At 48.4% G+C, this 60,948-nt stretch overlaps 1 long non-coding RNA gene across 1 annotated transcript; it reads left to right on the top strand.

Annotated features, from left to right (window-relative positions):
* The first annotated feature begins 24,352 nt into the window (after positions 1–24,352).
* Positions 24,353–28,956, top strand: LOC114699126. Its single transcript, XR_003735472.2, has 3 exons — positions 24,353–24,763; positions 27,241–27,575; positions 28,169–28,956. It is a non-coding gene; the product is annotated as an uncharacterized LOC114699126 (long non-coding RNA).
* The last annotated feature ends 31,992 nt before the right edge of the window (positions 28,957–60,948 follow it).

Raw genomic sequence — 60,948 nt, 5'->3', positions numbered from 1 at the left:
AAAAAAAGTGACAATTGGGTCTGGAGCGTTGACTCAGCAGTAAAGACCTTTTTTTTTTTTTTTTTTTTTTTTTTTTTTTTTTTTTTTTTTTTTGCTGCTGTTGCTGAAGATGCTGATACCATTCATTCCTAAAACCCACATGGTGGCTGATCACTATAGCTCTAGTTCCAGGGGGTCTGGTGCCCTCTTCTGGCCTCCACAGGCACTGCACTCGTGTGGTACACAGACTTGCAAGCAAAACACCCATACACATAAATTTCTTTTTAAAAAATTTTAATGTGACAGTTTTTTTTTTTTTTAAGAGTGTTTCTCCCTCTGACTAATGGGTTGTCAGGACCCAATAGATGCTTCCATTAATGAAGGTGACTTCTCCACATCCTGCCTGATGCTGGGAGGAAGTGGCCTTTGCTAGTCTGTGTTGGTGAAGGCCATGTCTCAAGACTACAAACCAGGGAAACAGCAAGACCTCGGTATGGTACTGATGCTTCAGGCATTAACAGACTCAAATTACTCTTTGGCTGTTTATTTGAAAGGCTAAGATAGAATCAGACCAATTTCTAAAGCCCAGTTTCCCATATCCTGAAGGCATATCTTAATTGTCCACACCCACCCAGCCCCCAACACCTGAGGCAACCTGATCTTTGCCCAGAAGACACACAGGTGCCTGCCAGCCTCACATGGGCCTCTGAACTCACTGACTTCCTGTAGGGAGTGCTTAAGTGCCTATGTGCCAGCTCCTGGCTTCACCGACCTCATCCTGGCTCCACCCACGCCACGTAACACCCGTGCCTCCCTAGCAGGAGGTGAAGTGCCTCGCCTCGTGAGCAGCAGGCCACTTGTGTGGAGCAGGTGGCAGCTCCCGTTTGTTTGCTCAGTCAATGCTCACTGTGAGCTTCTCCCATGCCAAAAGGAGAGAGAGAGAGGGAGAGAGAGAGGACAAACACAGCACTTCCTAGGTGCAGACTGTGTCCAAGGTCCTAGGTCACTCAGACGACTGGGAGGGAGAGGCCAGTGGGAAATCGGAGGTTAGCTGTCAGGGGTGCGTCCTTCTGCCCCTCTCCACGCTGCTGTTGGAGAATTTGTGTCTGAGCAATTTGATAACAAGACAGGCTCTGGGGAGTCCTCGTGGCTCCAAACATCCAGCTGTTCTCACTAAATATTCAGCATTTACCCCGGTGGCGCTTGCTTAACTCCAGCCTTGAGAGCGCCAGGATGCTTCCCAGGTTCCTGATGTGACTGACCTGTCACACTTATCTCAGTGCAGCAGGAAGCTAAGGGGGCATTCGCGCTGCCAATTCCAAATTGCCCTTTACAGGGCGAACACCACCCAGTTCATGAATCGGGCGATCGAGAAAGAACTTTACCCACCATTAATGTTTTACAGCCTTTCTCAAAAAGTGTCACCTTTGACCCCCCCAAGACTAAGGAAGGATTGCTGCTGAGTGAGTTCCGGGTGCTGATGCTGTTCCGGCTCCCATATTGTGTGTGTGTGTGTGTGTGTGTGTGTGTGTGTGTGTGTGTGTGTGTGTGTGTGTGTGTGTTGGGGGGCAATGTAGTTCAAGACAGGAGTTTCTCTGTATACGTCTGACTGTCCTGGAACTCACTCTGTAGACCAGGCTGACCTCGAACTCACAGAGATCCACCTGTGCCTGCCTCCAAGTGCTGGGATTAAAGGCATCAGCCACCACAGCCCAGCTAGATAGACTCTTTTGAGCACATGAGGAAGCCAATCCAGACTTCCCAGAGCTGTGCTAATCGCCAGCTACTTGGCCTTCCTCAGGAATGATACACGGCTCATGTTCCAAGCACTGCCCTGCCCTTCTTTAGTCTCGGAGATCGGCGGAGTTGCAGGTAGGCCTGTCCTGAGTGACCTGCAGAGGTTCTGGGGTTGCCCCAGCTTCAGCCGCAGTGTGCCAGCTGGCTCTCCAGAGGGCAGGATGCTTCACGAACAAACGGCTTTCATGACACTGAGCTGGGACAACAGCGGGACATCAGAGATGCAATGGAGTCCCAGAGCCTGAGCCACCCCTGGGACAAGCCTCTCCTAAGCAGGGATGAGCATCTCACATGCAAATGACAGCGCTAACACTGTCATTTTTCTCGATGACCAGTGTCCAGCTATTTGCAACCTGAGCAGTTAGTCACTAAGCACAATTAATTATCCATGCTCTAACATTAGGCGGAAGTAGAGTTGACTGAGGGGACTAGCAGGGTTAGGTTCCTTCCAGGCCTGCTGACTGCCTCTGAACCACACAGCACAGCATAGTTAGAATTCCTGCAACCCGGAGGGGCAAGCTTCGTCACTGATGCCGTCTTTACAATGACAGATGTCCTTGTTTTGTTTTTTTAGTTTAACTTCCCGTTGTTCATGCGACCTTACTGTCTCCATAGTTAGGTGGGCTTCTTTGCTTGGTACTTGGTGCTGTTTTTCAGAATCTGCCGGTACCGTTTTTTGTAGCTTCACCTTAACATGCAATGGGCACCATCTATTCGTGCTCCTGTTTCTAAGTCACAAACCTGTGTGTGTGTGTGTGTGTGTGTGTGTGTGTGTGTGTGTCTGTCTGTCTGTCTGTCTGTCTGAGTGTTTGGGCGTGTGTGTGTGTGTGTGTGTGTGTGTGTGTGTGTGTGTGTGCCTGAGTGTTTGGGCATGTGTGTGTGTGTGTGTGTGTGTGTGTCTGAGTGTTTGGGCATGTGTGTGTGTGTGTGTGTGTGTGTGTGTGTGTGTGTGTGCCTGAGTGTTTGGGCATGTGCACACGCAGGTGCATAAGGCCGAGAGGGTATTAGGTCCCAAGAGCTGGAGCTCCAGGCATTTCCAGGATGCCCAGTTTGTTAGGTGGGGACTGGAATCTGAAGTCTGCTTCTCAGGATTTGGCATCTGTGGGTTGAGTGTCATTTCTCTAACCCCTGAGTTATAATGTATATATCTTGATAAATGGTGATTATATTGAGTTTTTGGCACAGAAGATTCCTGAAGAGCCTTTCCGACCAGTTTCCAGCTCTGGCACGCCACGGAGAGCGGCTGTGACTGAAGAAAGGCTGTTCAGTCTTCTGTTCCCACCCCAGTTTCCCTGGCTTGATCATTTAAACAGCGGCTCCCGAGCTCAGCCTACCCACCGCCTTTACCAGGCACCACGATGTGGCCAGCGCTGCCGATGAGCTGCGGCTCTGTGCAGCCCGTGTGCCGCTGAGATGGGCCAGGGCAGGTCCACACTTCAGCCAGTACAGGAAGCCCAGCCCACCATAAAGAGAAAGGCCAGCAGCAATTTGGGAATTAGGAAGAGTGGCTGCCAGGACTAAAGCCTCCCGAGGCCGTAAAAACCTGCCCCAGGTTACTTCTCCAGAACCGAGGTGTGGCCTTTAACAGTCTTTCATTTTCTCTCCCTGAAGAATCTTAACCCAAACTTTAATTATAAGCCATAAAACTCCAATTCCATTTTCAAAGCGATTTCCAAAGATGTACACATGGAATTTACACATTTTTTGACTTTATGCTTTTGCCAAAAGTCCATCTCCCCCCCCCCCTCCCTCCCTCCCCTTCCCCCATGAATAATTGCATCCGTCTTCTTTATTAGTCAAGTGTGGGTTTTTCAAAGTTTGATTCCCCCCATGTCACCTTTTTAAGAGTTATTTGTTTAGTTTTATGCGTGTTTATGGGTGTTTTGCCTACACGCATGTCTATGCACCACGTGTGTGCAGTGCCCACAGAGGCCGGAGCAGGACGCTGGATCCTCTGGGACTGAAGTTACAAATGATTGCGTTTCTGTGTGGGTGCTGGGAACTGAACCCAGGTCCTCTGCAAGAGCAGACAGTGTTCTAACCACTGAGCCATCTCTCCAGCCCCGGTGTCATCTTCTTCTTAATAAAATCCGATCTTCAGGTCTTCCAAAAGAGGAAGAAAACACAAACAAGGGATAACACATTGCCTCATCTCCCACTTCTGCATTTTTTTGTTGGTGGGAACCGGGGTCCTCCTGCTGGGGAATATTCTAGACCTGCCCCGGCTTCTGGCTCCTAATGCCTTGCTATTCCCATCAGCTTCTGGGGCTCTTCTCAGAACTTGTACCCGTGGTCTCCCGTGGAGAACAAGCTCTTTTTAAAAGGACTGTTTAAAAACCATCCCTGGCTGCCAAACACAAACACCTGCCCTTTGTAAGACACAACCGGACAATCCGTTTGGATGTTTGAGTCTGCTCGCGTGGATCTTTAATGATGGGACGAACGGCAGCAAACCAAGGAGGTCTTGGCCTAAGAACCCCCAAGACCCCAAGACAGACAGATCGAAACCCCCCTGTCTGTATTCCAGCAGAAATAGCCACCTTCAGATCCAACAAGCAGGCTTCCAAGAGAGATGGGAGGGGCAAGCCCTGTGAACAGACCACAAACTGCTGTCTGTCATCGGATGCCTTTAGCGGTCGCATTTATATACACGCAAACCAATTTTTTTTTAAATTAACGGTATCTCACTCTATAGCCCAAGTCAGCCTAGAATTTGTGATCCTCCTGCCTCAGCCTGCTGAAGGTACATATCTCTTACTGAAGGAGGGATCATTGCTTGCTGGGCTTCTTCAACAACCTTTACATCTGCTTCCATTTCTAGTCAGCCCAACTGTCGGGCGGCTGCCTTCAGGAATGGCTGGGCATCAGCACTACCTACATCTCCTAGTTTTATATTTTGTCCACATCTCCCGACAGCTCTTGGAACCGCCCCACCTGGATCTGCTCTCCTGTAGTCCTCCATCTCCACGATTTATGGGAGTCCCGACAAAGCAGTTGCTCCCCTCCTATCTCTGAGGCCCAGCAAAACGAGGCCTGTAAACCTTCCTCCCCACGCTACTGATTCCATCTTGCCCCAGGTCCCAGGTGAGGTGGGGACAGAACTCTATAACCAGTGATTATAAAACTGTCCGTTGGAGCTGGGCGGCGGGGCGGCGGCGGCGGCGCACACACCTTTAATCCCAGCACTTGGGAGGCAGAGGCTGGTGGATCTCTGTGAGTCTGAGGCCAGCCTGGTTTACAGAGCGAGTTCCAGGACAGCTAGTACTACACAGAGAAACCCTGTCTCGAAAAACAAAAACAAGAAAGAAAGAAAGAAAGAAAAAAAGCCAACAACAACAAAAAAACCTGGCTGTTGGAACCAAAGACTTCCCTGAGCTGGTGTTTTTCCAGTCTTGATCAACAGACACTTTGTCCAAACTCCTACCTGAGGTTTATAGAGGAAATGGACAGGAGTCCCTTTTGGGAAAGGCCCTGAGTAAAATGCTGCCTCCTTGAGCAGAACTTGGGTGAGACTAGGTATGAATCCAGAATAGTCATTTCACACAGCAAAAGCTACAAGAAAAAAAGCGTCCTCTGAATATCAGCCCCAAATGATAGACGAGTGACTGAAACAGCTGAAATAATGTTCTTATTTACACAGTCCCACCTCTATCATCCAAATTTCACTTCTGAGGATAAATTTACAAACAGCAGCCCAAACTAATACAAGCTAGGGGAAAACATTTAACAAACGCCAGAAACTCCTGTAACCTCGGCACAACCCAGACACTGCAGAGATACAGACGAGATGTCCTGCACCAAATCCGGGGCGTTGCTAAGGACTGTCACAGGGTTAGCCTCACACACACCGGTATCCCAGTTCTCAGGAAGCGGAGGCAGGAGGATCTTGAGTTTGAACCCAGCCTGGGCTACTCCATAAAACACTTCTAACAGGGAGGCAGATCTCTGTGAGTTCAGGGTCAGGCTGATCTGTATAGTGAGTTCTAAGGCAGCCAGGACTACATAGTGCTACCCTGTCTCAAAATAATAATAATAATAATAGTAATAGGTTTAGTTAAATGTGATTTGAATCACGTTTCTCATAAAGCTCCAGTATTTTCAAAGACATATAATTTCCCTCATTGGCCCCTTGCATACTGCATGCATGGGAATTTAACAGCTAATAAACATTTTAATGCCAAGCATTCATTCCTCAAAATAAAGAGTGAATAAATTATTAGGCATAAACAAAATAAATTTTGGTTCATTGCTTCCACATTGGCCCCTCTGTGCATTGCCTCTCATCCACAACTGTCAAATTTTCAAGGAAGTAGACACGCTTTCTTACGTGCCTCTTGTCAACTCCAAATTAAAGATATCTAGAAAAAAGAGGGGCATGTGCCCACCAAGTGTCGCGTCCTGTCCTGTCCCATTCTGCCCTGTCTTCTACCCTCTCTCTCTGTCCCCACCCTCTAGACGGCATTGATGCTGACGGCAATGGCTGACAGCGTTGGCTCTGGCCATGGGCAGCACCATGGGGTGCAAACGGCAACTGTATGCTCCACGTTGACTCTCATGGAAACTGTCTTTAACCTAGTTGGACCTTGTCTTTTATCACCTGCATAAAGAGGACAATACTGCTGGCTTGATAGGGTTGTTGGGGAAAATAAAAAAGATAATCATGTAAGAAAATAAACATGTTAATGTGAATGATGTTTGACCTATTTGGATCGGTAGGGTAAAACTATACCAGCTTACATCAGCCATGAAATCACTGGTCTAAAGTCCAAAGGAAAACAATCCTGCTCTTCAGTTCCCATGCAATAACTTCTGGAAGGTTCTCGACCTCTCTCATTATGTGAGCCCGCCCATGTACAGAGCAGCCCTCAACTCCCCAGGACTCCTGCTTTATTATTATTTATTTTATGTATGTGGGTATTTTGGTTGCTTGTGTGTCTGTGCCCCACGGCATGCACTGTCCACAGAGATCAGAAGAAGGCATGGAATCCCCTAGAACTAGAACTCACTGATGGTTGTGAGCTGCCATGAGGGTGCTGGGAATGGAATCCTGGTCCTCTGCAAGAGCGGCCAGTGCTCTAACCACTGAGCCATCTCTCCAGCCCCCAGACTCGTGCTTTGGAAGTACCATTTCATATATTTAAAGTTTAAGGCATGGAGTTTAAGGCATGGAAGTGTTTTGAATGACTATAAGGTAATACTCTGGTGTTTACAATTCTGTGTTTGAGATGGCACAATAAAGCCAGCCTCTAGGCTTCTGATTCATTCTGTCTGTGATTTGGAGACTCTGGGAGCACCTCCCAAGCGGCCTTCAGAGAACCTTCTGAGGCTGGGAGTGACCAGAGAGAAATGTCCTTAATCTCATCCTTTGTCTAGTCTCCAGGGATTCAGAGTCCAGGAGGATCATGTGATTTGACTTGAGATGCTTAAATTCCTCTAACTCTGTGATAAGGCAAACATTCCCTAGAAAGATGGTTATTCAGGAAGATGGTCAGCACTGATAACTGCAGGTCAGATGCAGGATTTTAGGCCTCTGTGGGAATGGAGGAAGAGATGGCTCAGGAGTTAAGGGCACTGGCTGCTCTTTCAGAGGACCACCGTTTGGTTCCCAGCATCACAGGGAAGCTCACAAATGTCTGTAACCCCGGTTCCAGGGGACCCAGGGCCCTTCTGCAGCCTCCTTGGGCAGAAGCAGGTAGATCTCTGTGAGTCTGAGGCCAGCCTGGGCTACATGTTTCCAGGATATCCAGGGCTGCATGAAGAGACCTTGCCTCAAAACAGAAGAGGAAGAGGAAGAAGGAGAAAGAATTTTAGGGTCTAACAACCGAGTGTCCTGTGCAAATATTTGCATATGTGCACAATTAATCAGCAGAGGAAAGGGATGTGTGGAAAGAGACAGAAAGACATGCTCTGTAGAGTCAGAAAGATGAAAAGATGCAATGAAAATTCAGCCAGGTGGCGGTGGTGGCGCACGCCTTTAATCCCAGCACTCGGGAGGCAGAGCCAGGCGGATCTCTGTGAGTTTGAGGCCAACCTGAGCCACAGAGTGAGATCCAGGACAGGCACCAAAACTACACAGAGAAACCCTGTCTCGAGAAAAAAAAAGGAAAGAAAAGTAAGCCGCCTTTGCTGGGTCCCAACCTCCCAACCCTGAATGAGCACAGGTGAGGAGGCATTAACCCTTTTATCCTTCCAACATGTGCATTAATCCTCTCCAATTCATCCTTCTGTTTGTCATCGCCAATATGAGTCTATACTGGTGAGTCTCTCATGAAAAGTAAAATTTAGCACGATGAATATTAACAATAACAACAGCAAATGCAGTCGCGATGGGGTTGGTTGACCATTTATGGGGACTTTGGTGTGGGCTGAGCCTGACACCAACTATAAGCAATACAAGGACTTGGGGACACTCTGCCTCCTCCAAACTTCGTGTCCCCAGAGAGAGAGGCATGTGGACATCTGACTCAGAACTAAGGGGAAAGAGAGAGAGTCACATGCAAGGGTGCACCAGGGTGAGTCCTGGGAGGCAAGGGGCCATCAAGGGCATCACTTCCCAACTCCAAGTGCAGCCCTGTGACCGTGGGAGATGAAAATCAGCCCCGGGGGAGTGTTCACCCCACAGGAACAGGCAGTACTGAAAACCAGAGCCTATTCTCATAAAGAGGTGATTGCCAAACACTGACCATTGCTGTCCCCGGGTGAAGGGACACCTGAACAGGTCCTGTAGGTAGAGGCCGAGTTCTCTGCTTGAGATGTATGTTTGGGTCTCTGACTACTCGACAGTTTTTCTATCAGTTTTGGGACAAGTCCTCGGAGCTCTTCATCACTCCCCTACGCCCCGCTCCCATGTGTAGGCTGTGCATCACTGGCATCAAACCTAGCGAGCGGGGCCCAAAGCCTGTGTGGGTTCAGCACTGTGGACATGAAAACCCGCCGTACCCCGGGCATTTTCCTATTTGACTTAATCTAAATGATGGAAACCACTAAAATGTGTCCTTTAGAGGTAATTGGGTGTATCGATGCTCATTAAAAGATAATAAACGGGAGTCTACAGTCTCTACCAGCTTCTCCTCGCCTGTAAGTACATATGTATTGCCTTTAAAATAATTATTGAACCTTCAAGGGTTTATGGAAAGACATTCACAGTCCAATAAGACGTTTTTGTGTTTTGTAGGGACACATAAAATCTTGAATGAAAACATGAGAAGAATAGCTACACCCTTGCAATGGGAAGTGATACTTGCCTACTCTGTGTCCTCTAAAGGATGGTTGGAAGCCAGCTGGAGTGGCTGGTCAGATTCCTAAAGCATCCTTGGTACACGCCCATGTTTGACTTCGGCTCCTTTTTCAAGGTCAGAAGAGGCATCTATCTGCACGGAACCGTGAAAAGTCATGACAGAGGCAGGGCTTGCTCAGCATCCAGAGAAGGATGCTGCATCTTCTGCCTCCTGTCTACTTCTTCCCTACTGTCTCCCTGAATCAGCATCTATGGGGTTGGGGGAAGCAGAGGGGCATCGTAAAGATCCCACTCCACTTGAGCCCAGCACTAACAACGCTGTGAACACACACGCTGCTCTGGGGAAGAGAGCGTTCGAAGAGGCCAAGGGCTTTGCGGCAGGAAGCTCCTTCCTGGGTGTGAGCCACAGACCAGCTCATCACATTACCAGGAGACCCAAGGTGTGGCCCACGGGACAGTGATACAAAGATGGGGGGAAAGCAAAGGAATCTTGTTAGGAGGAAGCTCGGTGAACCATGCTTGTTTTCCACAGCTGCTAAAGCAGGACCGCATTAACCAGGTGCCAGGCTCCCCTTTCCCAGGACAGCATCACTGAGTGCCCGGCTCCGGGCTTGCCCAACTATATCATTCCTTCCAAAGTTTGGGGTCTCCTAAATGGACTCCCATCTTCCTTTTAAGAGAACATGGATGTCTCTCTCTCTCTCACGTTCTTTTTTTTTTTTTTTTTTTTTTGTTTTGTTTTGTTTTGTTTTTTTGTTTTTTGAGACAGGGTTTCTCTGTGTAGCCCTGGCTGTCCTGGAACTCACTCTGTAGACTAGGCTGGGCTCCAACTCCCAGAGACCCACCTGCCTCTGCCTCCCATGCTGGGATCAAAGGCGTGCACCACCACGCCCAGCTAATAGATGTCTCTCTTGATGAATGAGCTGTTTCTCAGTTGATTATTCTCCAACTTTTCCAAAATTATCCATTCCTCCAAAGACTTAAAAAGTCCAGCTTGAATGTGTTCTCATGAAAATTCACAGTTCCCAAAGTCTACGAGCCCTTGAGGGGACCAAGAGTCTTTCGGGGGTCCCTGATAATCCATCAATCTCTCTCTCTCTCTCTGTGTGTGTGTGTCTCTCTCTGTCTCTCTGTCTCTCTGTCTCTCTGTCTCTCTCTCTGCGTGTGTGTGTGTGTGTGTGTGTGTGTGTGTGTAGATGTGTGTAGCGTATATATGCTTTCATGCATAAGACATATATGTTACAGACATTTGCCAAGTAGAAAGCAAGGCATCAATGAGATTTGTAAAAATAAGAAGCCACGCTATTCTGTTTTGATGCTTTGGAAAATACAATTATTTATAATGAAAATATGTATGTGAACATGGAAAGGATGTATTATTGTTGTTGTAATTGTTCTAATTTGACTTTGTTGTGCTAAGGGTCGAACATGGGGCCGATGCATGTTAGGGAAGTCTTTGATCATTCAGCTACATCCCCAACCCCTCAGGACTGTTTTACAGTAAATTAATAAATCACTATTGTAAATCCCTTCATTTGAATCTCTGAAATGATAAGCACGGATGGATATGACCCATCTAGGCAAAAAGTCGTTAAAACTTTTAAAAGTTTAAAGGGAATTTTTAAGTTAATTTATGTGGGGGCTGGAGAGATGGCTCAGCAGTTAAGAACACTGGCTGTTCGTCCAGAGGACCCAGGTTCAATTCCCAGCACCCACACGTGGGTCATAACTGTCTATAAATCCAGTTACAGGGATTACAGAAAAAAATTAATTTGTGTGTGTGGGTGTTTTGTTTGCATGTAGATCTGTGGACCATGGAGGTGTCTGGTTCCCATAGAGGCCAGCAGAGGGTATTGGAGCCCCTGAGACTAGAGTTACAGATAACTGTGAGCCACCATGTAGGTGCTGGGAATCAATTCAGAGCTCTTAACTGCTGAGGTGTCTCTCCAGCCCCCTACATTTTAACTCTTTAAACTGAGACTGGAAAACATCTTGGAAAACAGCTTTTGAACAGAATTTCAGTTCTTTTTTTAATCCTAACTCCTTGTAATTGAAAAATATGATCTAACACATGATTACTTTAAATTTACAGGGAATAATCGGTAACTCAGCAATACATAAACATCACCCAACAACTTAAGTTAGATGATAAAAAGATTTAGCCATCCTAAACAGTACATTCAGATCAGATCATCCCCTCTAAGGCTTCAGGGTCATCATGGAAAAGGAAGAAGGAGAGAATGCAAGAATTGGAAAGGGGAAGGAGGACCATGAATACTATTTTCTGGACATGACAGGGCCATTGCTCACGGGAACTCTCACCAGCTGTGGTTACCTCCATAAGACCTGCTTCTTATGCTTTTGGCTAGCGAGATGGCCCTGTCTGAAAAGTGGTCGCTACACAGAGATGAGGACCTGGCTTCAGAGTCCCAGCACCCACATAAGAGCCAGGCACAGGCACACCAGTGCACACCAGCACTGAGGAGGTGGAGGCAGGAGGGTGGACGGGACTCCAGGGTTGTTGAGAGACCCTTTCGGAGCACGGCGCTGGGCTCTAGTGGTGGCCTGCTCGTCTATTTGAGCATCTTGCTGTCCCCGTGTCCTGGTCTCCAAGTCTTTTTTGCTCTGGATATCTCGGGATTCCTCAGACACCAACCTTGTGCTCTGTCAGGGCTAGCTGGGTGCAGGGACCCACTTGCTGCTTTGAGGGAATCTGGTGTCCCTGCAACAGTGTTTCACAGAGTGACAGAAGCCACAGCAGAGTTCAGTACCCCCAGAGCACAGAGACGTGGTGGCATTTCTGAGCATGCAGGGCAGACAGCAAGGCCCGAGAGTTCCGTTTAATAAATTTCATTGTATGCCTGTCATTCACCAACCCAGCCAAGAAATGAGGCACTTCCAGCTCCACATGTCCCCTCCCAGGAAGTTCCCCTTCCTGCTGTGACAGCCAGTCACCTCCTGGCTACCTCACTGCCTTACATGTTTCTGTTTCTCCGGCTGACTATTGTGATTTATGTTGATGCCTTTGCCCAGGCCCTTTGGTAGCCTGGTTTCTAAATAACATGGGTGTGTTCTTTGGTGTGGCCCACCAACAGTTTTCATGAGCCTCATCAGCACTATCCAATTCAGGCTATTCATCTTGAAGAGAGGGGACAGTCAGCGAGGAGTGGATCCGTTTAGCTGGCAAAGAACAATGCCAGGTCCCAAGTACTCACATCAGACAGCTCACAATCACCTGTAACTACAGCTCTAGGGGATCTCATGCCCTCTTCCCCTCTTCTGGCCATCTGGGGAACCTGCATGTACTTGTCCGATGGACTCACACCTAGACACATGCCATAATTTTTTGGGGGGTGGGGGTGGGGGTTGTTGTTTGGTTTTTTTGAGACAGGGTTTCTCTGTGTAGCTTTGGAGCCTGTCCTGGATCTCGCTCTGAAGACCAGGCTGGCTTCGAACCCACAGAGATCCACCTGCCTCTGCCTCCTGAGTGCTGGGATTAAAGGTGTGCGCCACCACTTCCTGATGATAAAATATGTTTAAAGATGCAAGGAAAGCCCGGGGTGCAAAGCTACGCAGAGAAACCCTGTCTCGAAAAACCAAAAAAAAAAAAAAAAAAAAAAAAAAAAAAAAAAAAAAAAAAAAAGAAAGGAAAAAAAAAGAAAAAAAAGAAAAAAAAAGATGCAAGGAGAAGATAAAAGGTAGCGGGGTTTTGTTTGTTTGTTTGTTTAACATGCTATATCTTTGTTTTTTTAAAAAAAGAGAAATCTTATTTATTTATTTATTTATTTATTTATTTATTTATTTATTTATTTTGGCACTAAGGATTAACCCCAGGCCCTTGTACATGCTAGGCAAGAGCACTACCATTGAACTATGTAGGGCCTTATCTTCAAACCAGTCTGTGAATCAAGAGCATCCTACAGATAAGCCCTCCAGGCTTTCGGAGGGAACCGCAATGCTGGTCCCTTTAGGAGTGTTGCTCTGTTTGGGGGATGGTGGGAGGGATTTAATGAGCCCTCCTGGTGCCTCTGAGAGCTTCTCCCTGTGTGGGAAAGGAAGTCATGCAGACAGAGACCCCTGTGACCCTGGCTGGAGATGAAGTCTCAGAGTTACATCTTGGTTTTTTTTTTTTTTTTTTTTTTTTTGGTTTTTCGAGACAGGGTTTCTCTGCGTAGCTTTGCGCCTTTCCTGGAGCTCACTTGGTAGCCAGGCTGGCCTCGAACTCACAGAGATTCACCTGGCTCTGCCTCCCGAGTGCTGGGATTAAAGGCGTGCGACACCACCGCCCGGCTTCAGAGTTACATCTTATGACAGCTTCATTTCTAATGCAAAAGTACATATTTTCAGCTGGGCACAATGGCTCACGCCTTTAATCCCAGCACTCAGGAAGCAGAGGCAGGAGAATCTCTCTGAATTTGAGGCCAGCCTGGTCTGCAGAACGAATTCCAGGACAGCCAGGGCTGTTACGCAGAGAAACCCTGTCTTGAAAAAAATCAAAAAGAATAAAAAATAAAATAAAATTTAAAAAAGTACATCTTTTCTGGCTGTGTTCCAAAAAAGGCCTGGAGAAGATGGCCCTCTGGAAGCAGCTGTGGCTACAGCATGTAGATTCCCGTCACTCAGATCCTCCATTGAGAGCAGGGGTCCTCCACTTGGAGAATAGACCCGGCTGCCACTTCTGGGGAAAGACACTTTCTGTACTTCCCATGCCAGGAAGAAAGGATGCTGGCTGTCTCCTTGGGTGGCAAGAAGACTGGAGAGGAGCTTCTCACTGTCCGTGGACAGGACACGCTAGACCTTTTTATCAAGGCTGTAAACTCACTGGGTGGAAAACAAGCTCTGCTGTTTCGGTCACTAGCCTCGCAGTGACACCAGGCCATCCACGACGATCATAGCTCATGTGGTGGCCTAGAGGGTGCCAAGGAAGCAGCCAGCAAAAACAAGGGACAGCGCCGAGCACCCTCCCACCCTCCTCTGTCACAGACCCCAGACCTCTGTCACCAAAGTGCTGCTGATGGAGGCCTTGCTCTATCCCAAAGAATCAAAAACACCCGAGACACATCCTCACAAGCTCACAGCTTCTGTGGCTCCCAATTCAGATAAGCCAACCGTTAAAGAGAAAGAAAACCCAGAGACGTGCAAGTGTAGACTGTGTCTGAATGTTACCGGGGACATTTGCTTATATTTGGGTGAGCTGATACCATGGTGATAATTTTATTTATTTATTTATTTAGTTAGTTAGTTAGTTAGTTTTTTCGAGACAGGGTTTCTCTGTGTAGTTTTGGTGCCTTTCCTGGATCTTGCTCTGTAGCCCAGGCTGGCCTCAAACTCACAGAGATCCGCCTGCCTCTGCCTCCTGAGTTCTGGGATTAAAGGGGTGCGCCGCCGCCGCCGCCACCACCACCACCACCACCACCACCCGGGGGTGAGATTTTTTTTAGAATCTTTGTTGTTTAGAAATATTTGGGGGGCTGGAGAGATGGCTCAGTGGTTAAGAGCACCAACTGCTCTTCCAGAGGTCCTGAGTTCAATTCCCAGCAACCACATGGTGGCTCACAACCACTTGTAATGAGATGCGGTGCCCTCTTCTGGCCTGCAAGGACACATGCAGGCAGAATACTATATACATAATAATAAATAAATCTTTAAAAAAATACTTGGGAAAATAGGTAGGTGATGAGCTCTCTGGATTTGCTTCAGCATAATCTAGGGGAAGGATGAGCTAGGGGCATAGGAGGAGAAGAACAAACTGGCCTGGAACTGAACCCAGGGAAGAGGAAGGGTCCTCAGGGGCAGCATGTCTTCCTTGCTCTCTTCTATTGTTTGCGTGGTTAGTTGCTGGTCCTCCTGCCTCAGCCTCCTGCCTCCAGTCCTGCTGCCTCAGCCTCCCAAGTCCGGCATTTACAAGGGTATGGCACCATGCCTAGCTTTATTTTTAAAAGAATATCTTAGCCAGGAGTCTGGAGAGATGACTCAACAGTTAAAAGCACTTGTTGATCTTACAGGGGACCCAGGTTTGACTCCCAGCACCCACATGGTAGTTCACAGCCACCTGCAGCTCCAATTCCAAGAGTTCTGACACCTCTTCTGGCCGTCACAGGTACCTGCATGCATATGGTGCACATAAAACCTCATGCAGGTACACGTTTAAAAAGAAAAATTAAGCCGATGGTAGTGGCGCATGCCTTTAATCCCAGCACTCAGGAGGCAGAGGCAAGTTCTGAGTTCAAGACCAATCTGATCTACAGAGCCAGTTCCAGGACATCCAGAGCTACACAGAGACACCATATCTCAAAAACCAACAAACAAAATTTAAAAGAACATCCTAGCCAATTAGAACAAATAATGACACATATGTATGAAAACACCATAAGGAAACTGATGACTTTGCATGGTAACTAAAAATATTAATTTGAACAAATATAAAATAAAAATGTATCTTGTTTTGTTTTTGTTTTTTTGAGACAAGGTTTCTCCATGTAGTCCCAGCTGTCCTGGAACTCTGCTCCATAGACCAGGCTAGCCCTGAACTCACAGCTCCACCTGCCTCTGCCTCTAGAGTGCTGGATTAAAGATATGCCCCACCACCACCAGGCATGTGTGTGTGTGTGTGTGTGTGTGTGTGTGTGTGTGTGTGTGTGCATGTTAAAGGGAAAAATAAAAAGAACATCTTAGCCTCTAAATAACTGAAGAAAGGTAGCCGACAGACAGGCCCAGGAGTGGAGATGAGGTCAGAATCAGGATGGGCCCCCAGGGACAGGATAGGAGAATCTCTGGCTCCCTATCACTTTAGCTGAGTCTATTGCTGGGACTCTCACCTCCCCTGAGAGCAGATGGCAGGCCAGCCGCACAGTCAAACCACTGCTGAGATGCCCACCAAACTGCCCTGTTTTGATCTGCTAGAAAACTCTCTCTCTCTCTCTCTCTCTCTCTGTCTCTCCTCTCCCTCTCCCCCCCTCCCCCCCCACTCCCCTCTGCCTCTAACTCTCCTCCTCTCCCCTCCTCTCTCCTCTCCCCTCTTCTCTTCTCTCTCCTTCTTCCCCCACCTCCCAGCTTCCAGGGCACCTGGCCACCAGTGTTCCAGCCAGACCCCTGGGCCTGTGTGTGGAGGGTGCTGGGCCAACACCGCACCAGGATGAAGTGTCCGGAGAACAGGCCATGGCCTTTGGAAGGTGCTGGTACCGGAGAGTTCCCAGAATCCAGTATTTGACTGTCGGGGACATTTCCAACTAGAAATGTTGACATATCCTTCGGAGGGGACTCCCACTTCTCTGAGAATTGTTGCAAGGTCAAAGACACACGTGTTTGAAGGTCAGAAGTGACCCTGTGCCTCTGGTCATTTGTTTTCCTTACTAGCATGAACGTGGCCTTGGTGTGGTGTACCCCCCCCCCCACAGCCCCACAGTCTTTCTGGTGGAGCACCGTCCAGTGACAGTATGATGGCATCAGCACGCGGCATGACCAAGAATCAACGATGTGCCCAGAGTTGCTCTTCTCCCCTGATGCCACATTGCAGGGACACACGTATTCCTGAGACGAGTTAAGAACTAATTGTGTCTAAAACACAAGCGTCTCCGTGTTTTCGTGCCCTGGAAGTATTGTTGCTGCGCCATCCCCCAAACGCATTGCTTTTTTTTTGAACCCAAACCTTGTCCTGAATCTCTGTCACTGGCTGTCACTGGCTGTCTGGCCTAAAACAGGTGCGTCTTTTAGGTGTGTGGAATGAACAGTTGACCAAGGAGGCTTAAGCATCTCGGATGAGTGGGAAAGAAGACAGCGGCAGGTGTGCCCATGCTGCCCCGGTGAGGCGTCCAGAAATTGCAGGGCATCTGCCTTTCCTCCGCACCTCCAGCCGCTCCCAGGAGGAGGACCCGCCCCCCCCCCAGTGGACCACCTCTTCCACCTCTCAGCTGTTGAGTGGGGGGGCGAGAGAAACAGCTGTCCGCAGCCTCAAGTCCATCATAAAGGAATTTACAGAATAGAGGCTGACCTAGAGGGTGGCTCCCTGGAAGCCCGGAGGCCCTGACATCCAGCCCTCTGGCCTCCCCACCCTTGCCCACCCCCTCCCCGAAGCAGGTTGGAATGCGGGGTAGCCCCTGGACGCCTGGAGCGGGTGGGGGAGGGGCGCTCCTCCCCCATCCGCACTGGAGCCTGTGATGTCGGGATCAGCCCCGAGAGGAAGCGGTTCTCAGCCGGGTCGGCCCACCCCAGCCGCCGCTTCCCCCATTGATCTGGCCAAACGAAGCCGCACCTGGCTCCCCCGTGTTGTAAACACTTTTATTTTCCCTCGGGTTTATGGCCTCCCCTTACAAGGCACCCAGGACTTGTTTAAAAGTGCGCCAAACAAAGGGCTCTGGTGATTACAGACATGCTGCTGGTTTATGGTGGTCTTCCCTTTGTCTCATTTTCTCCCGCTCTCTTCCTGCCTCCCCCACCCCCTCCAGCGCCAGGTACACACACAGGCCCTTTGGGAGAGCCCTCCCAGCCGACTGCTGGGGGCTTCCGACTGACTCCAAACATCTGGTTCCCCTCAGCGGCAAGTTGGCTGATCCGACAGGAGGTGTGAGATGGGGCGGGCAGTGGGACCCTGAGTGTCCTCAGGTCAGGCTTCTGCATGTCACGGTGGGTGAGGGCTCTGGGATGTCTCCATGGGGCTTACCCAACAGCACCTCTACCACATAACCTCTGACAGGCCAGCCCAGCTGTGGGGTAAAGATGTTCTTCGTCTTCGGTTGTATTTTCAGCCAGACTGGCAAGCCTACACTTCACACAGTCACTGACATGGGAGTCCAGAGGATGTGCTAACTCAAGGCCTGTGTGGATGGGTGTCTGGAGGAGGGGCCCTAAGGTCTGCAGCAGAATCTGGTGTCCCCATAACAGGGGAGCTCCCATGGGCTGGGTCCAGACAGCAAGTGACAAACAGGTATTAGACACACGAAAGGAGGGACTCAAACATTTATATGTCCCAACAATCATTATTCAAATAGCCAAGAGGTGGAAACAATCCACGTGCCCATCAATGCACAGGGATGGTTAAACAGTGAGATAATGCATATCACTGAGCCTTTTTGGAAGGAGGAAAATTGCAGTACGTTCTGTAGCATCCATGAGCCTTGAAGACCTCCTGCTTAGTGAGATAAGTCAGTCACAAAGGAACAAGAGTGAGCCGCTCAGCTTTACAGAGACGGCCAGGGCAGGGTGCTTTCCCGTGACTGTGAGGAAGCAAGGGGTGTGTGGTCACTGTCTGGTGAGACTAGATCTTCCATCTTCGTAGATGGAAAACTTCTGCAGCTGGATGGTGGAGATGGCCATGCCCCAAGGTGACTAGGTTTAATGACCCTGAAACATCCTCGCGGACAGTTTTTAAATGGCGAATTTTATGGCTTATATGTTCGTCACTTTCTTTTGACATTTTATTGTGTGATGGGGTGTGCATGTGTGGAGCCCGTGTGCCACAGTGCGCACTCGGAGGTGGGGGGACCGCTTGCAGGGGTCAGCTCTCTCCTTCCTCCAGGGTCAGGGGTCAAGTTCACTTTACCCACCGAGCCCATCGGTCAGCTCTATCACAATTTTTTAATCTTACAGGGGGGGACATCTCATTGAGTAGTTAATACATTTAAATACATTATGTCTTGGATTTTGAGATGTTTGAATCTGTCAGCCTATAAACATTTGCTGTTCTTCTTTTTCCTCTAGATAGACATTCATCATTTGATTTTATTTTTATGTGAATGGTTGTTTGGCCTGGAAGTGCGCCATGCATCCCTTGTACACTAGGAGGCCAGAAGAAGCTGTCAGATCCCCTGGAACTGAACCACAGACAGTTGTGAGCGGCCATGTGGTGCTGGGAATCAAACCCGGGTCCTCTGGAAGAGCAGCCAGTGCTCTTACCTAATGAGCCATCTCTCCAGCCCCTAAATAGTCAGTAAATATTCACTTCTGTACCTCACGGTTTTCAACGCCACTTATTATGTGAAACTTGGTTCATTTTGTGAAAATGGAGCCTATGTAACTGGTGCAGTCGTTGAAAGGATTAACGGTGCTGGTGGGTCGGCGGGCGCGGGGAAAAGTTACAGCCACAGCTACGACTACCAGAGTCAGAAAGAGCTTTGTTAGGAAGAAACCAGGCCTGCAGGGACAGAAAGGTGGCCGGAGCAGAGCAGAGGGGAAACAGAAAGAGAGAGGGTGGGGGCCGCGTGCGGCTTTTTAAGGTGGAGATTGCGTGACCACAGGGCATCACGCAGACATCTGCGCCCCCCTGATGACGTACATACAAAACGTACCATGTAAAATACATACCTAAAATATATGTAAAACAGATTTGAAAAATTATGAGAAGCCAGTGTTCTTCTGTTGAGATATGAGGGGGGTCTAACAGAAAGGAAATATCAACAAACCCAGATGGCTGGGTCTCCTATGATTCTTAAAGTTATTCAAAGCCATCAGAATGGATTTTTTCTTTGCTTTGCTTTGGTTTTTGATGTTTTGAGACAGGGTCTCATTGTAGCCCAGGCCAGCCCAGTTTGCAGCTCTTAGCCTCCCTGGCCTGTGTCACACACGTGGCCAACAGTGAATTCTTTTGTGTTTTTTGTTTTGTTTTGTTTGAGGCAGGCTTTCTCTGTGGAGCCCTGGCTGCCCTGGAACTCACTCCGTAGACCAGGCTGGCCTTGAGCTCAGAGATCCGCCTGCCTCTGCCTCCACCGCCCGGCCACCTTGTCTCAGTTACTTTTCTGTTGCTGTGATGAAACACCATGACCAAGGCATCTTATGGAAGGAGGGTTTGTTTGGACTTACCATCCCTGCCTGGGGGATAGAATCCGACATGGTGAGGCTCGGCAGCAAAGGCATGGTGGGCAGGGCAAGAAGCTCAAAGCAGAGAGAGCAAGCTGAAACCGGACATTTCCAGAGGCCACTCTCAGGGACCTAAAATTCCAGCAAGGTCACACCCCCTAAACCTCCATAAACAGTGTTACCAGTTGGGGTCCAAGTTTTTAAATATGTGAACCTGTGGGGGACATTTCTCATTCAAACCAACATATGAATGAACAGCCCCTCCCCCTCCCACGGTCTCCTGAGTAGCCCTGGCTAGCCTGAGACTCACTAGGTAGACCAGGCAGGCCTCTGATGGACACCCGCCTGGACAGCATTTCTGTGGGGCTTCCGGTTTAGCGGAGGCTGGTGATTCTCCATCTGTGGCTTCTCTAGAGCTTTAATCTAGATCACGGATGAGCTGGGGAGCAGGGGAGCCTTCCACATGGAGGACAGAGCGAAGGGATCCACAATCTCACATGGAGTGGAGTCCGGGAAAGGGAGTGGAGCCCTCTGGTGGAGAGAGGTGATCGTGCCAGGAGCTGCCCCAGGCTGGCCAGCTGACCGCTGTACAAACAAACAGATTTTTGGAGTTTTTCTGACTTGGAAATGTTTCCACAGGCTTTATCCATTGAAGTTTTAGATTTCAGAGCAGCTTTGGCTTCGGACTTTTGGATTAAGAGTGCTCAGCAGGTGCCTGGGTTTTCCAGGAAACTCGCCTTTGGGGGTACTATCCTGCACCCTAGAGTACTACCACTTAACTCTCTTGGTCCCATTATAGACATTTAGGATCCACAACGCACGCGCGCGCGCGCGCGCGCGCTCTCTCTCTCTCTAACAGCATCTCATTTATTTCTCCTAAAGTGCCAATGTATATTGGGCACATGACCAATCTTTTGACGGCACCTCTTTGCCTTAAACCTTTTTTTGGCGTTGGTGGTACCCAATCTTTACTGTCGTCGTCGTCGTCGTCGATGGCCAAATGTCTCCTTCTCCAGAAGCTAATTGGTGGGAGGCCCTGAGTTTGATCCTCTGCCAACAAGCAAACCCCACAGAAAGGATTACTGAATACAGTTCTCTAAGGATAGATGTTGTGGTTCAGGCAGCTGACCACACCCTAGTAGATGGCCGCACGCCCAGAAGTATATGGATAGCGCAAATCAGAGTTGATGGGCTTTTAAATTTAAAAAGCAGAAAAGGTCATGAAGTTGACTGTATGAGGAGGTGAGCGTGAGTCCAGGTGGAGTTAAGGGTAAAAATAATTATCAAAGTACATAGTATAAAATTCTAAAGGGTTAATAAAGATTTATTTAAAAAAAATACTCTCATGAGAGGTTTGTTTTATTTTGTTGTTTTGGATTTTGAGACAGGGTTTCACTGTGTATCCCTGGCTGTCCTGGATCTCACTCTATACTCCAGGCTGGCCTCGAACTCGCAGAGATCCGCCTGCCTCTGCCTCCAAGGTGCTGGGATTAAAGGCGTATGCCGCCGCCGCCACCACCACCACCCAATTGAGAGATTATTTTTTAACAGGATAGTGTCCTTTTATGTTCTAAGCTTGTTTGAGGCAAACAGACTATGTTGCAAACTAACTGAGGAAATGTGGTGTGGAGAGTTGGTGGCAGTATCATTTAGCTAATAAAACTAATGTCACGTCAGCATCAAAGGACTCAATCATTTTGATTAGAGTAGATAGAATTGGAAGGGTTGCCCTGACTTTGGGAAATGGCGTTGACTCGAAATTCCACGCAAATGTGCAAGGGGTCCAGGATCAAGTCAGGCTTCCGGGCCGCCTCTCTGAGGGGGTCTGTCCAGTGGCAGAGGAGCTGGGAAATATCCCCACGGGTTCCAAATCTGTGCCAACCAATTTCAAATTTAAAAAGGGGAGAGCCTGGAGAGAGAGGTGGCTCAGTGGCTTAGAGCACTGGCTGCTTTTGCAGAGGTCCTAGGTTCAATTCCCAACACCTACACGGTGGCTTACAACCTAACTCAAGTTCCAAGGGATCCCACACCCTCTTCTAACTTCTTCAGATGCCAGATATGAACGTGGTGCACATACATACATGCAGGCAAACTATTTATTCATATAAAATAAATCTTTTTTAAAAATTAGCTGGGGTGGTGGTGCACACCTTTAAAACTCGCACTTGGAAGGCAGAGGTAGTGGGTCTCTGAGAGTTCAAGGCCAGCCTGGTCTATATAGTGAGTTCCAAGACAGATAGAGCTACATAGTGAGATTCTGTCTCAAACACAAAACAAAACTTTCAATAATAAAATTAACGTATATTGGATGTGTACAGATTTTGTCTTGCTGGTTTTTATTTACACTGTGTTAGTCTTTACAAGAAATCCGGAGATGGTTGAACATGGGAGGGTTGTATTGGATCTTTAAGGGTCACACAAGGGACTTGAGCATCTCTGAGGGCAGGATCTCCAAACCAGTCCCCTAGCCTGAGGGGCGGTTGGACGACAGAGCTCTGGAAAGCGGTTTGTGGCCACACAGCGCCACCTACTGCTCATTCCCGGAGTAAAGAACAGCCCCGTGTGAAATCAAGGAGGAGCGGTGGACTCCCAGCCCAGGAGAACGAGAGAAGTGTGGCTGTGCCAGTTTGTCCTGTGACTTGTCAGCATAATGACCCCTCAAAGGACTGGCTGCATCTACAAATGTCTGCCCACCGGGAGCCACCCGACAAAATGGGAGGCTGGAGTCACATGCTGACTCACAGACAAGACTCTCCTGAGGCTGGGCCTGTGTGCTCTGGGGGTCAAGAGCCGACTGAATCAGAAACACCAAGGAGAAAGTGGCCTTCTCCTTAATTATTCTAGGAACCGACACTCCTAGGCACCAAGCTGTCTAGGGACGGGCGAGGAGCCTGGGCTATGACAAGCCTATTGCTCGCTGACTCACAGACAGGCACCTCTCCTAGCAAGCCTTTCCAGAGAAGACTCTCAGGAGCCGAGGGAGGGGCGTTTTAAGGCCTCCCTTACCCGGCCCATGTGACCAAGTCAGGGCTTTCCAGAGTAGGCGAGGCATCTTGGTGGCTGAGGCAGAGATGGCAGCCGGCCACTGTACAGGCAATGCTAGCTTAATTAGCAATGTATCATCCCGGAGGGCCGTATTCAGTGACTCCCACTCAGCTTTCTGTGTCTGCTGTCAGAGGTCCAGATGTCAGGGCTGGGGAGGGCTGGGGAGGGCTGGGGAGGGCTGGGGAGGGCTGGGGAGACCCAGCTTCACACTAAACACCTGTCGGGCATTTTGCAGGTGGAACCAAACAATAAACGGGCCACTGAATCCTTGAGCTGCTCAAATATAAGAATACTGGGATACACAGACACTCCCTTACAGGGCGAAGAAACAGCATGTGGGGTCTGCTGGAGGGAGCCCCCCAAGAGGGATCGTTCGGCCTCAGTGGCCCAGAGCAGCCGAGTGAGGGTGCTCAGCCTCTCTGGGTTCCTGTCAGACTCCATGTCACATCGGAGTAAGGTACAGACAGGCATCTCAAGCCACCAGTGAGTTCCCTGTCTGCAAGGATCCCTAACAGCTCACCCACAGCAAAACCAGCCTTGTAACATGCGACCCCAGAACTTGGTCCCTAACTTAGAGTGGTCCACTGGAGGGCGGCTCCACCCGATGGGGTGAAAGCCAGACACACTCGGGAGGAACTCTCCTTCAAGTTTGGAATCTGGCTCTTCTCCCTAGTGACATGCAACCTGACGCTCTTTCATGACCCTGGGGACAGCAGCGATCACAGCTCCCAGTTGGTCACTCGGGGTCACAGCTACACGCCACTGCTGTGGGTTTCTTCGAGGCGTGTAGATCACAGTATTTTCCACTTAAGGCATGCCAACGTGCTGTAGATTTATTGAGGCACAGTCTGGTCATTGAGTATTTTCCACTTAAGGCATGCCAACGTGCTGTAGATTTATTGAGGCACAGTCTGGTCATTGCTTAAGAAGCAGCCGTAGATGCTAACGGATAGTGAGAGTAGATTGGGTGCTAGATCCAATTCGCTCAGGTTTTTCAAGACAGGGTTTCTCTGTGTAGTCCTGGCTGGCCTGGAACTCTCTCTGTAGACCAGGCTGGCCTCGAACTCTGAGACCTGCCTGCCTCGGCCTCCTGAGTGCTGGGATTAAAGGCGTGGCCACCACTGCCCGGCTCTTATAGCCACTCTACACGGGAGGACACTTGGATGCACATAGCGGAAACCTCCTGTAGGGGAACCAGGACCTCAACACCACCCATCTGGCTAAAGCTTGTTAAAGCTGTCTGTTCCACTTAAGTCTAAGGTGAACGTGAGGGCGTGGCCTGGTGGGATAAGAACCAAGCAGCCCTAGTAACAGTGGGTCGGTGGGGAGGTACCCTTTTCATGATCTTTCTTTCCTCTTTGTATAGACATCTTTGCACATTTCCCTCATGTCTGGATTCTTATTTTGTTTACTTATTTGTTTTTTGGGGGGGGACAGAGAGAGCAGTCTATTTGTGTAAAGCAGTGGGCAGCTTCCAGCTTCCGGTTGCCTGCTCTTCCGGTTGCCTGCTGCGCCCATCTCCGCAGCCGCAGCCGGGCGACCCAGTGGCTTGTTCAGGGCGGTCTGTTTGCTGATCGCAAACAAGGGCCCTGCCGGGGACGTCAGGGGAGCAGCTGCTGGGTGTCAGGGAAGCTTGAGTGCGGTTTGTAAAGTAAACGGACTCTAATTTGGACAAATACGGCCGGGGCCTGGGACCCGGGACCGATAAAGCAGCTAGGAAGTGTTGACCTGGAGGGAACCATGTCTCCAGGCCCCGGTGGGCAACGGGAGTGGCCCAGGAATGTGCGGCAGTGCCTCGGCGGTCTGCTCCCTCCCGGCGGCGGGACAATAGCCCACAGCCATTTGACACCTCTGGCGTGAAACGTTCCATTTGCAGAAACGGGCAGAGCTGGAAGGGGGTGGTGCTTGCTGGAGGTATGAAGTGTTTGTTTACAGTTACGTCACCTTGTAGGAACGCAAGTTCTTCCAGGTTTGAGGCTTAACATCCCTACCCTAGAGCCCAGGCAGGCATGGAGCATCACTTAAACATCCATTTTTTTCCCTTTATAGTCTGTGTGTGTGTGTGTGTGTGTGTGTGTGCGTGCGTGCGCGCCTGTGTCTATGTGTAGAATTGTCAAAGGGGAATGGAATTTTACAGGGAAAAACCAGAGAGCACGGTGCCTGGTCCAGAATTAATGCTCACTAAATGGCAGCTGACAGTGTTTCAGCTTTATTATCCACAAGTATTCATTCAACAGACAGAGTTTGCAGCAGAGACATACCCCCCTTCTCTGCAACGCTGCTCCCTGATGAGCAGCACCCCGACATCTGGCAGTGGTACTCAGTAACTGACTCGCCCAGCACCAGGGGGGTGGTCTCAGCTGTGGGGTGAGGCTGCTGTGCCCGGCCGTCAAGCTTTGTTACTCTCCAGATATCTGGCCGCGGTCAGGCTTCAGCCCAAACTGGAGTTTGGCTCAGATTCCGAAGCCCAGCTACCTCACCTCCTTCAGACTCCGGAACTAGCAGCTCCCAGGACAGGTCCCTACACCACCCACTCACCAGGACCGGAGGCATCGGCCGCATGTGGGGGTGACCTGTGCTGGGCCGGCAGGCACAGGTCCCCTTGGAGGCCTGGGAAGTTGGCTGGTTCCAGAGCTGCTTCTTTCTGTCCTAGTGGACCGACCATGGAGGTGGTCCTAAGAACTGAGTCGCGTGGTAACTCTGACCTTGGGCTAATGCTGCCCGCTTAGCAGATGTAGCCCCTTGTACATCAAATTTGCCCCTCTCCGTGGCCAGCTTGGTCTTCTGCCTGACTACAGAGCCACTCTGGGAGCAGGAACTAAGGACCATCTCAAGCTCAGTCTGTGGTCTGTGCCACGGGTCTGCCCATCCTCCCTCCCTCCCGTGGAATAAGCATAGGGTACTGACCCTACCAGACCAACGCCGTGTGGTTCTGGGCACCATGAACAAGCCCCGGTGCTGGAGTGGAAGAGAGGAGGAGCCCGTGGCCGGCAGAGGCGGCACAACTTTTAGTAGAGAAAACAAAATAGGACTGAACTTCCAGCTACTCAAAGCTGAAGAGGGAAGATTACAAGTTCAAGGCCAGCTTGCACAACTTAGAAAGACCTTCTTAAAAATGAAAGTGAAGCTGGGCAGTGGTGGCGCACGCCTTTAATCCCAGCACTCGGGAGGCAGAGCCAGGCGGATCTCTGTGAGTTCGAGGCCAGCCTGGGCTACCAAGTGAGTCCCAGGAAAGGCGCAAAGCTACACAGAGAAACCTTGTCTCGAAAAACAAAAAAACAAAACAAAACAAAACAAAAAAAAGAATCCTGTGGCCTCCCAGGCACCTGTCCTTCCCTGTCATCGTCCCCCACCCCCACCCCATAGGACAGCTGATTTATTTATTTTGCATTGTAGACCATGCTGGCCTCGAACTCACAGCAACCGGCCTGCTTCTGCCTCCTGAGTACCAGGATTAAATGTGGGGACCACCACACCTGGCAGCCAGAGGGAAGAGCTAAGAATGAGGGTGAGACCCAGGTTCCGAGCAGGTGCCCTGTGGAGAACATGAGAGTGAGACCCGGGTTCTGAGCAGGTGCCCTGTGGAGAACATGAGAGTGAGACCCGGGTTCTGAGCAGGTGCCCTGTGGAGAAGGTGAGGATGAGACCCAGGTTCTGAGCAGGTGCCCTGTGGAGAACGTGAAGATGAGACCCGGGTTCTGAGCAGGTGCCCTGTGGAGAACGTGAAGATGAGACCCGGGTTCTGAGCAGGTGCCCTGTGGAGAACGTGAGGGTGAGACCCGGGTTCTGAGCATGTGCCCTGTGGAGAATGTGAGGGTGAGACCCGGGTTCTGAGCAGGTGCCCTGTGGAGAACATGAGAGTGAGACCCGGGTTCCGAGCACGTATAGAATGTGAGGATGACCCTGAGACCAGGTTTCGAGCATCTGCGGTGCACAGAAAGCTCAGCTAGATAGAATGAGCGCTCCGTTTGTTTCTGATTGGCCTCAGTTTCCCCAGTGTCCAGCATAGGCTCACACACAGAGGAGCTGCAGGGGGAGAATGCACTGTCGTCGGCAGGGAAAGGAGGGGGGAGGGAGGGAGGGAGGAGAGAGGGATGGAGAGAAAAAGTCCTCTACCATCTACCACACATCTATGCTTTACACCTCCTTGTTCAGACAAAAGGACATCCCTGGGCCACAAGGTTAAGGCCAAAGGCGCTTGCTTTCCTGAGTAAGCATGGCCCAGCTGGGGTCAAGACCAGACCTCCTGGTGGCTGATCGGATCCGCCCCTTGCCCCACGGCATATGAAAACTTGACGATCCACACGCCACTTGATGACTTCAGCTAAGTCCAGTTGACTCCACCTGGAGTAACTGAACTTCTGTGGCTCTCTTGTTTGTTTCTTTGGTAGCTCGTGTTTGCCCAGGGAAAGTCAACGTCGTGAAGATACGGAGTCTCCGCGGAAGGCCTCGCTGCATCCGCGTGCTGATAAGCGTGCGAGAATGCTTATTTCATCAACCCGAGTGAGGGTCACCCATCGGTGTGTTCTCCAGAGCCGCCCCCTGGCCGTGGGCCCCAAAGAAGGAAGTGGTCCCTGACATGTGGCCATCCGATCTCAGTGGAAGCCCCTGGAAACACTGTCTCCCTCATTCTCGAGAGGCCTCTGTGACCAGACACACGAACCTCGGGGAGTGGCCCAGCCGGTACGTGGTTCTGCACAAGTATATCCAGCAACCCTCAATCAAGGTTTGTTGAGTGAATAAATGAACCCACATCCATCTACCTACAATATTCACACTCTGTCTGCTTTATCTTTTTGTCAGATTTTAGAAACTTTTTTTCCCCTTTTCATTGCTGGGGACCAACCCAAGGCCTTGTGCATGCCACGCAAGCACTCTATTCCTGAGCTAGACCCCAGACTGCATTGCCATTTGGAAGGTGTTCTATTCTCAGTCACTAGGGTGACAATGTCATCAGATAGACCAAAGCAGCTCAGACAGGAACTTCTGCCAGGGGTGGTGGCATACAATCACAGCACTTGGGAGGCAGAGCCAGGCAGATTTTGGGGCCAGCCTGGTCTACAGAATGGGACTCTGTCTCAAAACAACCAACCAACCAACCAAGAGCAGAAATGAACAAGCAGGGTTTTGTTTTTGTTTTTGGCTCTGGTATTTGGGCCCCATCAAGCACACTAACGGCAGAGAGAGGGTTGCATGGTCAATCAGCTAATTTGCATTTCAGATTCTGAAGCAACAAAAAGATAAGCAAAGCGGAACTGCACACAGCACAGCCCCTGTTCCTGCCGGGCAGGTGACCAAGTGCGGTGTCTTGTTTTCCAGGTCAGAGCTGTGGAGCCAGCCGGTGGAACAGTAAGCGGGCTCTGGCGATGGAGCTTCCTGGGGCTCCCTGGCTTTTCTCACAGACTAAACAGAGCCGAAGCCAGCGTGCAGCTTCATGAAGACCCCAAAAGGTTCCAAGCTGGCGAGGCCCAGGCAGGCTGCCAGCTGCTGATGGCTGGCTTCCCAAAAGGACTTGCTGGCACCTGCTGCATGGGTGGGTAGCCCCTTCCCAGTGAGCCAGAGGAAACACGCCCAGGAGAGCTACCTGGAACACCTGGGCACAGCAGCTGCCAGCCCGGCTTCCCCAGCATCCAGCTGTTTATTATATCCTTAGCCTCGGGAAGTGTCTGAGAGGTCATTTCCACTGGTGGAGGCAGTACGCAGCCAGGACCAGTGATTGGGAGAGTGATGGACAGCCCTGTTAACACTCGAAATGAGTTTCAAGGACTGGAGGAAGAGGCAGGGGAATGGTACTGCGAGTTGGACCTGCTGGGACGTGGCGAGTGTTGCACTTTCCCCTCCTGGCTGGCTCCAAAGCCATTTCTTGAAAGGTTATGCAAATATAATTAGCCACCCGCAGGGCCATCAGTAATCTGTTGGGCACACCTGGCTTTGTCCCAGCTCATTCTTAATAACCACGAGTCTATTCTCAGCTTCTATAGGAGCCATGTTTTAAAGTTCCACCCATTAATTACTTCCCAGTACAGTTTTGCTTTCTGAGGGTCCTGGGGATCAAACCCAGGGCTTTGCATAATTACTCTGCAATCAAGCTTCATTCCCCAGTCTGAGTTCATGTGTTTTTGTTTTGTTTTGGTTTGGTTTTGGTTTTTCAAGACAGAGTTTCTCTGTGTAACAGCCTTAGCTGTCCTGGAACTCACTCTGCAGCCCAGGCTGGCCTCGAACTCACAGAGATCCACCTGGCTCTGCCTCCCCAGGTGCTGGGACTAAAGGTATGAGCCACCACCTCCCGACTAACTTTTTATTTCTGTTTGAGTTGTTTTCATTGAAAACTGACTTTTCCTCATTTAGGCTCAAAATTGAGTCTTTATATTGAAAAAGTGGAATAGAGCACCAGCCTAAATAGAATTGTATCATTTGCAAACAGCTATCTCTAAACACGGACTTCAGCAAACACACCACGGAAATTATGTCTGTTCTCCAGTGGGGCCCTGGAAGCCACTGAGACGTTCAGCCTAAGTGAGTCTGCTCTGTGAATCGATTAGTAGAGTTAAAACAACCTTACTGATCTCAGGTGGACACGGGGCAGATCTTCTATCCCTTTTGGTTTGGGGTCCAGCAACAGGTGTGTGGCAGTGGAGCACCCTGGGACATGCCCCACCCAGATCTGGGCATCTCGAAGACAGGACAGCTCAGCTGGGGCAGCGCCCGGAAGTCCCTGTCCCGTGACAACCAACAAGTGACAACCGGCATGCAAATCTCTTGAAATGGAGCAGGAAAGGATGCTAAAGGCCCACACAAAGCAAACTAAACAAACCGTGACCTCCAACAGCAAAAGTCAGGACCTGACGGCCCCCAGAGATCAAGGACTCATCCTTGAAACCGGAAGCAGCCTTTCACCCTGCCCAGCTCTCTGCTACCCTCGAGGTTCACCTGCAGGAGTGGTACTTCATCCCTTAGGTTCTGGCGACATCTACTGACAGACACTGTTACTACGTAGGTGAACTTTTAAAGCTGTGAGAACAGCGTCCACACAACAGCGAGGGGAGGGGGTGGGAGGGGGTGGGGTGGTTAATCCACAATCCTCACCTGCCTTTGGGCACCTTTAGCTTCCAAAAACAGGATGTATTACCTAAGAAGCGTCCCTACCAAAATACCGTTCCTCAGGCTGGGAGTGCGCTGGGTGACGACAGCCCCTGCTTAGCACGCAAGAGGCCTTTGGTTCATTCCCCAGCTCGAAAACCAAATAAAACCAACCAATCAAACAGTGAAGGTCCTCACCTCAGTGTCGACACACCTTGGTAGAGGCCAGCCACAAAGGGTCAGCTCTGGGTGACCCTCCTGGAACTTTACTGGAGAGGATGTAGATCTGTTCCCACTCAGTGGAGAGCCGGCCTTGGTGTTATTCCGTGCAGGGGGCTGGGATATGAGGTCGGATGAACGTCCCACAGACAAGCCAGTCCACATCCCTGCTGGTCCCATGGCCTCTTGCCAGGTACTCATTGACGTACGAGCACACTGGCATCAGCACGGGGGGGGCCCCCCTCTGCCTCATCGCAGAGGAGATGGTGTTTAAAGCAGACATTCATTGATTCACTCAACAAGTAGGAGCCGAGGGCTTCTGTGTCTTGGCACTACGCTACCAACAAGGCAAAGAGGCTCTCGGAATGTCAATGGTGTGAGGCCTGGTCGTGCAAGGGCAAACAGCAAGTGATGGACACTTCCTGGTAGTTGTACTGTTTGAAGGGAAGCAACCGTGTGTGTGTGTGTGTGTGTGTGTGTGTGTGTGTGTGTGTGTGTGTGTGTGTGTTTTAATAGTCAGAGGCTGGTGTGGAGGGGTCTCCTGGGGTGTGGGATGGGATGGGGAGTGTTCCTACCTAACCCTAAGGAGCCAGCTGGGTCAGGGAAGGCCTTGCCTACAGCAGTGTCCTTGAGGAAGGGGAAACCTCAGAGTGCAGTGGAGACAGAATAAAGGCGTGGGAGCTGAGCTGAGCAGACCAATTGTGTCGGTAAAGCCCTGAGATGCATGTCTGGGGCACTTCTATACAGAAGAACCAGACATGTCCTGTTTATGTTGCTGGAGCGCGATTTCAAGTTTCATTTCATCTTTGCCCCAGATGAAACTCCAATGGGATAGAGATGACGAGCATTTCCGTTGTTGTGGCTTGCTACAGAGGAATTAAGTCATAGATTGTATTTAGTTTAAAAATGGTAGGATTTTTTTTTTTTTTTATTTTTAATGTGTGTCTCCGAGGTATAGGAAATTGTGAGCTACACAATGTGGCTGCAGGGGATAAAGCTCTGTAGGAGCAGGAAGTGCCCTTGGCCTCCGTCCTAAGAACTAAATTATTCATTTGTTTGTTGAGACAGGATTTGGCTGTGAAGCTCTGGCTGTCTTGGAACTCACTATATAGGCCAGGGCTGGCCTTGAACTCACAGAATTCCATCTGCCTCTGGAGTGCTGAGAGTCCCAAGATAACCTGTGCGCAGGTGAGGCCAGTTGGGTGAAGCCACGAGGTGGCGCTGTAGACTCAAAAATGACCAATGTCCTTGTCAGGGATGTGTAAACTTCTAAAACACTCTTATCTAAAATATTTGCACACCTTTAATGTCAGCACTTGGGAAGTGGAGGCAGGAGGCTATCTGTTCAAGGCAAGTGTAGTCTACACAGCAAATTCCAGGACAGCCAGGGCGACACAGAGACCCTGTCTCAATACCAGAAGGAGGAAAAACACCAAAGTCACCAGAATGGACGGGAGCACTCTTAGAAGAGCGGCTGTGACTGGATCCTGAGCGTGCTCAGAATAAACTTGGTGTCTGGTTATCATGTGATGCTTGCCCTAGCAATCTACATATGGTTAAAAAGAGGAAGATGGAGGAGAAAGCAGGACTGTTTAGAAGCAGCCGCGGACCCATTCTGTGGCTACTAACAGAAGCAGCATGGGGCCCCAAGAAGCAGAAGAGGACCCTAAAAAGCACGTGCTCTTTCTGTAAAAAGGAAACTTTTATTTTTAAAAATGACTCTGAATTGTGTGTGTCTGTGTCTGAGAAGGTCAGAGGCATGATCAGATCCCCTGCAGCTGGAGTTACACACAGGCAGTTGTGGGCAGCCTGATGGGGGTGCTGGGAACTGAACCCTGGCTGTCCTGGAATTCCCTCTGTAGACCAGGCTGGCCTTGAACTCAGAGATCCACCTGACTCAGCCTCCTTAGTGTTGGGATTAAAGGTGTGTGCCACTATGCCTAGCTTGATTGAACATTCTTGGGTTCTGAGGCAGGAGGATCACAAATTCAAAGGCAGCTTGGGCTACATCCAGTTTGTGAGGAACCCCTCCCCCATCTCAACATGAAACTACCTACCTTCACCCCTCATCCAGGAAACTTCCCCTTGCAACAGATGGAGACCATTACAGAAAATCACAACCAATCAAAATGCAAGGTTGTGGAGCCCAGTCCCAAGGGACACATCAACACGACTCCTGTACCTAAGGCTCAGGGATCACTGAGGAAGAGGGACATAAACATTGTGTGGGCCAGAGGGACAGGGAGTCTGCTGTGAGGCTGTGGCTCCTAGAAACGTCGGAGAAGCTACACCATGAAGTCTCACCAACATGGCTGCCTAAGTATGACCCAAGCAAGGGTGACGTCAATAGATGTGTCAAAGTGGATGGAGCCTGGGGAGCTCATGAGGCTTCAACCTGAGATAAAGAATTACAGGTAACTAAGGGATGCTGGAAGCAGGAGAAATAGTCTTCCCAGGGTAGGTTATCCAGCAAATCGGCCCTGAAAACATACAAACCTATGAGCTATATATAACATAACTAATATATAATACACGTTAAATATACATATATATACACATACATATGCACATGTGTGCATACACATTATATACATATACCCTAGCTGTCCAGGAACTCAACCTATAGACCAGGCTGGCCTCAAACTCACAGAGATCCGCCTGGCTCTGCCTCCCGAGTGCTGGGATTAAAGGCGTGCGCCACCACCACCTGGCCATATATTCGGACTGATCAGGTTGTACTTTCACATTTAAAGATATTTATATATTTACACACAACACAACAACAAAAAAACAAACACACACATATAATAACAATTAAGAGGAAAGAGGCCATGAATTTGAAAGAGAATGTGTGTGTGTGGGGAGCGTAACATGGGAAGCATTGGAGGGAGGAAAGGGAAGAGAGGAAATAATGTAATTATATTACAGTCTCAAAAAAGAAAAGCTATCTACCTTGTAAGGTTGTTCACAAATGGCACACAATTTTTGTTTGTTTGATCAGCATTTGGGCACACCTATTTGTTGGAGATTATTATTATTATTATTATTATTATTATTATTATTATTATTATATTTTTGGGTTTTTTCAAGACAGGGTTTTGGTGCCTGTCTTGGATCTCCCTCTGTAGCCCTGGCTGTCCTGGAACTCACTCTGTAGACCAGGCTGGCCTCAAACTCACAGAGATCTGCCTGGCTCTGCCTCCCGAGTGCTGGGATTAAAGGCGTGCACCACCACCGCCAGCTTGGGGAATATTATTTTAAGTGTGTAACTTTTGTTTATGTTGCATTTGTTTGACTCTGTGAAGCTGTGTTACTTTGTCTGTCTAAAAATGAATGGCCAATGGCAAGGCAGGAGAAAGGATAGGCAGGGCTGGCGGGCAGAGAGAATAAATAGGAGAAATCTGGGAGGAGAGGAAAAAAGAGCAGGAGAAGGAGGCCTCCAGGGGTTAGCCACTCAGCTACCCAGCTACACAGCCACCTACAGCCAGCTACACAGCAAAGCCATGGAGTAAGAAATAATGAACTGGGCTACCAAGTGAGTTCCAGGAAAGGCACAAAGCTACACAGAGAAACCCTGTCTCGAAAAACAAAAAAAAAAAAGAAAAAAAAAAAAAAAAAGAAAAAAAAAGAAATAATGAAAAGTACACAGAAATAGAGAAAGGAAAAATCCCAAAGGCCAAAACTAGACAGGATAATTCAAGTTAAGTATAGCTGGCTAGCAACAAGCCAAGCTAAGGCCAGGCATTTATAATAAGCCTTCGTGTGTGATTTATTTGAGAGCTGGGTGGTAGACCCCCTCTAAAGAGCAAAAACAACCAACAGCACCTACTGGACCTTAATGTAAGTCCCCCAGCATGGAAACCCTGAGAAATCCCCTGCCTCTTCTCCATTAACTAGTGTAGCCCTCCACCTCTACCAGATTCTCGTTTGGTGGTTCCCTGTCCTCACAGGGAACCCCAGGTCCTCATGAACCATGGCACTGCTGGGGCCTGATGTTTGCCAGTCTACTCTTCTGCCTTGGCTGTGGGTTACATGTAAGTCAAGGCCAGGAATGTTGGCCCCAAACTCAGGACCCACCAAACCCAAACCACAGGAACCCGAAGGCCCAATCTCCATGGCCACTGCAGCCACCAACCCTGTGGAGCCTGTGAATGGGGCCCCTGAGCTGTGGAGGGGACAATAGTCTTTGTTCTCATGACTGTCTCATTGTGCTCCTGGCAGACAAAAACGAACAAAACGGTAGACCCCAGAGGTTTTCAGAAGGCTCTCCCTGCCCTGGCACGGACTCCAGGCATTACTGTGGACACCATAAGCCACCTGTTCCAGGAAACCTCCACACTGCCACACTCTAGTCCTTTCTAGATGACTTACAATGCCAAACAGCAGAAATGCCCGGCAAAAAGCCATTACGCCCTTGTGTTTAGAGAGTTCATCACAGACATGGCTGCTGTAGACCTACTCATCTGGTGCATGTCGGCGGAATGTGACTGTCCCCAATGCGCTCGCTCTGTGGTTATTGACACTAGAAGTGTGTAACCCTCCCGTGCGGTGTAGCTGGCACAGGGATCCAGTTGTTAATACTCTGATCCGCCTCTTGAAATCCTGCCCCTTACACGCCCTGTGTGTAAAAGGAAAAACTCCGCCCCTTCTTCTCTTCTGCTTCCTTCCCACGAGGCGTGCACCCTCGAACCCCCCTCTCTCTTCCTCGCTCTCCCTCTCCTTTCTGTCTTTTGTAGCTAGAGTTTTCCTACCTTGCCCACAGTCAGGACAAATCTCTGTCACCCGCCAGTCCCACAGCCGCTCAGACCCAACCAAGTAAACACAGAGACTTATTTTGCTTACAAACTGTATGGCCGTGGCAGGCTTCTTGCTAACTGTTCTTATAACTTAAATTAATCTATTTCCACAAACCTATACCTTGCCACGTGGCTCGTGGCTCACCGACATCTTTTCATGCTGCTTGTCAGGGTGGCGGCTGGCAGTGAGTCCTTCTGCCTTCCTGTTCTTTTAATTCTCCTCTCTGTTAGTCCTGCCTATACTTCCTGCCTAGCCACGGCCAATCAGGTTTTATTTATTGACCAATCAGAGCAACTTGACATACAGACCATCTCCCAGCACGGCCAAGTGCTGATTATCTCAGACACCTACACTCAGGCTCGTGGTCCTAATCATCCTCTATGCGGACCTGCTGGGTAAAACCAGGAGGAACCCAAAAACGGGCTCCCACAGCACATACAGAGCATCCCACAGCAGTCTTTTCCTATCGTTCTCTTCATCCTTCATTACGATAAACATTTCCATGCAGATGCAGCCTCTGGATTGTGAATGGCCACCCGCCGCCATGCCCAATGGAGTGGGTTGCCAGACAGTCCGCTGCTGCCTCTGCCCAGCATGCCAGCATGGTTCCCTGCACATGCGAGATACCTACCCTCAGCCACCCGCCCCCAAAATTCATAACACCAGTGCTGAGCAGAATAAGGCAGACCTAGTCTTGGGGAGCCCAAGGGGTGCAGGGGATGGTCATCACTCAATGACTAAAGTACCCTAGTGAGAACACAGGGTGCTTTGTGGGTATTGGGCACCCCCTAAGCTGAGGATGACTTCACAGAGGCCCTGGGCTCCATAGCCAAGCCTGAGCAACAACTTGCCTTCATGAGGTGCTGTGGGCCAGTGAGACCCACTCCTGCGGGTGATACACATGGAACAAAATCAGCACCAAGGCTGGCCCAGACCCGAGCAGTCCAGGGGACCCCTTTTCAGCCACAGCCAGGTTGTCAGATTGCTTTGTTTAGTTGAGGGTACAGGAAGGCAGAACGAGGTGGGCTCGGGGCACTGGAGACCTGTTAGCTCCCAGAGGCAGGGGCCAAGGTCTCTGGTGGCTTCTGTATCGTCCAGCCATTCCTCAAAACTGGTAAATGTTGGTCACACTAACTCCTCCATTCACTAAGCTTCTCTAGAGAAATCAGCCGCTCTTCATTTTCTCTTTCCTGTCTTTATCATTTTTTCTACCCCGCACACCCTTCCCAGTCTTTACTCACTTGGAGGCAAATTAAATGGTACGGAAATCCTCTTGGTGAGGAGGCGGCTTGAGATCCAGCTTCGAACAAAGAGAAATTTGCATGTCTTCAGTCCTGTGTAATTACCCATTTCCTCTTTCCGATTCCATCTTGAAAACAATTTCTGCAGGAGCTGTCTTTTCCTAGATAAGCACTTGAGGCAGTGAGGCTGCTGGGAAGACTCGGCCATATCTGTCAGACTCTTAGGGTCCACCAATTCTGGCCCTCAGCGATGTGGCCATGGAAGATTCAGAATACAGGCCCTACGGGATGGTTTCTGTAGCAGGAATCTTTTTTTTTTTTTATTTCTTTTTTTTCTTTTTCTGTAGTAGGAATCTTAAAAGTTCTTATTAATAAAATCAAACCCGAGGCCAGTTATTGGGGTCAATGCTGGTAGATCAGAGAGACAGAACAAGCCACAGCTACCTCACCTGGCCAACTTCTCAGCTGATCCTGTTTCCTCAGACTGGAAGCCTTTGAGTCCTCATATCCGAATGGCTCTCAGCTGAACTGTGCTGCTCAAAAGCCTGAATGCTTAACCAGCCAAATGCTTAACCAGCCAAATGCTTCTAGTTTCTGGTCCTCACGCCTTATATACCTTTCTGCTTTCTACCATCACTCCTGGGATTAAAGGCTCGCTTTCTGGGATTAAAGGCGTGAGTCACCATGCTTGGCTGTATCCTTGAACAGATGGATTTCTGCCTCTGGAATGCTAGGATTAAAGGTGTGAGTGCCTCCATTTTCTAGCCTTTGTATCTAGTGGCTGTTCTATCTCTGACCCCAGATAAGTTTATTAGGGTGCACAATATTTTGGGTAACACAATACCACCACAGGTTTCCTGTAGCTGTGGTTCTTATATATTTAATATTTATTAACCTTATGGGATATTCTTGCTGGTAAGTGGAATCAGTAATAATAATCCCAGCACTCCAGCATGTGGTTTGCTGTGTAACCTCAGCACATTGTTAGAAAGGCAATAAAAACTCATTAAGGAGAAACTTCAGCTCAAGAGAACAGAATCTCTGTGTGTGGGGTTGGGTGTGTGACATGGACGACACCTAACATTTCCAGTGACCTGGCTAAGGGGCCACCCCTAGGAAGGCAGGTTCACCTTAAGCCGCACTAAGGAGATTGGTGCAATGATTATTCCTTTAATGAGATTCTTTTCCTTCCCCAAATTCCCCAGCAACAGTCCCTAGGAGCTCAGCCACGGTAGGGTGGATGGAGTCCTAAGTCTCTCCCGTGGTTTTCTCTCAGATGCTGACCACAGCCTAGAGACGCTGTTCTGGTACTTTGGATTTCCTTATTCTCTCTCCAAAGTCCCCTGCTCTAGATTGCTCTCTGTGGCTGTGACCAACACCATGACCACAGCACTTGGGGTGGAGAGCGTTTATTTCAGCTTCATCAAGGGCTACAGCAGGACTCAGGGCTGGAACCTGGCGGCAGGGAGACCACAGGGGACCACTACTTCCTCTGGGCTTGTTCGGCAACCAGGAAAAACGCCTCACAGACACGTACACAGGCCAATCTGATGGAGGCAGAGCCTCAGTTGAGGCTCTCTCTCTTCCCAGAAGTCTCCAGTTTGTATCAAGCTGAGAAGAAACTAACTGGCCCACCCGCTTCCCTCCAGGCAGCTGACTCCAAGCTGGCTTGACCGAGAATATTTTTTTATTGTGGTTGTTGTGTTTTGTTTTTCGAGACAAGGTTTCTGTCCTGAACTCACTCTGTATGTATATCAGGCTGGCCTTGAACTCACAGAGATCCTCCTGCCTCTGCCTCCCGAGTGCTGCCCCTCCTCTTCTCTCCATTCTGCTTCTCAGGACAGATGTCACAGCTGATAAGATTAACAGTTCACCTGCCCCGAGTCTCCCCTCCCCTTCATTTTTTTATAAGATTTATTTATTTATTATGTATACAGTGTTTTGCCCACATGTGTTCCTGTGGGCCAGAAGAGGAACAAGATCTCATTATAGATGGTTGTGAGCCACCATGTGGTTGCTGGGAATTGAACTCAGGACCCCTGGAAGGGCAGCCAGTGCTCTTAACCACTGAGCTATTTCTTCAGCCCCTCCCCTCCTGTTCTTTAGGTAGAGTTTATCTTTTAAATTTTAATAAAATTATTCTTAGGCTACCATTTGAGTCTGTTCTTAAGTTCTTTTATTTATTTATTTACTTATCTATTTATTTATTTGTTTATTGAGATAGGGTTTCTCTGTGTAGCCCTGGCTGTCCTAGAACTCACTCTGTAGACAAGGCTGGCCTCAAACTCAGAGATCCACTTGCTTCTGCCTCCAGAATGCTGGGATTAAAAGTGTGCACCACCACTGCCTGGCTTAGATTCTTTTATTAGTGAGGCTAGGAACCCTGAGAGGAGGTCCTGATTTCTCTGGTATCATCTGACGAGTATAAAGAGACACCTCAAACTTCTGGTAACAACTTGAGTCACAAAGTCAGGATTAGGACTCAATTCTTCTAGAGTCAACTCCTACCTTATCATCAAATGAAAGCTACGGACTTGCTTGTCCCACTGCCGGCCCCCGATGGAGCCGCCTGCCGCCTGGTAACATCATGATCCAGAGGATCATTTTAAAAGCCAGAGCTGCAGTTTTGATGGGTCAGCTCCCTCTGATTGAGACCTGTGACTAGCTGCTTGCTCATAGACACACGGTTGCCTCCAGGGTTTTGCTGCACGATGTCCCCTGGTCACCCACATGCAGTTGTCTAAAGCTGCACCAGCATTGTCCTTGCGAAAACCTGTTCCTCTCCAGTCTCTAGGCAACAGAACTGGAAGTTATCCTCAGCTCACCGCACTCCCTCGTTCCTCAAAGAATGAAGACACTGGGTGTCTTGGTTGCCTTTCTGTTGTGATAAAACACCTTAATAAAGGTAATGCCGACAAGAAGGGGTTTATTCTACTCACAGTTGAAGGTTACAGTCCATTGTTGGGTGGGGGTGCGGGCGTGGAGGGGGTGGGGTCCAATGCAACAGGAACTTGAAGCAGCTGGTCACCTCACATCCACTGCTAGGAAAGAGAGAGCCATGAACTCTTTCTTATGCGTGCTCAACTCCATTTCTCTTTTTCATGCCATCCAGGATCCCAGCCCAAGAAATGTTCCACCTACATCCAGGAAAGAGAAGCACCTGGGGCCCTCTGCTCCCAGGGAAGGTAAGGGAGGAAGAGGCAGATGGTAAAGGGTAGTGAGGACCAAAAAGAAAACAGAGAATTGGAGGAAGGAAGGGCAGGGAGAGGCTGGTTCAGGTGAGATTCAGGATGCTCCCTCTCCCCAGCTGCTACCTTAGAGCCCGAGAAGATTCCAGATCTGGATAGGAATGGGATGTCTGCATGTTAGAAGGGGAGGAAGGGCAGGGGAGGCAGAATCAGATGGCGGCTCCTATGACCTTCATTCACCACACCATGTCCCAGTCACATCTCTATGATCTGGGGACAACCGCAGGGTCTGACAGGCAGCCATCTATTCGTCCAGTGTTTAATAGTTATTGTATCTATTCTTGTTTAATATTTATCTATTCGTCCAGTGTTTAATAGTTATTGTATCCTATTCATCCAGTGTTTAATAGTTATTGTATCTATTCGTCCAGTGTTTAATAGTTACTGTATCTATTCGTCGTCCAGTGTTTAATAGTTATTGTATCTATTCATCCAGTGTTTAATAGTTATTGTATCTGTTCGTCCAGTGTTTAATAGTTATTGTATCTGTTCGTCCAGTGTTTAATAGTTATATTGTATCTGTTCGTCCAGTGTTAATATTTTGTATTTTCTAGTTTATAGTTATTGTATCTGTTCATCCTGGGTTTTATAGTTATTGTATCTGTTCGTCCAGTGTTTAATAGTTATTGCGAGTTTGACACACACCAAGCTCTGCGATATTAGACTGTCCTGCAGTGGGGTCAGGGGAAACAGACATCAAAGCCTCATGTGATCAGGACTTTAGGGAAATTATGAACAAAAGAGCCAGTAAGACCCGGGAGACAGGTTCCTGGGGATCTGAGGATGGTTTCAGGAGAAGGAATTCTGAGCCAGGCTGTGCAAGGTGATTTAGAACAATGAAGTCTGGGCACTGAAGAGACGGCTCTTGCAGAAGACCCGAGTTCAGTTTCCAGCACCCATGTCAGGCAGCTCACAACCACCAGTGACTCCAGCTCCTGAGGAGTCTGATGCCCTCTTCTGGCATCCGAGGGTACCTGCACTCACATGCACATATCCTCTACATAGACACACACATAATTAAAAATAAATAAACCTTAAGACCCAGAAAACAAAAACAAAAACACCCACAGAGCTCTAAAAGCCAGCATCAAGTTGCCTAGGTTTTTGTCTTGAATCTAGGGACAAGGGTGAGGGCTACAGTGAGTCAAAGAGGCTCACTCCAGGCTGTGAGAGGCAGCCCCCCAAAACCATGTAGTGAGGCACCTCTTGTCCTGGTCTCCCAGCCCAGGCTTGGCTATCCAGTAATGTCACCTCAGGAATACTTCACCACCTTCCACAAAGGGCACTAGGGAAGGAGATGATGTAGGGTCGGGAATGTCCCACAGGCCCAAATGACCCATGCTCCGCGCACGGCTCCCGCTGGCAGATGTGACCCGATGTGAGTCCTGAAGAACAGACCTTCCGGCCAGAAGCTAACCCGGCCCGGGCAGGAAGAAGTTGCTTCCTTAGCTCTGCTTCCCTTTGACTCTGACTGGTGATGCCGCTCCCACTCAGCTCTGGAAGCGGAAGTCTCTACACTGCCATTTTATGGTGGAGGAATTTGATATCTAGTGAGGTTTGAATGGGAAACGAGCTCGTTAAGCATCAGGCCGAGCAACTTGTATGACCATCAAGGGAAAAGAATATTGAAGACTCGCTCTGTCAAGAAGGATCACTAACTCAGTCTGCCAAGTTATGGGTGTGCTGGGACCCTTCTGGTCCCCTGTCAAGCAGAGCTAGGCGTCTGAATGATCCATAGCAACGAAATGCTTTCAAAGGCAGCTACCCACTGGTTCTGCAGGGCTAAAATCCCTACGTCTGACTGACCCAATGATGGAGTATGACAACCAGGCAGTGGTCTCTTTTCCACTCAGCACATCAACAAAGATGGTCCCCTCCTCTTACCAGGGAGAACAGCACATGCTGGAGGGTGCTGGGGCTCTCTTTCAAGCAGCTCAAAGAGCATGCCCTGCCTCTGGCTTTGTAATGTGGCATATACCTTTGGAAGCCTTGAAGAATATAGAGGTGTTTGTGTAGGGAGGTGTCGAAACATGTGGTGTATCGTGTTGTGTTGTATGAACATATTATGTGTATACTGTTTGTTACACATGTGTCCTGTGGTACTTATAGGGCTGGTGTTGCAACTGTAGTATGTGTATGGGGTATGCATGTGGGGGTGTGTGTGTTTATAGTGTGTGAATGTGTTTGCTGTGGGATGGTCTGTATGTCAAATTGCTCTGATTGGTCAATAAATAAAACACTGATTGGCCAGTAGCCAGGCAGGAAGTATAGGCAGGACTAACAGAGAGGAGAAAGAGAGAACAGGAAGGCAGAGGAGACACGGCAGCCACCGCCATGACAAGCAGCATGTGAAGATGACCGGTAAGCCACAGCACGTGCAAGGAATAGATAGGAAATAAATTAAGCTATAAGAACAATAGCGAGCCTTACAGTTTTAAGCAATGAAATCTCTGACAGTTAGCAGAGCATGTATTGACAAAGTCCTGTGTCCATAGGAAAACCTATACATGTGCTATAGCGTTGTGTAATGAGCAATAGTGAATGTACTGCTGTGGTGTGGTTAATATCCATGTGCAGTTGGTGTGTACTGTAGCAGTGACATTTTGTGGGTCCCAATTTCTGATGCTGAACGGGCCAGCAGAGTGGTGACCCCTGTGAGGCAGGAAGGAAATTGGGTTCAACCTGACTAAGCCGGTGTTGGTTCAGACTTCTGGAGTCTGACCCCGGCAGTTTGTTTTGACATATTTAAACACAGTACAACTTTGGGGAAAAGTTTCTTGGTGGCAATTATCACAGTAAAGCTTAAGGCATGACTACATCAAAAGTCCTTTGCAAAGTATGTGCGACCTCTTCCGTAAGAGTGGGTTCTGTTGACTGAGAATCGGTGCTCAGAGATGTAGAGAGCGCACGCCGACCTCAGTGCACACATCCAGTGAAATAAAAGCCCGAGAAAAGATGCCCAGTGCAGACCATGACACTGCACTGAACCACCTTCAGAGGTTTGCTTGCACATCTGCCCCAAATGAAATCCTAGTTTATTTGCTCAGCATGTTATACCAAAATCCAATTTGAGTTCTTTTTCACGGATTTTTACTGATTATCACTAAAAGCAGATACACCCGTATTTGTTATCTCTACAGAAACCACAAGTCCTTCCCAGCTCAGGAAGGAAGGTCATCCCCAAGGGATGCCGGAAAATAAAAGCAGAACAGAGGACAGAATGACAACCACTATCATGCCAGCCCTTGTGACGTAACTAACTCCTTGTGGTGAACCAACGTTGAAAGTTTCAACCAGAGGAGTCGGGGAGTCGGTGTCTTTGCTCATCACCAAGTCTTCTTTCCTTATTAGGGGGGGATTGTTCAAGACATCCTTCTTCTGTTTTCTCTCTCTCTCTCTCTCATCCCTGCATAGCTATGACAAAGTTTAATTAATGAACTAAGCACGGGAAGAGACGAGTGGAAACAATAGTAATAAAATGATTATCTAGTCATGGTGGCACACACCTTTAACCCCAGCAGAGGCAGGTGGATCTCTGTGAGTTCAAGGTCAACCTGGCCTACATATAGAGTTCCAGGCCAGCCAGGGCTACACAAAGAGATGCTGTCTCACAGAGGTGGGAGGCAGGAGAAAGGAAGAGAAGAGGAAAGGCAGGAGAGGGAGGCCAGCAAGGATTTCACGGTGACACTCTGTCTTGTATTGAGGATAGAAAGATTAAACAAGCTGGCCCACACAGCATGTTCCAGGCCAGCCAGGGCTGTAAGGTGAGATCTTGTCCCAGGGAGAGAGAGACAGAGGAGAGAGGGGACGGGATTCTATCAACATCTTATTTAAAACCCATGAATTATAATATTTTCAAATCATGGATGCCTGGGGGCAACTGAAACCATTGCCAGATCCAGAACCCCTCTGGTTACCACCTAACAGGCCACTAAGTTTGTTGGACCCCAAAGTTTAGGGTCTCAAGTGGGCGCCCCAAGAACCCAGACTCCAGTCCAGTTGATGCAACAGCATGAGGATTTATTAAGCTTCTATATAGAAGGGCAAACTCTGCTCCTAAGAGCAAGAGCACCTCTTACTGTAGTCCCATGGGGGCTTTTAAAGGAAAACCCACAAAACCCACAAGATTACAATTCCCATACAATTTCGTTTCACAAGATCATGGTCTGATCACAGAGTGGGTAGAGTCACGTCTACATGTATATTCTTCCTGAAACCTCAAGGGGGGTATCAGGGCAGGAGTGGAGTTTATACACAGGTCACAGTGGTCCTTTCTGGAACACCTGCAACTATCCCAGTCACAGTTGAGCACATCTCTTAACAGATATCTTTTTACATTGTTATCTGGTTGCAGGGGAGATTGAACAATGGCTGAGTCAGGTTGCCCTTGGAACTAGACTTTGTTTCTCATTTCCTAGTGTTTGAAGTTTCTCCTTTCCTGAGGCTTGGGGGTGTAAGCCTGAAGGGCTAGGGTCTTTCAAGTTGGGATAGAGGTGTGGCCAAAGTCATGAGTGTCTGCCAAGCTCCAGAAGCCCTTGACCCCAGAGGCTCAGGCTCAAGGTCTCAAATGGCCTGTGTCACAGCTCACTGACTAGCCTACACCATAAACGGCCTGTCTGTCACAGCCCACTAACTAGTCCACACCATCTATGTTCCAACCCTTGCTTGAGAAATGTCCCCACATCCACATCTTCAAGGGTTGCAGACTCTGCCAATCGAAGGCCAAGGCTCCAAACCTAGGCCTGGGGGACTTTGGCTTCTAAGCCCCTGTGAGCCCCCATATAAAGGCCACTGTCTACGCCAATGGCGACAGATGGACTCGTGTCTCCTCCATCCCACGGCTGCTGTCTGTGCAATCTGACATCCTGTGTTATTTCTGCACAGAACTATGGTGATATTTTATTTGTACTGAAATGTGATTTCAATTGTATATTAATAAAGTTGCCTGGGGGTCAGAGCTATTAGAGCCATAGTGGTGCATGTCTTTAATCCCAGCACTTGGTAGGCAGAGCTAGGTAGATCTCTGTGTGTTCAAGGATACAGCCAGCATTGGAGACACACACCTTTAATCTCAATACCAATCATAGAAGACCTGGAGGTCTATACAGACAGGCAGTGATGAGGCAGTCATGTGGTTGAGTTTACAACCAATGAGAAGGCAGAACAGAAAGTCTATATAAAGACAAACAGACAGGAAGTAGGTCTCTTTCGGAGAGGTCTCTTGGCTTTAGAGGCTAGCTGCAGCAGGTGGGTAAGGTTCTTAGCTCTGATCTCTTGGCTTTCTTCTTTGCATTGGTTCTGTGTTTCTTATTTAATAAGACGGTTGGGTACATCTACACAGAACCCTGAAGCACGGGGAAGTGATGGAGCCCTTAATGCTGGCTTTAACAGGAAAGCAAGCAAAACCCCGGGCGGATAACTTGGAATTCTAAGGAAATAATAGTCTTCACAGGGATAGTCCTGTAGTCAGCTGAAGTGAGATGCTAACTTGTGGTCCCCGTCCTGGTGTCCCGTTGACAGGAAGTCATCTGTGAAGTTTGTGTGTCGGTCTGGGTTGTTGAACTGTGTTTAGCGAAGCCTTCAGGGCCCACTCCCAGTGCACAGGAAATACGACAGCTGGAATATCAGGTTACTGACTCTTTCAAGGGAACAACTGGACCCGTGACACATTCTACAAGGCAAACGGCTAGTCTCTTCAGGAAATCAATAGTGGAGTAGACAGCGAATCAATGTCGCTACTGGGGCTGAGTCAGGAGGAGGGGCACAAGGAAATGCTGTGAGCATCCAGGGCCACAGAGCCCCAGTCCTGTTGGGTTACCTGGGTGCAGTCATTCATCAGACTTATGACTGACACACTTCAAATGCACCCTGAATGACTACATTATCGTATTTACATTATACCACAGCACAGTTGGGTTTTTGTTTGTTTTTAAAAGTTCATTATTAGTGCAGGTGTGTGGTATTGTATTCCCCCAAATATTGTGCATGCTAATAAACTTATCTGGGGTCAGAGACAGAGCAGCCACAATATTAAACATAAAGGATAGGCAGTGGTAGCACACGCCTTTAATCCTAGCATTCCAGACGCAGAAATCCATCTGTTCAAGGATACAGCCAAGCATGGTGACTCACACCTTTAATCCCAGAAAGCGAGCCTTTAATCCCAGGGAGTGGTGGTAGAAATCAGAAAGGTGTATAAGGCGTGAGAACCAGAAACTAGAAGCATTTGGTTGGTTAAGCATTTGGCTGGTTAAGCATTTGGCTGGTTAAGCATTCAGGCTTTTGAGCAGCAATTCAGCTGAGACCCATTCTGGATGAGGACTCAGAGGCCTCCAGTCTGAGGAGACAAGACCAGCTGAGGATCCGGCGAGGTGAGGTGCTGTGGTTTGTTCTGTCTCTCTGATCTACCAGCATTGACCCCAATAACTGACCTCGGGTTGGATTTTATTAATAAGAACTTTTAAGATTCATGCTACACAGGAGTTTGCACATGTGTGGGTGTCTGTAACACAATGCCCTTGTGGAGGCCAGAGAACAAATCTGTGGTCAGTTCTCTCCTTCCACATTCACCTGGGCCCTAGGAATCGAACTCAGATCTCCAGGCTTGTACAGCAAGCTCCCTTATCCACTAAGCCATCTCACCGGCCCTTGCTTGCTTGTTTTAGATAGAGTATCACCATATAACCCAGGCTGGCCTTGAACTCAGTGTCCCCATGTCTGGCCATGATCCCTGGCTGTACAAAAAGAGGAAGGGACTTGCGTGTGATTCCTGACAGCCTGCAGACCCTCACCAGACACAGCGCCTCAACCTTAGCTCCTGGCCTTCAGAACTCCAAGAAATACATTCTTTGCCTTTATAAATTTTCCACTCTGAAGCCGGGCGGTGGTGGCGCACACCTTTAAACTCAGCCCTCAGGAGGCAGAGACAGGCAAATTTCTGTGAGTTCAAGGCCAGCCTGGTGTACAAAGTGAGTTCCAGGATAGCCAGGGCTGTTACACAGAGAAACCCTGTCTCGAAAAACAATGTTTCCAACTGATTATTTGGTCAGACTCCTGGAAAAATTAAGTAGCAGATTTTGTTTTTCAATTTCCAAATACCAGTCGGTAGATCTGAACTCTTTGTCCCCAGGATAGTATCATGGGAGGAGGAAGGACCCCTCAAGCCATTTCCCAGCAGCACCTCCTACTCAGCCTACAAACCCTCCATATGTTCCCATCACCAGGAGTCTATCTGATAGGCTGGTTGCCAGGGAGACACCTTCCAGCCAAGACCGAAGGGGTACATGTCAGGGCAGGCTCACTCCTCTTGGTTCCTTTCTTCGACTGCAGGAAAAACCTTGAATTTGAGCCCACAAACTACATTCAAGGATGACTTACTCACATGGTCAAAGGCAGCAGCCACCACTGAATGCCGCCTCTCAAGGACCTCAGGGAGGAAAATGTGCCACACCATGTTGCTTGGTAGACTCAGAGCCATGTCTATAGGAAGGTAATGGAGAGGGTTACGCAGCCTTCGGAGTGCCTCTCAGTACTGGAGCATGCTCACTCTACCCATTCTTACTAACGTCTCCTGAGAATGATTACCTGAGGCTCCATGGTATACAGCACTGACACTCCTCAGCGGGCTCCGCCTGGGCTCAGTCCACTGCTCTTCTCCATCCATCCTTCCTGGTCAGTATACCCACAACTGGCATCATAGCCACTCCACATGCCAGGCTTGCTTTCCACTGGGGCCACTCAACTCATGGCTGGAAACACAGAGGAAGAGGGGAGCAGAGTCTTCCGTTTCTCCCAGTACAGCCCAATGACCACCTCCCAACAGGGCCCATCTCTTCCGCTTCCCAGCAGCAATTGGCAGCACCAAGCTGGTAACCAACCGTTTAACAAATGGACCTTGGGAGGACACTTATACAAACCATAACGTGTGCGTGTGCGTGTGCGCGCGCATGTGTGTGTGTGTGTGTGTGTGTGTGTTGGGGTGATACTAATGTAAATCTCCCAATGTGTTGGCCAGTGTCTTTGTTCAACCTTGCTGCCTGCTCCCTTTAATTTTTACTTCGTGTATGTGGGTGTTCTGTGCATCACATGCATGCAGTGCCTGTGGAGGCCAGAAGAGGGCGTCGGATCCCCTGGAACTGGAGCTCCAGATGGTGTGAGCCACTGTTGGGTGCTGGGCACTGAAGCCAGGCCCTCTGCAGATGCGGGCAGTGCTCTGCGCCTCTGAGCCATCTCTCCAGCCCCCACGCCGCCTTTTGGTTTCTAGTCATTCCTCCTGGTTCATTTTCTTCTTAGTGGAAACGCTCTCCAGTTCCTTCTTTAGTGAGTTCTACAAGGAGAACATTCTCTCCGTGTCTAAAAGTATTTCTGTTACACCTTAAATCCGCTGTCAGTCAAGGGCTTTCAAGTCCTTGTCTTCTAGATTCTGGAAGAATGCAGTGGCTTGGGGAAATGGTTCTGCCCCGACGTTCCGTCACACTCCGCTCTGTCTGTGCCCGACGTTCTGTCACACTCCACTCTGTCTGTGTCTCTCTCTCTCTCTCTCTTGCTCCTCGGGAAGACTTGCTGTTCTCCATGTTCATCTTGCCTTTGTTGTCATGGCTCACGATGACTGCATCCTACATTCAAGGGTGCAGGGACACATGGTGTGCAGATTTAAGTGTAACTAAAGGAACACTCCTGAGTCCACCAAACAGCTGAAGATGAAGAGATTAACTCTCACGGTTCTCGAAAGCTCCTGCATGCTCTTCCCGAGAGGCGCCCACACACCCGATCTTCATGTCAAGTGTCTCCTTGTTGCTCTGTTGTGTATTCTTTGTGGTGCTGGGAACTGAACCTGGAGCCTCATGCGTGCCAAGCAGGCTCTCACACTGAGCTAGCTCCCCACCCCCACCTCGTTCATCCTTGAGACACGGCCTACCACAGCTGAATACATTTCTATAAGACATACTGTTTAATTTTACCTACTTCATATGACTGGAAGCATACATTCTCTATACGTTTATGGCTTAATGGTTCAGCCAACACTGTGCTTTTGAAGTGCATCCATATTTTATGTATGTGAATGCTGTTTATTTATGATTTATCCTGACAGGGTGTGGCAGTTTGAATGTCATTGGCCTCCATAATCTCACAGGGAGTGGCACTATTAGGAGGTGTGGCTTTGTTGGAGTGGATATGGTCTTGTTGGAGAAGTGTGTCACTGTGGGGGCGGGCTTTGAGGTCTTCTATGCTCAGGATACAGCCTAGGGTCTCAGTCACTTCCTACCTCTCCAGTACCACATCCGCACCACACAGCACACCACCATGCTCCCCACCATGACAGTAATGGTCTGAATGTCTGAACCTGCAAGCCAGCCCCAATTAAAGGTTTTCCTTTATAAGAGGTGCCATGGTCATGGTGTCTCTTCATGGCAATAAAAACACTAACTAAGACACAGGGTCTTGCTATGTAGCCCAGGCTGGCCTGAAACTTACAATATTCCTGCCTCAGCCTCCTTGGAGCTGGGATTGCAGATGTGCAACATCAGCCCTTCTTAGTTCACTTTTTAAAAAAATAAACTACTATATAGCATTCCATTCCAAACAAAAAATTTTTTCTCTGGGCATCAATTTTTTTTTTCTCTCAGTGTGGCCCTTTACCAACTTTTAGCTCTAAATCTCTGTCTTATACTTCATGGAGCAGATTATTTTACTCCAGAGCTATATACCCAAAGAATGCTGATACATACCATAAAGATACATGCTCAGCTATGTTCAAAGCAACACTATTTGTAATAGCCAGAACCTGGAAACAACCTAGATGCCCATCAACGGAAGAATGGATGAAAAAAATGTGGTACATATACACAATGGAGTACTACTCAGCAGAGAAAAACAATGAAAGCATGAAATTTGCAGGCAAATGGATGGAACTAGAAAAAATCATCCTGAGTGAGGTAACCCAAACCCAGAAAGACAGTTATGGTATGTACTCACTCATAAGTGGATTCTAGATATAAAATGAACAATCAGACCACAACCCATAGAACCATAAAGGCTATATATATATAGCATGGAGGTCCCTAGGACGACTGTGGCATATAATAAATTTCAGTTTTACTCAATTATTGAAAAAAAATAAATAAAATAAAATAAAATCACCGTTATTCCCCACCCTCTAGAGATGAATACTTGTGAAGTGTCACAGTGAAGATGCTTTTCAGAATCTATCATCTGATCAGGTGCCCCCTCAGAACCAGGAAAAATACCATTCCTGTGGCTGGACAGGGTTGGGGTCGTCAGCGCCATGTGACCTCAGGAGGCCGACACTTCCCACTTCATCCATTAAGCATGAAGCATCATCATTTCCTCTTAGAAGTTCAACGAAAGCCAGGAATTTTTAAAAAAGTATATTTTAGGTCTGTAACTGTTGGAGAATATTATTTTAAGGTGTGTTATTTTTGTTTATGTTGCATTTGTTTAACTCTGTGAAGCTGTGTTACTGTGCCTGTCTAAAACACCGGACGGTCTATTAAAGATCTGAATGGCCAATAGAGAGGCAGGAGAAAGGATAGATGGGGCTGGCAGGCACAGAGAATTAATAGAAGGAGAAATCTGAGAGGAGAGGAAGAAGTAGCCAGAGAAGGAGGAGGACATCAGAGGCCAGCCATTCAGCTACACAAACAGCCACAGAGTAAAAAATAAAGGTATATAGAAATAGAGAAAGGGGCGGGTGGTGGTGGTGCACGCCTTTAATCTCAGCACTTGGGAGGCAGAGGAAGGCAGATCTCTGTGAGTTTGAGGCCAGCCTAGTCTACAGCGCGAGATCCAGTACAGTCAGGAGTACATAGAGAAACCCTATCTTGAAAAACCAAAAGAAGAAGGAGGAGGAGGAGGAAGGAGGAGAAGAAAGAAGAAGAAGAAGAAGAAGAAGAAGAAGAAGAAGAAGAAGAAGAAGAAGAAGAAGAAGAAGAAGAAGAAGAAATAGAGAAAGGTACAAGCCCAAGGGTAAAAGCTAGACAGGATGATTTAAGTAAAGCTGGCTAGCAACAAGCCAATCTAAGGCCAGACATTTATAAGTAATAATAAGTCTCCGTGTGTGATTTATTTGGGAGCTGGGTGGTGGACCCCCCAAAAGAGCAAAAACAACCAACAACAACACATCACTTCATGAAGACAATGTATTAAAACATCAGGAAAATCCGTCACACTGACTGTATGTGTCTAGATTCTTTTTTTGGGAATCAAGCCCATTTTGATGGCTGTCCCTGTATTCATGATTGTTTGGCTGTTTGAAGTTCCTTCTCTCATAAGTAACATTATTTAGCCAGTGGACATCTGCTAGCCTCTCTGCTGTAATTGAAGACTATTTGGTGCAGGAGCATATCTCATTTAGAGCTCTTTAAAATGCAGTTAAATTTGGGCCAGTAAGGTGACTTAGCAGGGAAATCACTTGACACATAGGCCCGATGACCTGAGTTTTGAGCTCCAGAACCCACATAAAGGTGGAAGGAGGGGCTGCTGGGTGGTGGTGGCGCACGCCTTTAATCCCAGCACTCAGGAAGCAGAGTCAGGTGGATCTCTGTGAGTTCGAGGCCAGCCTGGGCTACAGAGCGAGTTCCAGGACAGCCAGGGCTACACAGAGAAACCATGTCTCAGAAAACCAAAAAAAAAAAAAAAAAAAAAAAAAAAGACGTGTGTGACATGTGTGACGTGTGTGTGTGTGTGTGTGTGTGTGTGTTTGTGTGTGTGTAAGAGAGGGAGAGAAAGAGAGAGATGGTGTGTGTGGGTGTGTGTGGGTGGGGGGTGATATGTGTATGTAGTGTGTTGTATGTGTCTTAGTATCAGAGTACCAGCCTAGTATGTACAGTCCTAGGGTCAACCCCAGCACTGAAAACAATATCGAATACAAAGTAAGACCTAGATTACACGATATGTGTAAAGCCTTATAGATGGTTGGATTTCTTACACAAATAACTTCTCCAAAACAAAAAGACAGCCAAAGAGAGACATAGCAGTATCTCAGGATGTCTAAAAAGTCAACCCTGTCACCCCGAAGACGGGTTAGGGCCCATCCACTCTCAGGAACCATTTCTATCGTGAGCTCCTCTCTAAGTGTGCCTGTGGGGGGAAGTGTCAAGGCCAGCATGGGGGTGCACACCTGTCGTCCTGTTACAGGAAGTGGAGACAAGGAAAATCCTGGCTTTGAGCCCAACCTGGGCTATGGTGTGGAGAAAAACAAGGGAAGGAGAGGGAGGAGAAGGAAGGGAGACTGGAGGGGGAGGGGAGGAAGGAGGGAGGGGAGGGAGAGTGGGAGAGGGGGGAGGAGAGATGAGGGGAAGGAGAATTTTCATCTTCCAGCTCATTTCACCCTGCCAGCTAGAACAGAGGGGTGTCGGGGCCACACGTGCCCCAGCAGTGACGTCATTAGCAGGCAAGCCCTCAGGAGCAAGGTGTCGGCCACCTCTACATCTGCCTTCAGATTTGTCATCTTTTCCCTTGACCCCCCGCTGTCCCGCCTGTCACCTTGGCCAGGCTGCGGTTCCAGCTGTTTGTTCAAATGCTCCAAAGACATGTTTTAGATGTCAGGAGATGCTGCTGAGTGAGGCAGGTGGCCCTGGGCTGGGTGGGTGGGTCTTCTCACTCCACGGGAGGCCACGGCGACGCCCTCTGCCGCCGGAATGAGACACCTGAGATAATTCACTTCGACGAGGTTTATTTTGCCACAGTTTGGTTTGTTTTGAGGATCAAGTGCAAGATGGAGCAGCCCCATTACTTTGGCCAGGTAGCCTGTCACCGCCAGGATCACGGCAGGAAAGACACTCACCTCACACGGGGAGGGAAAAAAGGGGGCCAGGGTCCCCCAGTCCCATCCAAGCGTGTGTTCCAGTGACCAGAAAAGCTCCACCACCTCCTTCCAGAGGTGGTATCACATGGGTCCTTGTGGGGGACAATCACGATCCAGATGATAGCAAAAGCCAGACCAAAAACAAAACAAAACAACAAAACAGGAATTTTCCCCAAGACTATACCATAGGAAGCCTGGCTGAGGTTTTATTGAATCAAGAATGCAACATCAACTGTTAATGTCAACATCAACTGTCTTACGTGGGTGTCCATCTCAGTAGATGAGAGAGAGAGAGAGAGAGACAGAGACAGAGAGAGACAGAGACAGAAAGAGACACACACACATACACAGAGAACATCTTCTATCTCTGTTTCCTCAGTGAACCCTGACTAACATCAGTGCTTGTACTTGCTTAGAAAGACCTCCTAGCCCAGCGGTGGCAGAGGCAGGTGGATCTCTGTAAATTCAAAGCCAGCCTGTCTACAGAGCGAGTTCTAGGACAGTCAAGGCTGTTATACAGAGAAATCCTGTCTTGGGGGGGAGGGGGAGAACTTCCTCTTTTGACTTTGCTAAAGTAACAGTCTCTCCTCACTTCTTTTCATACCTGTGTTTTCAATAATTCAACACTCACTCATTTGCGGTTTTAATTTACTTTGTGTGTGTGTGTGTGTGTGTGTGTGTGTGTAAGATCTTGGATCCCCTGCAGTGGGAGTTACAGGTGGCTGTGGGCTACCCAGTGTGAGTTCTGGGAACTGAAGGACTCCTCTGGAAGAGCAGTGTGTGCTTTTAACTGCTGAGCCTTCTCTCCAGCCTCTGCTGAGTTTTTTATTTTTTTATTTTTTTGTATATACATAACATATTAATAAAAACATAACTTCTCAGTCTGGAAAAATTTTTCCCAGATTGAGAAATGCCATTTTGATTTGTAAATTTTGCAAATAAATAAATAAATAAAACAGACTCTTTTCATGTGGTTTGTAAACTTGCTTCAAGAAGACTATAAAACAATAGTTTAAAACCACTTTAGAGACTGCAAACATATTTGGAGTAGTATTTTATTTCTCAGGGACTATTCGGAAGGACAAGATTCATTCAGCGTCTTAGAGTGTTTGCTTAGAACAGAAAACAAGACCCGCAGAAACATCTCAGCAAGGAAAAGCACTTGCTGTGTAACCCAGACATCTGAGCTGGATTCTCAGGAGCCACTTTGAAAAGGTGGATGTGCTGGTGCACATCTGTATCCCAGCTGGTGCACATCTGTAATCACAATGCCAACACCTGTGGTGAGACAGGAGATGAGGGAATCCGCCAGAGGCTTGCAAGGCAGCTAGGCTGGAGTTCACAGAACACCAGACACAGAGGAAATCTGGCCCAGCAACATGGAAGAGAAGGCAGGCTCCTGGATGCTTTCTAGAACCTCCACGTGTGCGCTGTCACACATGTGCACACCTACACACATAATAGTGAAAATTAAAATTGAAAAAAAAGAAAAGAAAACCAGAAATTTAAGAGAATTGCTGTTCTGGCTAGTTTTACATCAACTTGACACAAGCTAGAGTCATCTGAAAGGAGGGAACCCCAACTGAGGAAATGCCTCCATGAGATCTGGCCACCATAGGGTATTTCCTTAAATAGTTTTTGATGGGGGAGGGCCCATCACACTGTGGATGAGACCATCCCTGGGCTGGTGGTCCTGAGTTCTGTAAGAAGCAGGCTGAGCCAGGCGGTGGCACACGCCTTTAATCCAGCACTTGGGAAGCAGAGGCAGGTGGATCTCTGTGAGTTTGAGGCCAGCCTGGTCTACAGAGCGAGTTCCAGGGCAGAGAAACTATGTCTGCAAAAACCAAGAAAAAAAAAGGAAGGAAGGAAGAAGGAAGGAAGGAAGGAAGGAAGGAAGGAAGGGAGAGAGAGAGAGAGAGAGAGAGAGAGAGAGAGAGAGAGAGAGAGAGAGAGAGAAGGAAGGAAGAGAAGGAAGAAAGAAGAAGGAAGGAAGGAAGGAAGGAAGGAAGAAGGAAGAAGGAAGAAAGAAAGCAGCTAAGCAGGCCATGTTGAACAAGTCAGTAAGCAGCACCCATCCATGGCCTCTGCATCAGTTCCTGCCTTGGGTTCCTGCCCTGTTTGAGTTCCTGCCCTGACTTCTTTCAGTGAGGGACTATGATTCTGGATGTGTAAGCCATGTAAGCTTTTTTCTCCCCAACTTGCTTTTGGTCATGGCGTTTTTTGTCACAGCAATAATAATCCTAACTAGGACAGATGTCTCATAGGTCAAGTATACTGCCCTAATTAAATTCCTTGAAGGGCTCCTATTCTCATCACTGAGCTAGATGGGACTGGGGAACGAATTTTGTCTATAAGCTTCAGGCATCACTGTGCAGTTTGTAATCTCTATTTTCTTGTTCTCCAGAGTACTAAATCTATGGGTGGAACCAGCTGGGAACTTTACTGTCCATATTTAAAATTTTTTTTTTTTTTGCTTTATGAATCTTAACACATACAACAAAATGTCTTTCAGCAACAACAGACTATAACCCACTGTCTGGTTGGGATCCACAAGCTCTCTATAACCCACTGTGGTTGGGATCCACACACTCTCTATAACCCACTGTCTGGTTTGGTATCCACACACTCTCTATAACTCACTGTGGCTGGGATCCACATGCTCTCTATAACTCACTGTGGTTGGGGTCCACACGCTCTCTATAACTCACTGTGGTTGGGATCCACACGCTCTCTATAACTCACTGTGGTTGGGATCCACAAGCTCTCTATAACCCACTGTGGTTGGGATCACAAGCTCTCTATAACTCACTGTGGTTGGGTTCCACAAGCTCTCTATAACCACTGTGGTTGGGATCCACAAGCTCTCTATAACCCACTGTGGTTGGGATCCACAAGCTCTCTATAACTCACTGTGGTTGGGTTCCACAAGCTCTCTATAACCCACTGTGGTTTGAGGTGTGGTCTGCTCCCCATGAGAATTTCGCTGTCTTCAAGGTCCTTTGAAGACTGTGAAGACTTAAACATTTGAACTGGTCTTCTCCACATCACAGAGTCCAAATAGGAGTCAAAATGGGTGAGAAACGTCTCTCGCAGGCTCAGACATTTGACCACTTGGTCCAGTTGATGGTGCTTTTGGGGAGCGGAGCAGCATTGCCGAGGGAGTACATCACTGTGGCAGGTTCTGAGAGTTCGTGGCCACACCCCACTTCCAGTCGCTCTCTGCTCGGTGCTTGTGGTTGAGGATTGTGCTCTCAGCGTCCTGCTCCAGCTGCCACAACTCCCTACAATGGTGGACTCTTATCCCTCTGGAACTGTAAGCCAACATAAACTCTTCTGTAAGTTGGTCATGGTGCTTTATCACAGCGACAAAAAAGGAGCCAGTCCAGAACCTAACTTTCCCACCATACCAAGCAAGGCAGCATACAGAGCTTACAATTACTTACAGTAAATGCATAGCAATTCAAAGGTAATCTTTCTCAACAGGTATACATTCTTCACTAAACTAATGGGTCAGGTCAAGCAAATTCACAGACCATAAGAATTGAAAAAGAGGCTGGGCGGTGGTGGCGCACGCCTTTAATCCCAGCACTCGGGAGGCAGAGCCAGGCGGATCTCTGTGAGTTCGAGGCCAGCCTGGGCTACCAAGTGAGTCCCAGGAAAGGTGCAAAGCTACACAGAGAAACCCTGTCTCAAAAAAAATAAAAAAATTAAAAAAAAAAGAATTGAAAAAGAGTCAAATGTAAGCTGGACATGGTGGCACACACCTTTAATGCCAGCACTCAGTTAGCAGAAGCAGGCAGATCTCTGTGAGTTCGAGGCCAGGCTGGTCTATGTAGTGTGTCACAGGACAAATGCTGTGGAATATTCCATTACACTGTGTGAATATATGTTGCTGTGATTGGTTTATTAAAGAAGCTGACTGACCAATAGCGGAACAGGATAAGGTTAGGCAGGAGAGCCAGGCTAGGTGAATGCTGGGAGGAAGAAGGGCAGAGCCTGAAGTTGCCAGCCAGACTCAGAGGGAGCAGAAGATGAACTTCTATGCCATGCTAATAAAGGTACCACCACAGGGCAGAGTGTAAATAAGGAATATGGGTTAACTTAAAATGTAAGAGCTAGTTAGTAATAAGCTTGAGCTATCGGCCGGCATTTGTAATTAATATAAGCCTCAGTGTGTTTATTTGGAGCTGCTGCTTCCATCTACAGACAGCCAGATCTACATATTAAGATCCTGTCTCAAAAAGAAAGAGAGAGAGAGATGGTTCAGTGGTAAGAGCACTGGCTGCTCTTCCAGAGGACCCGGGTTTCATTCCCAGCACCCACATGGCCGCTCACACCTGACTGTAACTCCAGTCAGACAACCCTCACACACACAGACAGACAGGCAGGCAAAATACAAATCAATGTACATAAAATAAAAGTCAATAAATAAATCACATTTTTACAAAAAGGAAAGAAAAGGAGCCAAATGTAGTTTGGACCGACTGAACAGAGCGCGTTTGAGAGAAGTGCCAGGCGTGCACGGAGTGAGCACTTTCAGTTTACAGTGGCTCGGCCGGCCATCTCAGAAAGACGTCGTGACGCTCGTGCATGAGCTCGTGTGCACACAAGAGGGAGCAAACCCAGAGCCTTGTGCTCTCGAGGTGAGCACCTCGCAACTGAGTACACTCCTAGCCACTTATTTATATTTCTTTTTTGAGACAAGGTCTCACTAAGTGGCCAGGGCTGGCCTTGAACTTCCAATCCTCCTGCCTGAGCCTCTCAAGTTCTGGAATTATGCCAGGCTCAGTAGTCAGTTTTATCTTCAGTGAAGTTAGTTCACTGCGTACAGCACTATAAGACAGTCTGAAAGAAGTGCTGGAGAGGTGGCTCAGTGGTTAGGGCACCGGCTGCTCTGGCAGAGGCCAGGGTTCAGTTCCCAGCACCCACGGAGTGGCTCACATCGATCTGTAACTCCAGTTCCAGAGGATCTGACGCCCTCTTCTGGCTTCCTCAGACACTGCATGCAAGCAAGCACTCAGACAGAAAGAAATACAATCTTTTTTAAAAGATGATTTGGAAAAAAAAGAGGGAGACTGCATGCATGTAATTTCCAGTACAGTATATGTTAGTAAACTAACCCATAGTATATGTTTACTGCTACAACTGTTCTGTCAGTCTGCTTAATTGATGAATTAAACTTTATCATAAGCATGTACTTATAGATCAAATTGTAGTGTGTACAGAGTGCCGGACTATCTCAGCTCTCAGGTATCTCCTAGGTGTCCCGGGTCACAGTCCTACCAACGAGGGTCCACTGCTACTATTTCTTTCTCAACTAGCATTTTCCACGATGGAGTTTTTGAAGAAAAGGACTAGACATGCATCTAAACACCGAGGATCAAAGACTCTTGCCAGTCAGAAATAATCCCTGTTTGTGTGCGTAGAGCATCATATAGACGGGGCGTGGTGACAAGCTAACCAGCCACTTCTGCATATGATGTGCGTGGGCGGTTGGGCCATAGCTGAACTCTACTGTCTTGTCCCTCCTCTTTGGTGTGTAAAACTGTAGCTATCTAACTAATACGTCAGCTCTTGAATGCATTTTTCAGGGTTTGCAATATCCTTGCATAATCCCTCCTCATAGATATTTCTAACTGTGCCTTGACAAATGCAAATTTCCTTTGCCTCGTGTCTCTTTTATAGTCTTAGAAGTGTGTGGTATTGTTATGTGCATTCCCTTCTTTAGAAGCTTCGGATGACTATTTTAAGTTTCTCCCACATAAAGAGCTCCTGGCTGATGTTTGTTTGGCTTTCCACTGCCTGTCTTTTCCGGTACAATTTTCCATTGCATCTTGTAGGAGGAGCTGTGCCTCCTCTCTCCCACCTGAGGATGTCGGGTGCTGAAAGGAGTGAGTTCTACGATATACTTTAGATGGAGAGGAGAGGTTGGGGGTGCAGTTGGTTCGGTGGTAGACATTTGCTTAGCATGGGCAAAGACATGGGCTTGATCCCAGCACTGCGAACAGTGAACCAGGGAATGAATAAAGGAAATAGGAGCATGCTCACTCTGTGTCTAACCCACCTATTCTATTCAGTGGCATTTTAGCAACATTTTCCCATGTTACTTAAGATCTTTACCGTCACCTTGCTGTTCCAACCCACATTCCTGGTGTGCACTGAGCAGCATGCCTAGCTATATTAGGAAATAAAAATTTTGTTGAAGAACACTGACCTAATTCAATGTTGAATCAGTCAAAATCACTAGATTTCTCTGCCCCTGTCGAAACGTGGATGTTCAGGTTTCCTTTCTGTTGCTATGATAAAACACACTGACCAAAAGCAACATGGGGGGGAAAAGGTCTTATCTGGCTTCCACCTCCAGGTTCTAACCTCCCTGGGGGAGTCAGGGCAGGAACTTGAAGCAGAAACTGGAGGGACGCTGCTTGCTGGCTTACTCACGGGTTTGTATTTAGCCAGCTTTCTTGTACAGCCCAGGACCACCTGCCCAGGGAATGGTGCCATCCACAGTGGGCTGTGCTCTCTAAGATCAAGTAACGATCAAGACAACCCGCACAGATGCTCACAGGCCAATCCAATGAGGGCAGCCATCAGATGAGACCCCCTTCTCAGATGTCCCTCAGTTGTGTTGACAGGTGACACCAACCAGGACAGTAAAGATGGTGGAGCTTGTGCTTCTCTGCAGATCCTGCTACGGTCAATAGCTTTTGCAGATGGTACTGCAATGCCTCTCCATGTTCTTGTGTTCAGATGACTCCTCTTTTCCGAGTCCAGCCATCCCCATACTGGAGAGGTCACCACTCAGAGAAGGTGCTGACCGTCCAATGTCTCTCCACGCCTCACTAATGAGATCCAGATGCTGGTCATACCTGGCAACAGGAGTTGGTCTACACAGGCTTCTGATGACTTGGACTTTGGCTTAATAGCTTCTGTATAAGATAAGCATGCCTTTGTCCATAGTTTCCTCTGTAGATGTAACCAACCGTCTTATTAAATAAGAAACACAGAACCAATGCAAAGAAGAAAGCCAAGAGGTCAGAGCTAAGAGCCTTACCGCCTGCTGCAGCTAGCCTCTTCAGCCAAGAGACCTCTCCAAAAGAGAACTACTTCCTGTGTGTTTGTCTTTATATAGACTTTCTGTTCTGCCTTCTCATTGGTTGTAAACCCAAACACATGACTGCCTCATCACTGCCTGTATGTACAGCCCTCCAGGTCTTCTATGGTATTGAGATTAAAGGCGTGTGTCTCCAATGCTGGCTGTATCCTTGACCATACAGAGATCTACCTAGCTCTGCCTACCAAGTGCTGGGATTAAAGGCGTGTGCCACGAATGCCCAGCTCTGCTATGGCTCTAATAACTCTGACTCCAGGGCAACTTTATTTATTAACATACAATTAAAATCACATTTCAGTACAAATAAAATACCACCATATTCCTCCTCTATACTACTAATGTCAGGATATTAATAGATATTAATAGTTCTGCTGCACTCACATGGTATAAACATTAAAGATAATAAACAAGGTTCTCAGTTTGTGTCCTTGGTAAAATTAGGCTCATTATTATGAACTCTCATACTCACCAGACAAGACTCTTGTGGTTGGTGGGTGGAGAGATCCATCCAGTAACTATTACTGAGATTTTGCAAGGTACCCATGTTAGCTTTCCATCATCATCACAAGATAACTGAGTTCAACTTAAAAGGAGGGTGGTTTAAGCCAGGCGGTGGCAGCACACACCTTTAATCCCAGCACTCAGGAGGCAGAGCCAGGCGGATCTCTGTGAGTTCAAGGCCAACCTGGACTACAGAGTGAGATCCAGGAAAAGGCGCAAAGCTACACAGAGAAACCCTGTCTCGAAAAACCAAAAACAAACCAAAAACAAAAAAACAAAAAAAAAAAAAAAAAAAAAAAAAAAGAAAGAAAGAAAGAAAAGAAAAGAAAAGAAAAAAAAGGAGAAAGGTTTGTCTCTTGGTTTCCAGTCAGCTGGTCCTATCATTTTGGGGCAGTGTGAGACAGCCTATCAGGGACTATGTGGTGAGACAAGGCTGCTCCCTGCGTGGTGTCTGGACAGGAGAGAGAAAAAGAGACAGAGACCGACAGACTGACAGAGAGAAAGACATGCAAGAGCCGAAGGTCCCAGTACCACTTTCAAGAGCATGCCCAGCCAAGGCCAGCGATGTCCTCGAGAAGAATCATAGGCCGCCTTGGTGGTAGACATGGTGCTGGCACACCCCCGTGTAGCAAATACTCACACCGCCATACTCCTCACCCACGCCACTGAAAGGCATTGCCAGTGGATCATGGAATGCCTCCATTCCAGGCAGTCATTACTAATCGATCAAAGTATAGTCATTTCCTCCAAACAGGCACACTCCCTCCAAAAGGGGGGGGGCTCATTAGAATCAGAAGGTCAACGAAAATCCCGTGTCTGGGAAGGCTCAAATTTCCAAGGGTCTCCATGGCCCATCCCCAGGCTTGTAGAAGCAGCACTAGAGGGAGAGTGACCGGCCAGGCTGCCCAGAGGAGAGTTCTCAGAGAGCTCCAGAGAAGGAGCTTTGTGAGTCCTCTCCCCTGTGGGGTGTGCTCCCTTACAGAGCCCCTCGCCCATGCTGCTGTTAAGGACCTCAATTAAAACTCCTTGGCTGGGGGCTGGGGGTTTAGCTCAGTGGTAGAGCTCTTGCCTAG

Source organism: Peromyscus leucopus, chromosome 23 (assembly GCF_004664715.2).
Source record: "Peromyscus leucopus breed LL Stock chromosome 23, UCI_PerLeu_2.1, whole genome shotgun sequence".
Lineage (NCBI taxonomy): Eukaryota > Metazoa > Chordata > Mammalia > Rodentia > Cricetidae > Peromyscus > Peromyscus leucopus.
The sequence above is the reverse complement of the archived record's forward strand: the minus strand, read 5'-3'. Positions and strand labels throughout refer to the sequence as shown.